Genomic DNA, 72,089 nt, shown 5'->3' on the forward strand with positions numbered 1-72,089 from the left:
TATCAAACGTACAATAACACAAAATTGGTGAGAGTTATTCAACTGTGTCATAATACTTCAAAACTTTATAAAGTTTCCTTTGACCTTGACCTCATCATTCCTCCTTTACTCTGATTTTGAACCATAGAAGCCTGATGCTTTTTTCCTTGTTTCATCAAAACTTATCCTGGGTAAGGCATTCATGTCCTGTTATAGATTTTAATTTCTTTTAATGAAGGTTGTTATCTAGAACACTGATATCTCAAATACATGGATACATGTTTGTCGAAGTGAGTTGGCACTCCCTAAAATCTTTTTTTCAGCATTCTTCATGTTTTTAACCCTTGTCATTTCCAATCTTTCTGCGAAAATTTCAAATTGTTATTAAAAAAAATGAATTGCAATGTTTATGCCTTTATAAAAAAAATTTAAACAAAATAAAAAAAAAATTTTACCTATCAACCCTATTTTTTATTAGCAAGTAATGGTACATGTATACAAGCATGTTTTTTTCCTTAGGCCGTGATGTCTTATAGATTTCATTCCAGTTAATAAATCTTGTTGATCGATTGATTGTTTGTTGTTTAATGTCCCTCTCGAGAATTTTTCATTCATATAGAGATGCTACCACTTGCTGGTGTAGGCTACAAATGTTGACCTATACTCAGCACTCAGGGCCAGTGAGGGATATTTTTCGAGCCAGCACTTACTGTGACAAGTGACCTTGGTTTATACAGTCTCATCCAAAGGACCGGTCTCCACGACCCGCAGTGGGATTCGAACCTGCGACGTAAGGATCAACTCCTTTTTCCGCGACTCTAGAGCAGACACCCTAACCACTGCGTCATGCAGGCGACAAGATATCTTATTAAAAAGTCTAATAAACTGTAGCTCTGTACATTGTATTTACCTAAAATGTGCGAATTCAATGCATCACCAAACTCGATAAATCATGATATCTGTATAACAACATATTGCTGTTTCCTAATTAATGAGAATTAGTCTGTGTATATATATAGTGCAAACATATAGTGCATATGCATGTATGCATAGTGTATATGCATATAAACATATCAAGTTTTCAAGCAATAATTACTTAAGTTGAACTTCAGTATCCATGACACTGATATATTGAATATCATGGATATGTTGAAAGGGATTTTGAAGTCCCAAACCCTTATTCTTTGGGTATTTTGCCCTGGATATCTTGAATCCTTAGATATCAAGGTTTGACTGTATTTAAAATTTTTGGAGTTTCATTGTTATTCTGCTAACCCAGTTAAGCAGGTATTACTATTTCAATCTATAATACTATATGTCTTGTTAATTCCTAACCCATACTAATTATCAGACTAGTAATCAATGACTTCCCTAAGTAAGTTGTGACTTATTGACCACTTTTGGGTACATTAAAAGTGGCAGATTCAGGACCCCCCTCCCCCCCCCCCCACTCCAAGATTTTTTTTTTTAAATTGTCATTTTTACAACATATTGCATAAATGAGATTGTCTCTTTGCTATATCCAAACACATTGTTCTGTATTATATTATATGTATTAAAAAACCCAAACATTTACTTATTGTAGTACTCTTAGATAGATTAAAGGCCGACTGAGTCATAATTTTTAATATTATACTTTCATGTAAATTAGTTGAATGTGATTCATCAAGAAACATTTGTTAAAAACACTATTACCCGCTGAATAATGAAGCCACACCCTCCAGGATAGCAACAGTCGACATTGCTTGACTACAGGTGATATTCCAAAAAAATATTGACTCTGCAGAATTTATGCGCGCAAGGTTCACTGTTATGTGATTGTTTGTTTGTTTGTATGTTGTTTAATGTCCCTCTCGAGAATTTTTCACTCATATGGAGATGCCACCACTTGCCGGTGGAGAGCTGCTAATTTTGTCCTATACTCTGCACTTACGGCCATTGAGCAGTGAGGGATCTTTTTTGTGCCAGCACCTACTGCGACATGGGACCTCAATTTATACTGTCTCATCCAAAGGACCGGTCTCCACGTCCAACAGTGGGATTCAAATCCGCGACGTAAGGATCAACTCCTTACTTCGCGAGCAGGCGCTCTAACCACTGCGCCACGCGGGCGACTCACTGTACTGTGTATTTGTATAAAACATTCAGTATGATATGAAAAATACTTCATGTAGTTGCAATTGAGGGTAACATTGAAAATTTTCACCCCAAGAAAACCATTGTCAACCTCGGCTGTGCATCGGTTGACAATGGTTTTCTAAGGCTGAAAATTTTCAATGTTGCCATGGTTACACTCAACTACATGCAGTATTTATATAATACAATCTCAAACTTTATATTACTGAGAAAGAACTTCAAGATATCCAAGGATTAAGGATATCGAGCCTCGGTTGACAATGGTTTTCTTGGGGTGAAAATTTTCAATGTTACACTCAACTTCATGCAGTATTTATTATATTATGCTGAATGTTTTTGCGAATACATATAAAAGTGAACCTTGCATGCATAAATTCTGCGCAGTCACTATTTTTGGAATATCACCCGTCATGAAGCATTGTTGACTGTTGCTATGCCGGAGGGCATGACTTCATCATTCGGTGGGTAATAGTGTTTTTTAACAAATGTTTCTCGGCGAATCAGATTCAACTATATAGCAGCAGAAATAATCTGAAAATTGAAAGCTAACCAAAATGTTAGTCTAAAAATGTTGATTTATTTTGCTCCCATCCTTTTGCATAAAGAAAGCTTGAAAATTCTTTCCATTTAACTCACATTTATCTTTTTTAATTACTAATAGTATGCGCAGTGGTTATAGCATTTGCTCTGGAGTCGCAGCTTACATTGCGGATTCGAATCTCATTGCAGGACATGGGGACAGGTCCTTTGGATGACAGTATATACCGAGCTTCTGTTTCATAGTATGCTCTGGCATGAAAAAGATCCATAATTGCTTATGGGTGCACAGGTCTAAATTTTTGGCCCTCCACCGGCAAGTGGTGGCATCTCAGTATGAGAGAAAAATTTTCAAAGGGATGGTAAACAAGCAAACAATTATTTTAATTACTTGTTCTTTAATATTAAGCAAATATGAAAGAATTTTATTTTTTCTCTTGAATATTTTGCAATTGTATCAGAGCTTGAATACTGTTCGTTATCTCCATATATTTCGTCAAACTCTTTCTTTCAAATAAACTTAACTTTCAGGAAGTTCTGGTTAAGTCAAATTACTGGTATATAAAATGTGAGATTATATGATGAAATAATTTCATTAGAGATGATGAAATAATCTCATTAGATAAGGCAACATTATTTACAATGAATTGTTTAAAACAGATAAAAAACACTAAAAAAAAAAAAAAACCCAAACAAACAGATAAAAGAACACTAAAACAAATTCACTTGTTTTAAGTAAAATATTTACATATGTTTATTTAATAAACATTTTTTAAAGAAAAGGTAAGTTCACTTTTATCATTCTTGATCAGGAAATTCGGATTATCCCTCATTCTACTTTTACAACCAGTAACTCACAATGACTTTTTTCAATATCCTAATGTTAAGTGCACAAAAGACAAACTTAGGGCCTATAATTTATTAATTTATCTGTTTGCAATCGCATTGCCTTTGACAAACTACTTTAAAATGTCGGAATTTCGAGGAAATTCAGTCAATATTAATAAATGTTATGTAACATATAAAACTGACTTTAAAGTTTAAAATAATAATTAAATTAAACACGGTACGTTATTTTAAAGTTAATTATTTCAATTAATAGAGAAAATATCCTTAGAAGAAGTGCAACTTTATTCACATCCTTAACTGAATGTCATTTCTAACAAAATAATCTGTTAAAATCATGTTATATTTTTTTTTATCAGTACTCTGGTCTTTAAGTGACTAAATAATAATAAAACATATCAAAAACAGTTAATTCGGATTTTGTACTATGTAAAAATTGTCAAAATATGTTGTTAATAACTTACTTTTACTGTTGATGTCCATTTTCACGGAAGTTACTCGTGCGCATGCGCAAAAAATCCATCAGGTGAAAGTGTGTAAACGCCATGATGCAGCATGAAAATGTGTGTGGAAAAAATCACGTTCAGACCGGAAACTCACACTATGAACAATTTTGTATTATCTGGGTAATATACGGTGCGAAATTCCGTTTTCAACACTTTAGAAAACTCACTACATGAGTGTAAGTGGTGACTCTTCAAAATGTAGTGACTTGCTGGTGTGTTACCTAGTGCGTGTAGTGAGTATCGGGGTTTTACAAACACACACACACACACCCCTCACACACCCTCACCCTCATACACACACCCCCTCTCACGTACACACACACACACACACACACGCACACACACACACAGATATATATATATATATATATATATATATATATATATATATATATATATATATATATATATATATATTAGGGATGTCAACGAGTACCCGGTTAACCGGGTACTCGATCGAACGTCCGAGTATCGATTACTAAAAATGATACTCGGTTACTCGGATGTGTATTTTTTCTTATTTCAAACTACATATTTTTATCAAAAACTTAAAAAAAAAAAAAAAAAAAAAAACTTAAATATTCATACGGGTAATTAGCGTGTCGTCGTCTACACATGTAATCATCCGTTATAGCCTATAGTTGTGTACAGTAATTAGTGACCAATCACCTGGTACGCAGCTGTTCTCACCTATTGTGGTCCTTAATTTTTTGATGGCTTCAATGATTGTTTTCTTTTCACTGAACAACGTTTAATATGGTCTATTATCTTCAAATCATTTTTAAATTAATACCGCTACCCACTTCAAAATAAGTAAAGATTAAAAGAAATGTTTAAAGTCAGTTTCCATAGTAAGTTTAGTTATACGGGGGAAACAACCAACATATGAAAAAATATTAGACTAGCGATCCAAACAATGACCGTTCCCTCTCTTTCGCTAATCATCACAAACATGCGTAACTGATTGTCCTCCTTTTGCGTTGATGAAATAGATCTTAAACAAGAACTGTAAACCATTTGTAATTTTTTATGTACATATGTATTAATTGTGTCTTATGTATTTATTTAATACCAAAAATCATTTCCGTTGGACTCCATGTTTACATACATTCATAAAACGTGATAAAAACAGCTTTGGGGTTTAACAAATTAACAATATTAAAAATATTAACAAACTTGTTTTACATTTTTACCGAGTACCCGGGTACTCGATCGGAAAAAACACCGAGTAACCGATTATCAAAATTTGACCGATTTGACATCCCTAATATATATATATATATATATATATATATATATATATATATATATATATATATATATATATATATATATATATATATATATATATATATATATATATATATATAACATTTTTGAAGAAGTTTTCCCATTATATCACAAATATAATATTTTTATCCATATGCCCTGAAAAACTGCTGAATCACGCCGTATATAGTTATATTACACCGGAAACAGTTATATTGCCCTCCAGAACTCCGTTATATTCCCTCGCGTGCAGTCATTCTGCATATTGATTAAGTCGGGTTCAAAATTCACAGAAGCAGTTGCTAAGCAAACGTAAACAGTTCCGCCAAAATAAAAATGTCTGGACAACGTCTGCGTTTTTTTATGGTCATTTAAATTCAGAGGAACTAGATAGTTTGATTGAGGAGAAAATTCCGTAAATACAACAAAAATTATAAACACAAATGTCAGCGTGCTGAAAACATTCTGCAATGAAACAAGACGGAATATTTCGGAATTATTTATAAAGGAAGAGAAATCGGCCTTCATAACTTTCAGCCGTACCCCGTTATCATTTTAACAACAAAAGTGTTAATGATCCTTAGCATTATTATCGAAACTATTAGTACCCACCAATCAGCTACATGTATTTAAAAAAATAATTTGCATGTTTTTTTTCTAGATATTTACACAGGTCCATACATGTATATAGTTGTCAATAAATATGTCCGATTTTGGTTTTTATGCCCCTGGATCGCAAGATCCCGGGGGTATATTGTTTTTGTCCTGTCTGTCTGTTTGTCTGTTTGTCTGTTTGTTTGTCTGTTTGTCTGTCTGTCTGTTGTCAACTTTAACCTTGCCCATAACTTTTGATTGGTTGGAGCTATGACTTTCATATTTCACATGTGTATTCCTTGTGACAAGACCTTTCTTTGGGTACCATCATATCTTACCTTTTGACCTTGACCTTGGAGTTTGACCCACTTTTGCAAAATTTTATGAGACTTTAACCTTGGCCATAACTTCTGAACAGTTAGAGCTTGGGGTTTCAAACTTCACATGTGTATTCTTTGTGACAAGGCCTTCTTTTGGATACCAACCACTTCGACCTTTTGACCTTGACCTTGGACTTTGACCTACTTTTGAAAAACTTTAACCTTGGCCATAACTTTTGAACAGTTGGTGCTTAGGGTTTCAAACTTCACATGTGTATTCCTTGTGACAAGACCTTCCTCTGGATATCAACCACTTTGACCCTTTTGACCTTGACCTAGGAGTTTGACCTACTTTTGAAAAACTTTAACCTTGGCCATAACTTTTGAATGGTTGGAGCTAGGGCTTTCATAATTCACATATGTAATCCTTGTGACAAGACCTTCCTTTGAATACCAACGACTTTGACCTTTTGACCTTGACCTAGGAGTTTGACCTACTTTTGAAAAACTTTAACCTTAGCCATAACTTTTGAATGGTTGATGCTAGGGCTTTCATAATTCACATATGTAATCCTTGTGACAAGACCTTTCTTTGGATACCAACCACTTTGACCCTTTGACCTTGACCTAGGAGTTTGACCTACTTTTGAAAAACTTTAACCTTGGCCATAACTTTTGAATGGTTGGTGCTTAGGGTTTCAAACTTCACATGTGTATTCCTTGTGACAAGACCTTCCTCTGGATATCAACCACTTTGACCCTTTTGACCTTGACCTAGGAGTTTGACCTACTTTTGTAAAACTTTAACCTTGGCCATAACTTTTGAATGGTTGGAGCTAGGGCTTTCATACTTCACATATGTATTCCTTGTGACGAGATCTTCCATTGGATACCAACCACTTTGACCTTGACCTTGACGTTTGACTTTTATTTAAAAAACTTTAACCTTCACCATAACTTTTGAACAGTTGTATCTAGGTCTTTCAAATTTCACAGGTGTTTTCCTCGAGACAAGATCTTTCTTTGGGTATCAACATTTTTTATCTTTTGGCCTGGATTTTGACTTGCATTTGAGAAACTTTAACCTTCGACATAAGCTACCATACGGGAGCATAGTGTTTCACAAACACATCTTGTTTAAAAATGTTATATACCATATATTATATGACTGCTCGGGCAACAATACCAGAATATTTGCCCCTCGGTAACAGGAAAGCCCTGGAGTGTTATGTCGCCCTCTGCCTTCGGCATCGGGCGAAATAACACTCCAGGGCTTTCCTGTCACCTCGGAGGCAAATATTCTGGTATGTTGCCCTCGAAGCCATGTAATATGTGTATAATTTTGTCCAATTCAATTTTCCCGAACTTTTACGTTATACTATGACGTCATGGATTTATTCCTTCCCTGCAAAGACACTCATGACATCATGACGTCATAGTTAACGTTACCAAGCAAAAAAATCAGTTCAAAGTATGTACCCCTGTAGACGGATTGTTAAATCCAGAAAGCGCTTGTGTTAAATGAAATTTGGAAACTGTGCATTTTCTTTTTCTTTTATGATTATTTTTAATGTGTGACATCATCTTTTAACTACTTTTGAATTATATATATATATATATATATATATATATATATATATATATATATATATATATATATATATATATATATATATATATATATATATATATATATATATATATTACGTTTTGTTTGTAATAGTTTGTCTGTAGTTTAGAAATCTAGTAAAGGTATGGTAATTCAAATTCAATTTGATTGTTGGGAATACTAAAAATGTTTAAAACTGACATATGAATTTGAAGAATGTCCTCCTTAGAAAGGGAACTATAGGTATTAATTGGATTACAACTTTAGGAATTTTAGTCCAAGTTCCTTGAACATTCATTGCGAAATTTAACATCCGTGTGATATTTTTAATCTATTCCGAGAAAGTGTCAAGGTTTTCTTCCTTGTCTGGTCCATCGCCTGACGCAATCTTCGACAGAATTCGTAACATTATAAAATTTGACGCCAGGTCAAAGACCGGGGTTCCCTATATTTTTGCCCTATTAACGTAATTTAAGATCCTCCTTAAGAACTATAGTTGTAGGGTGAAGAAGAACATAAACAGGGTGATTATGTTTCATATGTTCGATATCTAGGCACCGAGGATTTTTTTATTTGGTAATTAAGAAGTTTGGAAGCAATATGGTGTGGATTTCAACTTGAAATATGGTAGAATACAGGACAGGACAACTTTGTGATTAAGAATATTACTAACATTTAATGCCTTTGTAATTCAATTCCTTTGTTGACAAATTTTAGTTTAAGGAACAGTATTCTCTTCCGTAAAATGTTGCGATTAAAAAAGGCTGTGATTTACAATATACATAACCACAGATTCCAGCCTGTAATATGGTGTTGAGAAATTCAAATATGGACCCTCATTGGTCTTTTAAAATAGACAATTGACAACTTAAGGGACAGAGTAAAGTTTAGTGCGGATATGATGAAGACCGAACTGTTTATTTACATAAGGTAGTAAGAATCAAAAGAGATATCTTGCATTATAAAAGGTTTGATGTAAGACTGAGTCCATGACTACGCTAACGTCTCTATGTATTGTTAAAAATTAACTCTCATCATGTTCACATTGCTACACTGTGGACCTGTGGACTTGAAAGATATCCTATACTTTCCCCATTGCCATTGCAACCATATGGCGAGGATCTACCTATTTTTCTAATCCAGTAATCCAGTATTCTAGTTGTCTACGAAAAGGTGTACTCAGTGATGAGTTATAAGTATATGGTAAATCTTTTCTAGAATTCTAACTTTCATTGACAAAATAAAATGATCAGGTAAATTAAAGTGTTTACACAGAATTTGAAATCTATGCTAAGATATTATTCTTTTATTAAATGACCTTTGGTTTTACCAACATAATTGAGCCCACAAAGGGTATATTCTATTCCACAAACAACATTAGAATAGTTGCAGTTCAGATTTGTATAAAAGCCTTGTCCATGAAGATTACTAATAAAAGAACAACGTGTAATGAAAACATCACAAGTTTTACAGTTTTTGGCAGAACATTAAGGAATAGGTGATTTAATCTCCTTTAGTAAGTAATATAGATCAATAATCAATGTACACGCATTCATCATTTAAATACTTTCATTTTATATTCACTTGGAAAATAAGAAGCTAATCTTTGCTGAATTGTAAAACTGGATAATTATCTGTAAAATGATATCAGTGCTTTGATAGCACTAAAGAAAATATGACGTGACAGGTATATATTAATCTCTTAATCAGTGGAAAATATCTTTTTCAAAGGAAGAAAGTAACTAAATATAGTTTGTTTGGTTGATATAAACATGTATCCGTTTTACTTATTACTTCTGTGTCGCCAGAAATAAACTTGCAGGTGGATTTGCTGACTCACACTGTGTATGTGTGTGTGTGTGTGTACGAGAATAATTACTTCCTGTAAGGCTGTTGATCCGGAAATTCGATGACATGCAAAGGTAAACAAGATTTTCAGCCTTTACAAAGACATGTTTCTATTAAATTTTGATCACTGCAAACGAAAAATACGTATCTATTGATTAAACTTTATCAAATGTGAGGTACATATTTTCATTATCTAATTATGGGTGAATAAATATTCGACACACGTTAACGTACATGTAAGTTAAATTGTACATGTAGTAGCTCAGAAAGGAAGGAATTGACTCAGATGTTTAAATACTTGTTGTGGAGCTATGATCAGATTAGTTCTACAACAGATGAAGAGCAAGGAACAATGTGAAATTGGTGTGATTCAGTAATATCATCAAGAAAGAACATCAGTAGCAGCATAATTTTTTCCCTTATATTTCCTGCTTATATCACTATATCACAGTGCAATCAGGAAATCCTTATAAATGGCCAATGCAAAGGCGTTTCGACAAAAAATGTCAGGTTATGATTTAACGGTTCTTTCGATTAGATTCTGCTATCATTTTGAAACACAAAACTTGACATGGTATATATATATATATATATATATATATATATATATATATATATATATATATATATATATATATATATAATCTTGCCATAATGTTCTTTAATTAATGAATGTGTGTATACTGTCATTTTACATAATTCAGAAATGATTGGTTGCGTTGGTAGTACATTTTGTAGCAGATCTACTGTAAATGTTTTTCTTTTTGATCCTTTGTTGATAAACATAAGAATATGAAACTTTTAAGAGAGATTTCGAAACTGATTTTAGATAAATCTAAAATTAAAGCAAATTAAGACGCTTGGTTGTGTTTAGTAACAAGTTACATTCTTTTCACAAAAAAATAAAGATTATGGAATATTTTGTATGCATCATCTCATATTTGAGAGTAAATTTAATCGTCATTCATTAAATTTTAAAATTTATTGATAGTTTAAAAACTCCCAAGCCTAGTGGTTAGTTTTTAGAGAAAAATCTTTTTTTACACTTGTCATAATTAAAATTATCTAGAAATGTCGATGCAGACATTTAAATATCTTTAACAATTCACAATAAAGTACTTATGTTACCTCAAACGTTTTAATAAAGTATTCAAATGCATGCTAGTGTATGAATCAGATTTTGACAATTGACAAAATAGGTAAAAAGGAAATGCACTAAAATTTCGTATTGCGTAAAGATTAATCCAAGGCTTCTTTTCTTAAAATGTTTGCACATGTATTTAACGTTTAAATCTATATCCAGGTGTAACGTATAAACAAATCTGCTGCTTTAGCTTAAAGGGGCATGGACACAATTTTGATCAAATTTAATTTTTCCATTTCTAATGTTTAAAATCTTTTATACAGGTAATTAATTATACATACAGGGAGCTTTGATCCCTTTACACAACATTCCACTTCTTAGTCGTAGTTCCTTCTCAAAAGTGCACTGGCAGCGCAAAGCTTAAACTGCGTCTAATACCAAAATCGCAAACATACAGACAACTCTGATCAAGACCTTTCCTATCATGTCCACACCTGGAATGATAACGCCTATATTAAGTTTCATAACTTTATTAATGACACTTTGAGCACAACAAACACACTTTTGTTACAATAAACATAACTGGAGATAAATGGCCGCAATTTTTTGTGGGGGACTGGGGGTACCTACGAATGTACCAAAATTAACTATGGGCACATAGGGGGCCGAGTGTAAGCACAAGTGCCTGATCCTAACGGTCACCACGTTCTGGACCAGTGTATGTAGGACTGCTCTTCTCCCTGTCTCCAGCGCCACCTGGTTTACACATTTACTTTACCAGACTGTGGCCTCCCCCCGCTTGTGCGAGGTGGAGGTGGAACCAGCCATGAAAGGCCAAGAACCACGGATATTACCAATATCATGTTACTTTGGACAGGTTATATGCTACATACTTGTGCATTACATACCAAAACACCCCCCTGCTTAGAGGCAGGGTGGGGAGACAACCAGGTAATGGGCCACTTGATCCCAACATACACTAAAGTATCCCCCAGTCCCCACCACAGGACATAGAAACTATGCCCCCCCCCCCACAAAAATTGAGTACAAGTTTGTAATAAATCATTAAGCTAACTAGGAGGATATTCATTTGTTCTTTTGTTTAAAAACATGTGGAGAGCAGAGTGCAGGTTATTAAGGTAAACCTCAAGGCCAGTTTTTGACAAATGGGTACCATCATGCCTGAATAATTGTATTTCTGAGATTTTAATGGTTGAGTCGTGGTTTATGTAACAGCCAATTATTTCTTTAGTAATAAACTTTTTGATGGACTTGTTAACTTTGAGTCGTTTTTTGATAATTTTTGCACCTGCTGTGGGAGGGACACCATGCCAATACAGCCTAGATAACACTGATGAAAAAATTAAAGTGGTACTAGGGAGAAGTGCATTGTAGCGATACAGGCTGCACTGTATTTTGTGAGTGAGTTTAATGCCTGTTAAATCTGGTGTAGTTAAATCATTTGACCCAATGTGTATCAATAAAAAATTGGATGTAGAATACTGGAGTAAATAATCAGAAACTGCCTTGTGCAACTCGTCCCAATGCATACCCCTACGCCCTAACCAAGTGATTGTGGCAGGTAAATTAAGGTATTTCCCCCTGGTCGGTATGTTGCAGGCCTGCCCAGAAAGGAATTGATGATCCCAGTATCCAAATGGAAGGGGTACCTGAAAAATCTTTGGTAAAGTTAGTAGGCGCTACGATAAAGGGGAACAGCTTTACTGTCTTCTAATGTAACTTAAATATGAATTAGATCGCCATCTTCCCTTTGTCTTTATTTCAGTATCTGAGAGATCGTGTTTGGCTAGCTCTGTTGCCATGCCAATTCTAAAACTATGTGATCTAAATTGCCCTGTGACCCCAATAAATTGTAATGCTTTTTGTAATATGGCTTGGAACTGATATTTTGTAAGAGGCTTAGAGTTTAAATGTGTAAAGAGCTTGTCATTTCCTTGCAAACCCTCCCTAGGGAGCAGGAAATTATTTATGATTGTAATTGGGTTGATAATGGATTCCATATGAGAGGTGATATCTACAATGAGAGAATGGCCAATTTGGTCTGTTTTATACCTTTGAATAGTAATCTGGCAAAGATTTTCATGCTTAATTGCGATGTCTGAAAAATCAAGTGCAAGTGTTTCACTTACTCTTAGCAAGCCATAAAATGTTAAGAGTAAATGCAGCCGAAAAGAGGGCAGACTCGTATCCAGAATTGCAAACATTGGACAGGGAATAGATAATTTTGTGAAACAGCTCATATGAAATAGGGATTCTTGGCTCTTCATTCATACCTATTGATCTACACAGCCCTTCCAAGGTTTTAGTAACTATGAAAAATTTTGTTGTGTTTGAAAACCATGTAGTTTGTGTATGTAGGAGATCGCATTTAGGTACAGTGATACTGTTCTGTATGACAAGTTATTAAGTGAGAGGAAACCAATGAAATGCAACAGCTGTTGAACTGGTGCTGGCCAAATACTTTGGAAATTAAATTCTGAAAGGAAATTTTGAAATTTGTTAAGAGCTGTTGAGTATGCTTGGTGTGTTGATGGTGTTATTGAGCACTGTAGTAATCTATCACCTTCAAGCTTTATATTTCCCAGATGTGGCTTGGTAGTGGGGTGGGCCATAGGTCTGCCTGCGGTGCCAGTCGCCTGAATTTGCCCCACTGAAATCGAGATAAGGAGTCGGCAATGAAATTCTGTTTTGTGAGGATATATAAGGCCTTAATACAGACATTTGATTTAAGGCATATTAACACGAACTTGCGAACAAGATTCATAACCCTATCCGATTTGGAAGTTGAGTTGTTGATGATGTGGACTACTGACATATTGTCGATGTAGAAAACAAGCATAGAATTGGCAAAGTGGCTCTGTCATAATGTAATAGAGACCACAACCGGGAAAAGTTCCAAGAAAGTTATGTCCCTGGTAATACCTTGTTCGGCCCAAGAGTTTGGCCAGGGCCCATAAGCCCATTTGCCCATAAAATAAATGCCAAATCCCCCATAAGGTCCCCCGGAGCTGTCTGTAAATAGTTGAATTGTGTTGTTGTGTATCCAGGGCTGGGAAGAAATAACAGATATGCCATTGTAAGATTGCAAAAATTTTTCCCATACTTTAAGGTCAGCTTTTATGTTCTTTGTTACCCAAATTCTGTGATGCTGGTTAGTAATGCCTATTGTTGAATTTATAAGGCGGCGACAGAACTGCATTTCTCTCAAGGAGACTTTCTTTGCTTTCAAGAAATATTGTATTATACCATGAAGCTGATTTAATTTTTCCAAGGGGAGTTTCATTGTCGTATTGACAGTGTCCAACTCTATTCCTAAGAACGTTAGGACTTGTGTAGGTTCCACTAGTACTGTTTTGTCATGAGCAATTGGCACACCAATATCTGAACAGATTGATTAAAAAACATTGAGGGAATTGTGGCAAGTGAATGTGTTTGGTGAGCCACAGAAAAGAAAATCGTCAAGGTAGTGAATTATTAAATCATTTTGGGAGTATTTTTGGGTAAGCCAATGTAAGAATGATGCAAACTTATCAAATAATGCACAGCTAATTGAAGATCCAAAAGGTAACATCTTATCAAAGTAGTATTTGTCCTGAAATCTGAATCCAAGCTGGTCAAAATCGCCCAGAGATACTGGAAGCAGCCTAAATGCGGACTTAATGTCAGTCTTTGCTTAATATGCCCCTTTCCCCACTTTACCTATCATTCCTGCCGCTTGATCTATGTTGCTATAATGTACTGAACAAGTTTCAGGGTCAATAAAATCATTAATGGACATGTTTTCTGGGTAAGAGAGATGATGTATGAGTCGCATGTCACCATCTTTTTTAGGCACAAGGCCAAAAGGGGAAACCTGAAGGTTTGGAAATGGTGGGTCAAAGAAAGGGCCTGCGACTCGTTTTAATGCTACTTCTTTTTGAATTTTCATTTCAGCCATTACTATATTAGCCTTGAGGCTATGGAGGTTTAAAGACTAGCGGGGTGACCTAGGGCCCAAATATTGGAGATTAAAACCATACTTAAAACCCTGCAATGTAAATTCACAGTCTGAGTACCTAACTAAGTGTTTACGAAGGTGTTGCAACTTGATTGGTGTTGTGCCCAAGGAATATATACAGCTAGTATTTTGAACATCTGTTACTTGGGTGATTATCTCCGCACTTGCTGCATGCATTTCTGTACTTGCACCTAGGGAAGAAAGGACAACTTAGTCCCTTGTTAAAATGATTACAATAAAATGCCGAAGTACGGTTTGGATTGTTTGTGTAAGAGCTTTGACTTTGAGAGGCCGAGGTTCTATTGTACGCGTCGTGTTTGTTAGATATGTACAAAAGCCATAATTCTTGATTTATATGCCTCCATGACAACTGGGGCCGGTTGGCCATTTTTAAACGAAATTGCTCATCGTATTTAAACCAATTGTTTGACCTAGTAGCAGCAATTCTTACATCTCTGAGATACTTAAGTAGTTCTTGAGCTCCAACATTATGCTTGTAAATATGATGAAAGCCGAGGTCCATCTATCGATCGTGAGAAAGGTATTCCTTTTCTTGGTTTAACAATGCATAGACGCCCTTCTTTAAATGTAATGTCCCCTTGTGATTCATAATCTTGCAATTCACAAGCGGTTTTAGTTAACAATTAGAGATCTACAAATTTGCCCTCCCATATTTGGCTTTTGATTTTTTGAGGAACATGTGAACCCAAAGAATCATGGCAACTGATTTCTTGTCGAGGTTGGTTTGAAAAATTTAACTCATCGCTTACGGGGGTGCTTGTGTTTGGTGTTGGTGGTGATAACGTCAGCGAAGATGGGTGAACTTCAACAGATGGTGGAGGGGGAGCTTCTGGAAGGCTTCCGACTGACGACTCGGTCGGGGCCTGGCGTGGTGGTGAAAGTGGTGGCACTGGTGTTTTGTCTGCACCGCTTTGATTGCCCTCATCTTATTTGTCTGATAACTCCCTGGATTTGGGACCTCCAACACCTGTGATTCCGGCATTCATTTTTCGTTATTTAGTCATCTGCATGAAATGGCTCGAGGTCCCTGTCTTATGACGACATTTTTTTCTCTCAATATCACATAAATTTCCACTGGATAACAAAATTTCGAAGATGCACACATATTTACAGTTATTCGTAGTACAAAGGAGCCAGATAAAAAGCTTATAATAATGAATGTTACTGACTTATGATTCTACGACCTGCATACAGCTTCGATTGTCAATACTAGGAAATGTGGCAATTTTGGGGTCAAACGTATATAAACTGAAAACATACGTCGGTCAGAGGGACTCTTAACAACACAAAAAATACAAATCTATGGTGAGAGAAATCCGCTCTTGTTAAACATAAAAACACCAACAAACTGTACAATACGTAATTAACAATTTCTTCTGTTAATTTCAAAGCTTTTAAGGAAAATTTAACGATATAAAAAGAAATGGAAAATACATCATAAAAGTAAAGTTTCTCCAGATACAAATAGGACAACAGAATTTGAATGCATTTTATAAAATGCTTTATAAGTACTTCTTCCACTTTAGACCGATAAATCTCCGAGGCATCCCTAACAAAAAATACTATAGTAAACTATAGTTTACTATAGTTAATCAAAGTGTCAAAGTTTTCACTATAGTTAATCAAAGTTGCAAAGTTTTTACTATAATAGTAAATCAAAGTATCAAAGTTTTTACCATTATGATAGTAAATCAAAGTTTCAAAGTTTTCACTATAGGTTATCAAATTATTAAAGTATTTTGATAATTCATTGCTTATTTTGGCGTTTGTGGGGATGTTGGTGGGTGGGTGGGGTTGTTGTATATCTTAATTAAAATTTAGAAATTAGTTAATTTAAATGCAATATTTACATTCATAAATTAAGAAAATATATGTTTACTGAAGCTGATGGAGCAGGTATTTTGGTTGAAAATGACTCAAATTTCATTTTACAGTATATTATTTGCCTTTCTCCAGGAAAAAAAAACTTACACTACGTCATCATTAAAGAGCAAGAGCCACTTAGGACCTTTTTTGGCCCTGAGAATTTCTGAAAAATCAAAACTGCTCAGTTTTGGTTGAAAATGCAGTATTTATCACTTGAACCCTTGGTGACCGTGTATCTATTGAACATGACGTAATTTTCTCTCTAGTCAATGCATTATGACGTCATAAAATGCGTCATTTTCCCCATATCCTGTAAATTCCTTTAAAAATGGCCCAAAATTGAATTATTTTTTCGATATTTCATATAGAGCACAACCTCTGATCCAATATATGCAATTACATACAGAAAGATCTGTTTCTGAAGATTATAAAACATGTTTTAATTTTTGGATCGTGGGCTGTGCTCATATTTTAATTCTTTGCTGAAGATAGTCAAATACGCATGTTTTCTGCAAAATTCAAGAACATTGCATGTTCTCAAAGCCTGTTATCCAATACTTATATCCTCAAAAGGAAATTTTGTTATAGGAAATGAAAGAACAAAGTCTCTTTTTTATTTTGATATATGATATGGGACAGAGGGTGATAGTCAATTAATTGATCTAAGGACAGGGCCATTTTATGCATAAAGTGAACCTAGCTCTTTAATTACATTTGAATAAATGTTGCTTATCTATCTGTTTATCGGTTTATCATGAGAGGCAACCTCACATTAAAATTCAATTCTTGTTTTTTTCATTTTTTGAGGGAGAGGTCGGGTTTATAAAAAGTTCTCCGAAGCTTTCATGAATTTTGACCATAAAATATCAAAAAATGTTAAAAACATAATTCCATGGGTGTATAGCTATTCAAAGTTTTCACAATAGTAAAGCAAAATTTCAAAGTTTTCACTAGGGTAGATCAAATTTTCAAAGTTTTTACTAAAGTTTATCAAAGTTTCAAAGTTTTTACTTTGATACTACAGTTAACCATAACAAAGGGATTTTACTTTGATACTACAGTTAACCATAACAAAGGGATTGTCCATTCTCCACGGTAACATTTAGGTCATTGATGTTCAACATCAATTTTTTTCATTTTCAAAATAAAGTGAAAAAAGCAAATAGATAAAAAAAAATATAAATAAAAACAATCAAATAAATAAACAAAAACACGTACAGGAAAATAAAATAGAAAAAAGTTAAAAAACAAACAAACACAATAATAAAGCTATAAAGTCTGCTTTTGCAAGCAATAGGATATGTCGGCCCGAACAGGCTATATTAGAAATGGTCTAAAAGTGTATTTTTTTTTTCTTAAAGAAGCTTAAACACATGGTCCAATTGCTGGAATTCGACTATTGACTCTTGGATTGTGAAGGATTTGTTGTGCGGAGATAATAGTTATTGACAGGCAGGATTGGTGATTAATAAAAATTTTGATTTCCTCAAAAACCTCTTTTTTTAATTTCTGAATGAGTGAACATGAAATACATCAGAACACATATGTTTATACATGTAACTAAAAGTAACATATCAGGAGAATTGGATTCTATTGAAGGAATAATATCACTAGTTTTTAGTCACTACTGATACCGGAAATAATTTAACTAATACAAGTGGTTATATTGAGATGAAGTAATCGTAAATATGATGACTTACACACACACAACAGAAAAAGCATTAGGGCAGCGGAATATAAACTCATATATTAGGGAAACTTTATTTTATTAATAAACATCAGAATAACTTTAAGACAAAAAGTAAATTTTATATCTCTGTTCATCTGTACAGAAATTCGACGATTAATTGATTGAGTCAAAGGCAAACAAACTTTCAAGAAAATTTATTTTGGGTGTTTCATAGATTTAAAGTCGATCAAAGGTCGATTTCGGATTAAGAGAAATATTTTATGTTGTTGTTATTTTTGCGAGGCGCGCGCTTGTGTGTGTGTGTGTGTGTGTGTGTGAGGGTGTGTGTGTGTGTGTGTGTGTGTGTGTGTGAGGGTGATACGTGTACAACCGCAATTCTCACTACACGAGGTTTTACACCTGAAAGTCACTACACTATGTTCCAGCAATGCTAACAAGATAAACAGACCATAGCTGTGATTCTATGGGTCTTTGTATATGCAAATGAGGTTCAGAAAGATGAAAATTCAAATAATGAAAAAATGATTTTTCACCTAAAAGTCACTACATTTGGTCACGTGATTTTGCTCAATCACACACCGGAAGTTGACAAGTCACTACATGGCTTTACCAGGACACACACAGGAAACTCAGTACATAAACACTCTTGTAAGATATTTTACAAGAAAATCACTACATTCAGTAAATTTTGAATGTGTTTCCCGTAAAAACACCAATTTTTCCAAAAAATTGTCAAAAATACATGACAATGTCTGCATGAAATCTGTATGCTATAGAAAAAAAATTGTCAAACGATATCCGACAAAGTTAAAAGATAAAAAATTGGCTTTCAGCATCTGTATATAGATTAATATAAAGCAAATGAAATGAGAAGAATAAATTAACAGTCATGACAAAGATTTAAAAGTATTAACGGCCAGGCACGTAACATCGTTTTTGAAAGTCGGGGGGGGGGGGGGGTAGAAAATACAACTTAATACCCGAAAATCTTTGGCAAGCAAGAAAAATAGGTTAAATTCAAAAAGTCGAAAATCCTATTGGTGGGTTGAACTTTTGTGAACCCTCCAAAAAATTTCTTTACAATGAAATGACCGTAAATACATAACAAAACAGTGTGTGTATGGGGGGGGGGGGGCTTTTAATGAACACTTTCACAGTAAATTAAAAATAAAACTTTTAAGTTTGAAAAAAGGAGGGGTCAAGCTATCCCTCCCCTCTGCTTTTACGTCGCTGACGGCAATGAATTGCCGAGTGTGCGTTGATTCAAGACTTGTTTCGTCAAGAATATTCATTTTGGGTTTTTTTTCTGTTGCATTGAGTAAGACAAGTAGAAATTGAAAATCGTTCCCCAATTTTAAATGCAATCATTATGTTTTTTATGATCTTAAAGAGTTTATTTTTTTCTTAACAAGAATTTTATAGGATTACAAATTACTTAACTACTGCTCATGTAATAACATCTCGTTCTTTTTTATGTGGATGACACCACAACCAGCATTCAAAGGAAAATTTACAATAGTAATATAGTATATTCAGAAAAAAAGGGGGGGGGGGTGGCCTCCGCGTTCTACGGACCTGAAATAAGGGGAAAAATAATGATCCCTCTTATTTATTCTTGCAATTTTATGACTTCAAAAAACTGAAATTACTTTGGTGGGGAAAGTCCACTTCATTGTTTTTCTTATGCATAATATTCTATCATTTCATATTCATCATTTCATTTTCCAATTCGGCATTTAAAAATCCCATTGCTCAAATATGTTGGTCTCTAAAACCATGATTTTTTACGAAATGCAGTTCATACAGCACCCTTTAGTTCTCTTATCCCTTTGCTCAAATGTTTTACAACATTTTGAAAGATCAAACAAAAAAGACGGTTTGTTTGCATGAAACAATTTAATTGCATCAACTATACAAAAAAAGTACATAAAAAGAATGCTGACATGAAATAAGATGCACATGTATAAGCCAAGTGTTAATAGATAATTCTTGCTGTTAATTTTTAAGGTATCCAAAATTAGTTTATTTTCACAGAAGAACAATCAAGGACAATCAGTCAGTATTTGTGCAAAATATAGTGGCATTTTCTTAGTACATTAAACAACATACAAGTTTCGAAATAAAAAAAAAAACAAACTCTTTAAGCTTAAAGCTGACAACCAAGCAAGAAATATAAATATCATGCAGTTAATAACTTCCTGTGTTTAAAATGCAACAAAAGGCCCTAGGCTTTGACTATTACCTGAGTATTATGAATTTCTCTCAGGCTGTGGTCATTTCAAAACCGCCTGGATCTAGAAATCTAGACCCATGTAACAAAAATCGTAAATTTTCACAAGAATTCTATATTTATTATCATATTGATGCAGCTGAACTCCTAGAAGTTCAGAAGTAAAGAGGATAAGGTATACTGGCTAATACTGTATAAAACATTCTAATTTATGACTAACTCTGCCTTTTCATGGGCCTGAAACATGAAGAAGCCTTCAATTAGAGGGCTAAGCATTAATTAAGATTAATTTTAGAGGTCCATGTTTGCTCTGCTACGAATATGGATTATTCTAATGGTAGATGTTCACCAGTAAAGGATTTTTTAAAACTTCAATTTACAGCCCACAGCAAGGGTTTCAAAAGCAGGGGGGACTTCAAAAAATATCTGACAAGCAAAAAAAAAAAATTATTTACTGAACCGACCTTATTGCAACAAAAAAAGGGGGGGGGCAACCAGGATATAGAGGAGACTTTACTATAGCAAAATACTGTACTCAGAAAAAGGGGGGGGGGCATTCTATGGGCTTGTTGCAGTGTCAATATAAATAGGTAAACCTTGCATGAACAATGGGTCATGAGCGATAAATTTCACAAATTTTGGTTAAAAAATAATTACTTGCTTAAATTATGCAAACAGCTGTCTGCTACATGTCCATGAAAAAAAAAATATGGGATATATTTTTTCAATATTCAGCTCCATCCTGAACCTATATGCAACAAGAGGCCCAAGGGCCTTAATGGTCACCTGAGTATAATACAACAATTTAGAGAATGTATAGAGTATAAAATGAACTGAAAGGTGAACCTTTGTTGCCCAAAAGCAAGAAAAATAGGGTGATCAGGATCAACAAAATAATTAGTCTAGTATTCATTAACAGTTCATAAATTAGGTTCTTATCTCTTCCCCATTTATCACTCTTATCATACAGTATATTACAAACTATCAGTGCTTCTCTACTATTTGAATTCCTTGTTGAAATCTGTTACATTGGCCTCTCTTGGTCTTTGATGAACATTTTTAAAATAAGACAAGTTATTTTTGTCTCATTTTTATTTATCTATTTCTTTACTACTCTGGAAGAAGCACTCTTTCTCATCATAACTATACACTTAGCTTCTTTGCTTTTTAACCAGAATATTTTCAAAGAAATTTCGCTTTTTCACTATATAATCAATAGAGCCCCCCCCCCCCCATTCACCAGAACCCTTGACCCTGGGGCCATGAAATTCAAAATTTTGGAAGAGGCATCCTTGCTTATCATAACAATTTACTTAGTTTGTTTAAATAATAGCCAGGGGTAGAGAAGAAGATTTTCAAAGAAATAATTCACCTTCACTATAGGATCTACATATGTATATAGCCCCACCCTAGCACCAGAACCCCTGTCCCTGGGGCCATGAATTTCACAATTTTGGAAGAAGCATGTTTGCTTATCATAACAATGTACTTAGTTTGTTTAAATAATACCCTGGAGCACAGAAGAAGACTTTTAAAGCATTAATGCATTTTCACTAGTATATAATAAATAGAGCCCGGCCCTAATATCAGAACCCCTGATCCAGGGGCCATGAAATTCACAAATTTGGAAGAGGCATTCTTGTTTATCATAACTATGTATTTAATTTGTTTCAATAATATCCAGGAGTAGAGAAGAAGATTTTCAAAGAAATAATGCACTTTCACTGTATGATCTATATAGCCCCGCCCTAGTACCAGAACCCCTGACCCAGGGGCCATGAATTTCACAATTTTGGTAGAGTCACCCTTGCTTATCATAACTATGTATTTAAATTGTCTAAATAATACCCAGGAGTAGAGAAGAAGATTTTCAAAGAAATTTTGCTTATTCACTATATAATCAATAAACCCCCCCCCCTTTCACCAGAACCCTTGACCCTGTGGCCATGAAATTCACAATTTTAGAAGAGGCATCCTTGCTCATCATAACTATGTTTTTAATTTGTTTAAATAATACCCAGGGGCAGAGAAGAAGATTTTCAAAGAAATAATGCACTTTCACTATATGATCTATATAGCCCCGCCCTAGCACCAGAACCCCTGACCCTGGGGCCATGAATTTCACAATTTTGGTAGAGGGCTCAATTATTATTACAATCATGCTAACAGTTTGACTGCTTGATGTCCAGGAGTAAAGAAGAAGATTTTTAAAGATTGCATTAATTTTGGTGGTTTTAGCCCCGACCCTCAGGCCCCAGGGGGGCAGGGACCATGAAATTCACAAATTATGTTCCCCTTTTCACATAGATGCCATATGCTAAAATTGGCTGAAATTGATTCAGCGGTTTCAGAGAAGAAGCTGAAAATGTTCAAATGTTAACACACGACGGACGACGCACGACGGACGTCTGACGACGCACGACGACGGACGAAAACAGATAGCAATAGGTCACCTGAGTGACTCAGGTGACCTAAAAATGAATCTCAAAATTTTTTGTACTTAAAGAGCTATGGGCTTATATGATATGAATACCATCAATTGGCCTGCTGGCAAAACTTCTCACAAAAGAGAAATGAATGTTTTTTATTATCATAGTTCCCAGACGATGTTTTTGGCCTCTAAAAAACTGGTCTTTCGCTTCTCTGACTGTAGTAAAACTTAGCTGACATCATCATGATCATCTTCACATTCACTGTCCTTTTCGCTGTCACTTGCAAGTGCAGCTTGATTCTGCTGCATTTCAGATTTGAGAGGCTTACTGGGCATATCTGAAATTATTATATATGTACATGTATTGACAAAAGGGATTCATCTTTATTTTTATAGAAGAGGCCAATGGGCCACATGGCTCACCGAAGTCACAATGGCCCTGCACATTTCCCCCCTATATATTCCTACGTAAAGCTTTGATTGCCTATTTTGGCCTCATCTTACCCATTCAAACCTAATGAAGAGGTATGAAAGTTGTTTTTCCATACTTCAATCTGTTAGGCATGAGTGTTTTCTGTTAGGCATGATTGAAACACTCTATTTAAGCTCCTTATGGAGATATTAATAATTTATAATGCTGGCTAATGAACATCATGTTAATGTGATGCAAAGGAAAGTAATTTATTTAAAATGAATTTTGTCAATTTTTCAGACTGTGATCATGTCTGGAGAAAAAACAACTTATGGAATTAATCTTTAATTGTAATAAAGAAACAGTCATACTTAAAATTCAAGACAGAAATTCTGCCAGAATTTTAATTCACTTTAAACAATCTACATATTGTACAATGTAATACATAACACCTTATACAAGAGGCCCATGGTCCATGACACCTGAGCCCTTTTGCAAGAGAAAAGCAGAAATCAGTTCAGTATTGAAAAGTTTGAGTAATTATACTTATACAATTGGTGCCACCCTATGCCCTGTGGGTGATGATTTGAACAAACCTGAAACTACCTCTCCCATCCTACCCCTTGATGTTATGATTTGAATAAATTTGAATGTACACTACCTGAAAAATACTCCTGTATTAATATAACAAATCATGGCTTTGCTGTTCTTGAGAAGAAGGCCTTTAAAGACATTTTCTATATAATTCCATGTAAAAGTCTTATGCCCCATTGTGTCCCCATCCTTCTGCCAGGGGTCATTAGTTGATAAAACTTCAAGCTACATTACCTGAGTATGCTTCTGTATTAATATGACTTGTCATGGCTTTGCTGTTCTGGAGAATAATTTTTCTGGCCCACTCAGACCTGTTTAACTTTTCTAACTGATGTCAGTATTCTAGAAGTTGTCAGTATTCTGAGCAGTTTGTCAGTAAAAATGCAACTCAGCTTATTAGACATTTTTATATAAAGAACCCCTTGTTATACAAATACTAAGCACTAACTATGCATGTCACCGTATGCTGTCTACTGTTGCTTACATATTTTACATTTGCCATAATTATATTGTTTTCAGATCATTTTTGATAAGACCACTTTAATCAACAAGCTTCTTTATCAAACTGATTGGCAAATTTCGGGAACAACTCTGATTTTTTTTTCAGTCTTTAGGGAAAATCTGTATATTTTCAACGTGAATCTGTAGAGCACATTTTTACTCGAAGATTCATGGGAAATACTAAAAATCTGTACAAGTAAACAACTCTGCCCATTGTTTCTGGAGAAGATTTTTTTTAAAGATGCCATCAAATTTACACTTATTTTTGATTATATCCCCTTAAAATAGGGTGATGCCTTTCATGTGAACAAACTTGAATCCCCCAACCAAGAATACTTTGTGGCAAGTTTGGTTGAAATTGACGCAGTGGTTCTTGAGAAGGAGCTGAAAATTTGAAACAACAATGACGCTGGAGATGGACAATGGACAAACTTTGATCAGAAAAGCTTACTTGAGCTTAAGAAAGTTCTGTTTTCAGCTTTATTACCAAGATCATCAATGGTATCTTCATCACAGCTTTTTTCATCGCTTGAAGGATGGTATGATTCATCATCATTACCATCATCATACTCGTCTGCTTCATCACTTAAAAGTGGCCCTGTATCATATCCTATTTAAAATTCTAAAAAAGAAATTATCATTTTAAGACTGTTCATTTTTATGGGGTTAACTTTTAATTTGTAACATCCAAACAACATCATAAATATAGATTACCATTCTCATTGACAACATCATGACTGCTGCTTTCATTTATGAATGATTGGTGTGATTCCTCATCCTGCTCAATTGCAAAAGACTCTGTCAAAACATTCAAATTAGATATTAAATTGGAAAATAACACTTTTCTTAAAAAGTAAGATTCAAATTTATGAATACAATAGGGGTTATCTATTTTTTTTTTTTTTTTTGCCTTTACTATGCATGCCTTTGGCCATGATTTGAACAATAAGGAAGCTACAAGAAGGTTTAAAAATATTTTTTGTGGTCCAGTTGTTCTTAAGAGGATTCGTAAAGATTTTAACCAGTACATAAATGTATGTATATATTTCAAGGTAAATCTTTGATCCCCTATTGTGGCCCCATCTACCTCAAAGGCCATTTTTTGAACAATTTAAAATCTTTATTACATCAGGAAGCTTTCACATAAATTTCAGCTCCTGACCAGTAAAGTGAGAATATTATGGGCTTTGAGAAGAAAATACACATTATGGTTTAATTTGACCTCCAAATCTTTTTTCTAGTACCATAATAATGTACAATACACTTATTAACTTGACAACATACCAATCTTCTCCTGGATTTTGTATGCTGGTGAGCACAGACTGGGCTCACAGTTTCCAGCAAAGTTAACAGCTGTAACTCTAAACTCCCACTCTGAGTCCTGAGGAAGATCGGTGACAGTAAAGAGGGGTCAGTGCAGGGGTACTCATTACACTTACACCACATCGCTGCTCCCTTAAACCTCTCTTCCATAGGGTATTCTACAAAGTAATCAATACATGTATTATCAACTGCTACAGTGTTTATGTGGTTTTGAACAGAGATCAACATTTCCCTTTTTTTATTCTACTTTTAAATTAGTACCTGTAATTTTACAGCCACCATTATAGAATTGTTGACAGCCTCTGGTACACCAGGTGGCAAAACCTTTGCTAAAATAAAAGTTTAAAAATGTGAAAGAAAAAATAATTGAAATTAAAGTACAATATGGTAATTGTTTTTTAAAATGTTATAATTTTTTTCAAATATACTTACTGTATTTGGGCTTGGGAGTTATGGGACCAATCACATCACTAGACTCACTAAAACCTTCAAGATTCTTGGCCCGTATGTGGAAGTTGTATTCCTTGTCCTTTTTTAATCCCTACACTGATGAAAAAATTCTCAAATTCAAGTTTTGTAAACAAAACAAATTTCAAGAATCACTTTTGTAAAACATCTTTTCACAGTTTTCAGCCATAATATACTAATTACATGCAACAAAAGGACATGTAAATCCACTTACTAGTTCATAAGAAAGATACATGTGTCAACAAGTAATCAGTTACTCACCCTCATAAACACACTCATCTACTGGGTAGTCATTAGCCTGCCTCCAGTGGTGGGGTCTTCGTATTCTATGACATATCCTATAATCTTCTTAAAACCATCATTTCTTGGTTTGGTCCAAGAGAGAGAGTGACAAAATCTTCATCAATGTCGAAAACACTTGGATGTCCAGGAGGATCACAACAAGCTGAGGGAAACATTTAATATTTTCAAAATTTTTCAACCCAGTTCATCATGCAAGCACAAAGACATTCTTTTAATTGTATACACCAATCAATGCTCGAATCTTAACATATCCCTTCGTATTGAAACGAAGTCTTAAAGTTTGGAATTCATTTGATATCTAACAATTCATGTTCAACAGAATTATCACTTCACTTCAGCTTAGCTTCAGGGGAGAGATCAAAATTCATACACATCTACAAAAACTAATCAATCACCTGAAAATGAATTTCTTTGGCTACCACTTAAATATTTAGATGACTTGCAAAATAAAGTGGACAGACAGGACAGTATATATAGGTTGAACAAATAGGGATATACTAAAATACTTAACTAAATGTGCATTCTCAACCAAATTTGTGCACAGTGCACTATTTAAAGAATGTCCATACAAAGTAGTCAAAATACCAATCCCAAAGATTTTGAACTTAGCATTTTGCAATTTTTTCCTCATAAAAATAGATGAATTCAAAATTTTATGAAAAATATTAATGCTCTCAAACTAGGAATAATTAACATTTTTGGTGGAATGGCTCTGTTCAATGGTACCAGTTATGGAAGAAAAAAAAATGCTGCTGTTTGTTCTTTATCACAAAATACATTGTATTTAAAAAAAAGTTCCATTTCTTTTTTATTTTAAACATTCCCACAAAAAACTTTAATCCACTATTGTTGTGCCACTCTACGGGTACCTCTAAGGAACCATGATTGGGAAAAAAATTGTACAGCACTTTCTGAGGATAACAGCTAGGACATTAATATCACTAATCAATGTCCTGTTGTGACATACATTCCAATGAAAAACTTCAATCCCTCATTGTAGCCCTATCCTACCCCACTGTAAATGCACTTCATTTATTTATTTTTAATTACAAAAAGACAATTGAACAAACTACCATGTTATGACTGCATCTTATTATGACATTTTTTTTTATATGTTGATGTAAAAAAAATATTGATTCCATACTGCATGGTTGTGGATAACCACTCGCAAATGCAAGTAAAATTTGCGGTGGGCGACTAGATATTAAAAATCTGGTCGCCCACATGGCGAACGAATTTTTACCGGAACATAATCACATTTCAGTTTTATTTTATGTACTTTCAGTTTTTAAGAAAACACTCTACTAACTTAGATTATTTGTGTTGCATTATTCAAACATGTAACTGAGATCAAAAATGGCGATTTATCGAAGCGGTTAAATCTCTGTTAAATTTGATGATACGAGAGCAAATCTTTGAGATTGTTCTAATAGAAATATTGTAACAATTGGCTATGGTTGTCACACACGCCATTGGACTAGTTATTCACAGATAGAATTTGAATTACCGTGTCAAATGCACATAATAAAAGATCGGGATCAACTTGATCACAGGTTGTAATTTATTATTTAATATGCCCCCTTGTAAAACCATAGATGCTTAAGTTGTTTAAGTTAAGGTTAAATACTACTAAATTTAATGAACATATTATTGGATCAAAGTTTTTAGAAAAGAGAAAACGCGACAAAAATCCATATACTGCGAACATATAGATACTACGATAAAAAAAAATTAGAAACATTTAGGATTTTTGTGTTCTTATTTTTAATTTGCATATAAAGTGGGCCCGTGGATCACATTGTGGGCCCGTAAAATTTGAAAAGTTAGGAGCCCACATGGCCCCTAAGGTTTCAAAAGTTAACCACAACCCTGTACTGGTTCCACCTACCCCATTAAGTCAGATTTGAACATGCAAACTTGAATCTCTACCATGTCAGGACACTTCCACATAAGTTTCAATGGTTTATAAAAAGGAGGTTTTTATATGAATCAAATTTTCACTGTTTCATAGCTATTTCTCCTTGAAAAGTTGGTCACCATTCATTTGAACAAATTAAAATTGCCAAGTGGTTCTCCAGAAGAAGTAAAATGCTCCTGAGCTTTTGAGCAGATTTTTGTCTTAACCTGTATTTCCACTTTTGCATAATGTTTTAGTTCTTACAATAAATTTGGATTCTACAATACCAATTAAAATATATTCAGTTAAAACTCCATACCAAAAGCATTAAGTGAGGAACTACTGTATGTGTACTTAAAAAAGCAGGCTTCATATTTTAGGGGGCCCTTGGCGCAGACAACAATGCGCTAATTCATGAATACCACTAAGAAATCATTTATAAATACAATATACGGTACAGACATTTATAGCGCTAATTCATGATGTCACCAACACCTCAAAACCCAGTGATTTCGCTAAATTTTGAATACGCCAATTTATGTACACGTACAGTATATTTTGTGGCGGAAGGTTTTTTAGAAGAAAATGATCATTTCTTTCTCCTTCAAAGTATTTAAAGTATGTTAAGTTTGGATTCCTATTTTTCTATGCAGCCTACCCACAGAGTTATTCTGAGCCATGAATTGTTTTATGCTGGTCCTAAATTATATATCAAATAAAATATCATGAATTCTATTATTATATTTGATAAGTATAGCAAATATATTGTGAAAATCAAGAAAAAATAGCCGTATCTTAAATTAAGCTTAAAATTAGCACTATTTTGGTAGTATCTAAAAATTAACATCACAGACCCCCACTTTTAATTTTCTTTTCTGAATATCTAAAATACTTTTAACCATTCTTCTTAAATTCAGTAAAATGTCATTACTTTCGAGATATTTTATTGCTTGTTAAATTTTTTAATGCCAGAAAAATATTTTCTGAGTGCAAAAAGGTCAAATAATTGAACTTGCGAAGTAATTTGAAAATTTTTTGTTGTCACAAATTTTAATACACCTATTCAAGGTGAAATAAGACTGTGTTTGTTCCCATAATTTATTTCAAAAAAATAATGGAGGAAAAACTTTAAAAATTGATTTATGTGTAAGATGTACAGGTAAACTTCGTTATCTCGACATCGACGGGACCATCGGAAAATGTCGAGATATCCGAGGTGTCGAGATATCAGAATTGAGACTTGACATCTAAGATTTCATTGCATACCAAAACAGACAAGCTCATTATATGTACATGACTTTAATATAGACTGTAGCTCATCATATTTCAGAATTCCCTCTATTTTTATTAAAAATCTAAGAAGTTATTATAAAACGTGTTCTTTATCGAAATCTTTCCAAATTCACAAAGTTTCAGTACAAAGTTACAGCATTGAGCTGCATTTGGATGTAACTTGCCTTTTCGTCAGAACAGGATACGAAATGCGCTCTATAAACTTCGAACCGTATAAAGTCGACATCCGATATACGGTAAAAAAAAATTAAATGCCGATTATTTTTTTCTAGTGTACATTAAAATTAATTTTTTTAAAAAGATTTGAGTATCTAAACTAACGTAGTGATGTTACAGATACACGAATTACGCTGATTCGGTCAATCATGTCATTAATTGGATTATTTCCTGTTGAATACATTTTATCATTAAAACATTTTTTTAATTCCTTAGTTTGAATTATTCAGTGTGTTTGTTATTCATTGTAATTTAGTTATCTTTTTCAAATTTAATAGTTAGGTTTCGATATAAATAACAGTCTGTACATCTACGCAGAATCATGTAGATTTAGCAATGATATTACCCAAGCTCAATTAACTTATCAAAGACGCCGAAGGGGCTTGGGATTCACCTACAAACACAGTCTATAGAATTAATTAAGCAGCGTGCAGTCAAAACATGGGTGTGAAAGGTGTGAAACTTTGATGACGTCGAGATACCCGGAGTCGTCCGTGCATGACGAGCGACCCTATCAGACAAACAGTTAGGTTCAGTAGAGCAGAAAATTGCCGATGTCGACATATACCAGGTAAATTTTGCTCTTGGGACTGTGAATATACGTCGAGATAACCCGGGTTGTCGACATTACCGAGGTCGACATATCAGAGTATTTGCAAATCATTTATATAGTAAATACTGCCGGGACCGCGGAAGGATGTTGACATATCCCAGGTTGTCGACATATCCGATGTCGAGATACCGAAGTTTATCTGTATTTACAGTGCAAAAAAGTCAAACTAAATGCTCAATAGCGCTAAGAGAAGCACATTAACCCCCATTTTTTGTTTTGATTTTTAATTAAGCTAGGTGTGTAGATTCTAAAAATATACTTGATAAAAGATTCGCATTACTTTTGAATTTAAAATTTCAAAATTATGCTTTGTAAAGTAGAAATCTGGTGTCTTATTATAATCGATAACATTGAAACAGAAGCTGATTCCAAACATTGATCGAAAATGAAAATAAACCAATGCAAGGAAACTCACAACATCTGTGTGATAAATGTATACAGACAGGGAAACTCACTACATTTCGGTAAATAATGCACTCTGGCAAGGAAACTCACTACATGAGTGTAAATAATATACTCTGGCAAGGAAACTCACTACATGTGTGTTAATAATGTACTCTGGCATGGAAACTCACTACATGTGTGTAAATAATGTACTCTGGCAAGGAAACTCACTACATCTGTGTAAATAAAGTACTCTGGCAAGGAAACTCACTACATGTGTGTGATAATTTTAAACAGACAAGGAAACTCACTACATGTGTGTAAATAATATACTCTGGCAAGGAAACTCACTACATATGTGTAAATAATGTACTCTGGCAAGGAAACTCACTACATGAGTGTAAATAATTTACCCTGGCAAGGAAACTCACTACATGTGTGCAAATAATGTACTTTGGCAAGGAAACTCACTACATCTGTGTAAATAATGTACTCTGGCAAGGAAACTCACTACATGTGTGTGATAATTTTAAACAGACAAGGAAACTCACTACATGTGTGTAAATAATATACTCTGGCAAGGAAACTCACTACATATGTGTAAATAATGTTCTCTGGCAAGGAAACTCACTACATGTGTGTGTAAATAATATACTCTGGGAAGGAAAATCACTACATGTGCAATTACTGTCCTCTGACATGGAAATTCACTACATCTGCGTGATAAATTTTAAAGTTAAAGATAGAAACTCAAAACATTGACACAAATACTGAGGTATGTGACTAATGCAGAGATTATTAGATACTGTACGTGGCATGAAAATAATTGCTGGCTTCACATCAATGTTGCTATGGAATGAAGGAATCAAAATAATCATCCCAAATTAAACATACATGTATTAGACCATTAGAGAGAATCTAGGTATGTCACTCCAGTTTGTTTACTTTGTACCCCATTGGTTTTTCTGAGTTGAAATCATGTTTTTATTTCAAAATGAAATGCCATTTCACATTCTTTTGACATATAATTCAGTCTGTCTTTAATTTGATGAAGCTTTTAAATTGGATTTGCATCTCATAAGAATACTACAATTTATTCTCAAATACAAATCAATCAGTGTTTTGGAAAATCCTTAACTAGAAAAGCAAAAGGCCACTCAATCTCATTCATAACAGTATGTCACTTTTCATATCCATGCTCAATACATTTCACTCTGATTCTTATTCTTCATAATTTCAATACTTTGCTGATGCTTCATTGTGTTAGCTATGTATACCAGTTTTTCTTACTTTTATACTAATTCCAGTTCTTAACTACTGTAACATTATTTTTAAATTTGCAAATTAAATCTCTGTTACAAATATCAATTTAAATATTTTTGTTGTAGACAACCAAGAATTCAAGTAATGTGAGAAAAACAAAATGCCAGTAATATGTCTTCAATTATGTCATAAAAATGACTCTGGCCATCCGAACCGAGCAGCATCCAATCTTATAATTATGTGTTGATACTAGTGTTGTCAAATCGGACAATTTTTAGTAACCGGTTACTCGCTTACTTTTCCGATCAAGTAAACGGTTACACGGATGGATTTTTTTTTAGACCTTTAAACATCCTTGCTCATGGTATGTATTCAATAATAACTGTAATATATGTAACGTCATTACAATTTCCATGTTTAACATTTACATACTGGCCAATATCAAATGCAAATGCACTGTAGATGCATTTCATTTATTTATTTTTAATTACAAAAAGACAAAATAAAGCTTCTAAATGAATTTGTTCTTGAATATCCTGTGATAGTTGGCAATTTTTGCGGATGTCCTAAATATAATGTTACTTTAGTTTTGTTTCTGTGTATGTTAATTTCATTTTACATATTTTACACCTTTCAGATTTAAATTCTTTTAAAACATTTCGGAATCTATGCTTTTGATGGCTGTGGAGGCATCTTGTTTAAAATTAATCCTGTACCGCTGACTTGCACAGTATAAGTAAGTTAATTATAATTAACCCAGGTTTTCTACATTGTATACCGCTTGGCAATCAAAGCCATCAATTAGATAAACTGTGAAAACTAAGTGTTATCAAAACAAATCGGTCATGTTTGTGAAACGCTAGATCAAGTCTAACGTTAAATAACGGTAAATAAAATGGTAGAGGTGTACATTCATTTCTGAACAAAATAACATTTCTTTTCTACTTTTGTCTATATATCCGAGTAACTGAGTAGCAGTTTTACTATCTGATACTCGCACTGTTCGCCGATTAACCAGTAAACCAGGTACTCATTGACAACACTAGTAGATATGGTTAAAATGGCATCACACAAAATGAAGATAAATTAATTATTCAAACAACAGGGAATAATACAGTAAAACATGCTTACAATAGCAAAGAGCCGGGGACCAAAATATTTAATTCTTTTTAAACATAAACTTTCCATTTACAACACTTTTAAATCTATGGGGAAGGAAATCACTTCAATGTAAGCATATAAATTCATTTTAAGCATGTTTGCTATAACAATGTTCTGGCTGATTGATTTAAAAATTTTATAAATGGTTCTTCAATGATGTGCACAATTTAGGAGACACTGCAACAAGTGGAAGCTAGACCACTGCTCCTTGATGAAAATATATCCTTGTTCATAACCTTATTATAAATCTAGCTTAATAGTCAGACTGAGTGAAGCCTATCTTTATGAAGTATTGATACTGATGGTGGCATTACATAAAAAAAATAGTTTGTGTCCAAAAACATGTGAATAAACATGATAAATATTAAATCCCTCTTTATGACATTATCATGAAATTAGCTTAACAGCAGACTGGGTAGTACAACTTGTATAATTTTATTTATACATATTACCTGAATTAATCTCATCATCATCATCACTGTCAAATGAATTTCCCGTTGAATTCCCGACTAAAAGGGTCCGATTCCACTTCCACATCTGAGCTAGCTGTTTGGATGTCTAAAACATCAAAGCATTTAGATTCAACATCACCTTTTAAAAATTAAAACTGTCTTCAAACAAGAGGCCCAAGGGCCACGATGCTCACTTTGGTCAAATAGGTTCAATAAAAGACTTACTTATAGACACAAAATATTACAAAAAAATTTATCAATTCAGATTCTGAGATCTTATTTTCCAGGTATAAGTCTTCTGCTAAATGTGTCTTTGTGTGACATCATATTGTAACTAGGGGATTATTCTAGAATCAGTCCCAGTATTTCCAATTTGTTTAAACATCATTTATGTTAAAAATTATACAAAAAATATTTTTTGGAAAAAATATACAAACTTAGATTTAAATACAGATCAATCTGGATTTTAACTTTTTTGCACAAAACTATAAATTAAGAGCATATAAAATTATAATCATGTAATGAAAAAATATGAAATTCAAGCAATATTATTCTTTCTACATCCATCCACTTTACAAAACAAAACCACAGACGTTGAGAGTAAATTAATAATATAAACTTATTTTTATAGTCTGATATAAATTTGATCTCAAATCCTTTTTGGTCAAAGCCAGCCTGGCAGTAAAAATCTGCTTTTGACGAAGGTGACATTTGTCTTCTCTGAAAACAGATGTGATCAGGGAATACATAAGCTTTAATTCATAACATACTATATAAATGGTGCCTGTTTTGGAGGATAACAAATGAAATTGACACCCTTTTGAAAACCATTGTTAACCTTTCGTTTTGTCATTGAAATGATCCCTCCTGAAATATTTTATCGACCAAATATTAGAAGATTTTTTTAAAATTTTAATCAATTCTTTGCCTGTAATCAAATGACCACCAAAACTTGTGTTCAATCTAAGGGAAAACAAGTTTCTTGGTTGACTAGTGATACTTTTTACAAAAAATTTAACTGTTTATTGAGTTTTTTTATCAACATATAAACATAGTTAATCAAAGATTACAAAGCTTAATGAATGTGTATCTATAAGTAAGGTAAATCTTGTACCAATATTGTGTGAGATCAATTATCAATGTAAATTTGGTTAAGGTAGGACTTATAGTTGCATGGGAATAGACCTGCTCCAAAAACTTTAAACTTAAACTGTTTACTCATAAAAAAAATGTAGGTCAGTTCCAGCATCCATAGCATGTCTGGTAGTGTCCATCCCTAGTTTCGTCATCCATGCAAGTTTAGTCATAACATGTCATATAGTGATAGAGCTACTCCAAAGACATTACTCTGGTCACATATCTGAAAAATGTAGGTCAGATTCAGCATCAAAAGCAAGTCTTCTTGTGTCCATCTTTAGATACATCATTCCATGCTAGTTTGGTTCTGGTAAGGCTAATAATTACTCATCTGGAGAATAAAGGTTAGATCCAGCATCCAAAGCAAGTCTGGTAGTGTCCATCCCTAGGTGCATCCTCCATGCAACTTTGGTCCAGGTAGGGCTTAGTTACTTGGAAATACATGGACTTGCTCCAAAAACTTTAACCTGGTCACTCATCTAGAAAAATTTAGGTCAGATCCAGTATCTGAAGCAAGTCTAGTATTGTCCATCCCTAGATGCATCATCCATGTAAGTTGGGTGCAGGTACAGCTTATAGTTACTTGGGAATGGACTTGCTCCTAAAACTTTAACCGGGATGCCGACACAAACGAAAATCAATAATTATGATTTGCCATCTAAATCACATGTTCAATTTCAAGTGTGATTTACAACATTTTCATAATTTTATTCGGTAAACAAATAAAAAAATTTACAAATTCATTTTTAATGGACCCAAATTATAGCTTGTATAGCCACTGTATTAGTGTAAAATGTGCACTGCGCCATTTGGCTGGCCCCACAAAATGCAAGAAAGCCTGATTTTCTAGTTTGTAAGTTCATTGCAGTCTGCACTCTTGGTATTCGTCATCGAAATTAAATGATATCCATGATGTATCATATAACAAGAGGCCCAAGGGCCTTAACGGTCACGTGAGTATAAAACAACAATCCATAGAGGATCCACAGAGTATAAAATAAACTGATAGAAGAACCTTAATTTGTTGCCCAAAAGCAAGAAAAATAGGATGATCATGATCATCGAAATAATTAGTCTAATATTCAGTAACAACTCATAAATTAAGTTCTAATCTGTCCCCCATTTAGATTTTTTTCCTATAAGTTTTATTTTCTAATATGGCCCCACCCTACCTCCGAGGGTCATAATTTGAATAATCTTGAATCTACACTACTGTAAAACCCTTTTTATTCACAAGAGCTTTATTTTTGCGTAATTACGTGAGACAGTGTGCTCGTGAAAATTTCATTCTCGCTTATATTAGTATTCCTAAAGATTATATACAGCAAACACATTTCGTGAATATTCTGTCTCGCTAATAAGGAGTCAGTGACTATCTCGCGAAAATTAAGTGTCCCGAAAATTTAGTGATCTACAGCACCTGAAGATGTTTCTGTATAAAAATGACTAATCATGGCTTTGTTGTTCTTGAGAAGAAAATTTTTAAATGATCTTTCCTATATATTCCTAACTAAAACTTTGATCACCTGTTGTGTCCCCTCCCTACCCCAGGGGGTCATGATTTGAACAAATTTGAATTTACATTACCCAAGGATGCTTCCATATAAATAAGACAAATCATGGCTTTGCTATTCTTGAGAAGAAGATTGTTAAAGATTTTTCCTATGTATTCATATGTAAATCTTTGATCATAAATTGTGGCCCCACTCTATATTACCTGAGGATGCTTCCATGTAAATATAACCAATCATGGCTTTGCTGTTCTTGAGAAAATAATTTTTTCAAGATTTTTCCTACGTATTCCAATGTAAAAATTTCATTGTTCATTATGGCCCCACCCTCCCCGGGGATCATGATTTTAAGAAATTTGAATCTACACTACCTGAAGATGTTTCTACATCAGTTTCATCTTTCTTGGCCCAGTGGTTCTGGAGAAGATTTTTCCAATGTATTCCCATGTAAAACTTTGATCTCCCATTGTGACCCGCCCTGCCCCGGGCAGGGGTGTGCAATTACCATCGCCCAACGCCCAGGGCTACCAATTTTAGAGGTTGGGCTATCATAAATCTATACTGCATTAGCCTGTCGGGCTAGTAAATCTGAAACGAAAGTATACGTATATTTACATCGACTGAATTAATGTACGAATTAACTTTGTTGTAAAATCGTAATCTTTAATTCTTTTCAACATATATGTATTGTGTGTTGCTATCGCCAGTCGTTTAAGTGACAATTATATTCGATAAAAATAGGGAGAAGTACCTGACAATAACATAGCGCAAACCATTATTTGTTTTATTTATTTCAACTTCAATGATTTTTTTTTTTTACCTTTTTGTTATACTTATACATGTATTGTTTTCAGTAGTTAATGGGCTAGTGATGATTGTCAACCTCGAGCTAGTAACTTTGTTACTTCCACTAGCCTAGGCTAGTAACTAGTTTTTGTAATTGCACACCCCTGCCCAGGGGTCATGATTTGAACAAACTTGAATCTACACTACCTGAGGATGTTTCCACATAAGTTTTATCTTTCTTGGCCTTGTGGTTCTGGAGAAGAAAATTTTTAAAGATTTTTCCTATGTATTCCTATAATGTAAAACTTTGATCGTCCATTGTGGCCCCACCCTACCCCTGGGGGTTATGATTTTAACAAACTTGAGTCTACACTACCTGAAGATGTTTCCACGTAAGTTTCATCTTACCTGGTCCAGTGGTTCTTGAGAAGAAGATTTTTAAAAGATGCCATTAATTTTTCACTAATTCTTAGTTATCTCCCCTTGGAAGACGGTGTGGCCCTTCATTTGAACAAACTTGAATAACTTTTCCCCAGGGTAACTTGGTGGCAAGTTTGGTTGAAATTGGCCAGGTGGTTCTTGAGAAGAAGTTGAAAATGTAAAAAGTTTACGCAAGACGCACACCCTCATGACGACAGATGAAAACAGATACATGTAGCAATAGGTCACCTGAATGAAAACAGATACATGTAGCAATAGGTCACCTGAGTGACTCAGGTGACCTAATAAAATCAGAGCCACCAATCAACATATTAACATCCACTGGCAAAGCAACAAACTTTTCCTCTGATGTGGTTCCTAACTCCAAAATATCAAGTCATTTTGCATGGCTGCACCACAGATTTATGAAATTGATGCGCATGGAAAATATTACCTTAGGCCATTCCAAGTTTTTTCTATGTTTAGCGTCCACCCATCTTTCAAATACCTCCCTACCTATTCGCAAAAAAACACACAAACCAAAAAGTAAAACACAAGTCATTATAGTCATAAAAATGATGTCATTCAAAGGATATGATTCCATTAATCTATTTTTCTTGTAGAAATATTTATTCTTCAGCAAAATCAAGGTATTAAATGCTTAAAATATTCCAAATATGGCATATTGTAGACAAAAATTGACAGAATTCAGTGATTTCGACCAGAATAAACAACTTCAGGACTCCTGATTTTGTTTGTTTGTTTTTTGTTTTTTATTGATAAGGGATGTCAAAAAACCAAGGCACACACGGACGCTAAACATAGAAAAAACTTGGAATGGCCTTACATGTACAATGAAATACCATACTAACAAATTCTAATTAATTATCTAGGCTCGCTCTTTGATCTCTAAAAGTTCGCATTAAAAAATGATTTTGGTTTAAATATATTTTATTCTAAATACTTGCTGTAATAGATGACAAATCTCCATGAAGTTCTAAAAACAGAAAATTAATTTCCACATATCTGTTATCAAGGTGGCAGGGGATAATTTTTCTTTTCAATGCCAAACATGTGCCGAGGTGGTAGGCATATGCATGAGGTCAATAAAAACAGATAGTTTGGGGCAGTTTCTTGGGTGCTAATTAATTGCACTTCATATATCTATAACTCAAAAAATGTGTCAACATATAACATGTAACCTACATATTAAAGTGCACATGTACCGAAAATGCACTTGGAGGTCTCCAAAGATTTTGGCTTGTTTTTCCAAGATTTGGGCCGCTGTCGCACCTATACAGCCCATCCCATTCCCGATCGAGCAGGATAAAACACCCAGTATTCTGTAGAACAATGCATGCCCTAATGAAAATTCACCAATTGATCTGGGGCCATTCACCTTCCCTCTGAGATGCACACCACTGCTTTTCAGCTGAATTTCCTCTGCAACTGACCAAATGTCTTAGTTTCTCATTTACAACTCTATATATGCTAAGCATCATAGTGACACCTACATGATGCACATCATTTTTCTCAGCAAGCTCTGCTACACTGCACATGTACATGTATCCCATAATTATTCTATTCATTTTTCTACATAAAATATCACATCAATCATGGGATACCTCAGTTTTTAAAGAAATTTGACAGCGCGTACTATAGTATGAAACTATCCCCTGCCACCCAATGTCGTATGGCCGTAGTCAAGTCGTACCCAAGGCAATTCAAATCTTAACATGTTAACATACAAACATATATGGTTTTGAGTTGACACAGATAAATGCTGTTTTTATTCTCACGGATCAAAAAGTTCCTTGATAAAATGGTTTGCTTAACGGATAAAAGTTATGTAATTGATCCTAAAAGTTTCATTTCATTATATTTTGCTAGTTGTAAAGGGGTATATAATAAATTTATCATTATAACAGTAACTTAATCCTGAGACCCGTATCACGTCTCGTTGACAGGCGTGGATCATCAGATCAAACTCGACACTTCGTGTCTCATTTGATCTGATGATCCATGCATGTCAACTTGACATGATACGGCTCTTCGGATCAAGTTACTATTATAATTATATATATATATATATATATATATATATATATATATATATATATATATATACATATATATATATATATATATATATATATATACTGACCTCTGTTCTTCTTTCAGATAATATCATAGGCTCAATTTCATTGAGTCAATAATTTGGAATATCCCATAACTATCTCTTAATTTGAATCACTTAAACATGTTAAATCAACACATGCCCCTGATCGGCCGAGAATTGCAAAATTTGGTGGTAATTTGCTTTACATTTAGATTATTTTACAACGTATACTTTAAAATTTATTAAATATCCATTCCAATAAACAAAAAGAACAGATTACATTTATCAGAAAACAAATTTTTTACTGAGAATAAACATAGTTTGAAAAACTTGTAGTGTTGTGTGTGACGTTTTGGGCGAGTAAACATGGCACTGAAGGAGATGCCTATCCCGTTAGAATATAGATCCCTGACTTAATGCATAGAATAATGATTATACGTTAAAAAAGTGTGTTATAAAATTTGCATTGTCTGTTTATGATATGGAATACAACAGATCTAGGGCCTATAAGTCAAAAAATTTACTTGTTTATTCATTTGAAAATTTTGTTACAATTCAATTCCAGGAAATGCAGACTTGGCTCTTCTTTATAGTAAAATTCTGCACCAGATTTTCATTTTGCTCAGTAAAAGTTACCTACAATTATAATGCCCTGTTCACACAGAGAGTTTAATTCAAATTAAACATAAGTTACTGCGAATTAAATTTGAACCGCGTTCACACAGGGAATTTAATGCGAATTAGTTTAATTCAAATTAATTAACTGCACATTAAATTACTTCGCATTAGCTCCGTGTGAATGCTAAGCGAAGCTAATTCGAATTAAATTTTGACGCATGCGTAATGGCACAATGGCCACATGTCTGTGGACAGATATGGATACTTATGCTAAATAATATTTCTTAGTGGAAAACAAAGAAAAATTATGTTAATCACTGAAATGTGCATAGACACTACGACAGAATGTAATATGGGTTTGCTGCGCATAAAGTGACTTGATTTGAAAATGATGTCATAATAGCCTTACTGAATAGCCTTACTGTAGAAATAAAATTTTAATTCCCATTAGTTTACTTCACATTAGCTGTGAACACAATTTAATTCGCATTATTTTAATTCACATTATTTACTTCGCATTAATTTACTGTGAATTAAACTCTCCGTGTGAACAGGGCATAACAATTTAATGCATGTTACTGTCAATCAAAAATTGTTTTAATCAGTAAATCATTATGCAAAAACTTACATGACTTGCAGAAGTCAGCATAAACAACTTCACAAGCGAATCAAGATCCCATTCAAAAAACATTGGTAATGTAATGCAATATCATGCACTCAAGTGTATAATATATAATTTTCTTATCGGTATAATAAAACAATTGATACCCCATATGAGTTCCACATGGTGAAAAGAAGGACCCTTGACATGAACGACTTGCTAACCAGACCTGACCTCGGCCACTATGTGGCCTTGGTCAGGTTAATTAGAATAATCTAACTGTGTCTTGGGACAGGCCCTCACTACAGTTAGAATGCCTCCCCTATACCAGTAATATAGCAGAAAATTACAGAATCGCTCTGAAATGATTTTGGAGAAAATTAATGAAGTTGCATTGGAAATAACAGTCAAATTAATCATAACAAACCTTTTTGAGACTGTAAATACCTTTCATCTAAAAATTTAAATAAATCCATATAATGGAAGAATTCAACACTTTTTCACCAACATTTTTTACTCGTTTCAAATTTACACACCATGTTGACATTCAGAACTCTCAGGATTTTTCATAGTAAATGCACTAAGTTAGAGTTATCTCCCGTATTTTCTTTGCTACACAGACAATACACGAAATGCATTCTATCGTTAAGCAGGGTCCGTAGGACATTTATCATTTTAACAATAGAACATTCTATCTATGGTCAGGTCAGTTCACCTCGTAGACCAAGTCTTGGGTCCGTATTTCACCATGTTTATCTCAAAAGGGGTAATAAGTTGTTAATATTGTTAAGTTACGAGTTGTCATCAATTTATATAGGGGAGTCAGCTTGTAACAATTCTCCTGGTTACGAATTTTGTCGTTTCATTAATATGAGTTGACCTATTGGGTTTGATCTGATCTACTCAACATGCTAGAGGTTCACGGCGATATACTTTTGACTTGGCGATCCGAGGTATATAAGGGAGCGTAGGGACGTTTAACCGAGGCTCTTACTTGTAGGAGAAGATCTGACCTAGATACGATCATATGAGTTGACCAAAAACCCGTAAACAGACACTGTAACTTTTCTGTGTTTCCCAATCCCAAACAAGGATAGACTGTAATGCAGGCCCAACTGTGTTCATTGTACGTGTATAAAAAATGAATAAAACGGGCACTATAGAGAATATCTTTCCGAAAAATTGACACATACAACTGACCTAGTTCGAATTTGGTTGTATGTTCGTTCGCCCTAAAACTTGTTCGCCCTTGACGCCGTTCGCCCTCATTCCCGTTCGCCCAGAGTCCGATCGCCCTAAAACTTGTTCGCACAGGGTCCGTTCGTCTTATTTATATTGCAGAAAGTTGAATAATGAACCAATGGATTTTTTAAATAAATTGTATGTACATTGGTACATAAATTGCACACGGGAGACAACAGACGTATGCATGTGGTCACACTATAAATACCTGTCCTATCAAAGACCCGGCAGACCAACAGAAATTAACGTCTCAGTCCTTTAATTGTTTTCAAAACTTACAGTGACATAATTAATTATAATTAAATCAATTAAGCATGTAAAGGGCATAAATATCAAATTTGAAGATTACGGTAAATAAAAAAAAATTCTGTAGTAACATTTGGAAAAAAAAAACGCCAAGTCGTAAAATATTGAATAAAATTAATAATAAATGTTGATATTTATTATTTACTGTATATATAATAGGGCGAACAAGATATAGGGCGAACAAGAATAATGGCGAACGGACCTTGCGCGAACGGACTCGTGCGAACAGGTAGATAGGGCGAACGAACCCGATACCTTCGAATTTTCTCAATTAAGTGACAACTTTCCAAAGTTCACAGTACATACGATGAACTTCAAGCATCTTCTAAATTTCCATCTTCAAAAGTAACAAGAGAAGATTTTTATACTTTAAAGCTTACAAATACTTACAAAACTGTCTTTCATACGCAATGCAGTCTCAGTGATCAGTTCATGTTCATGTTGTAGGGTGTTACCTTCGCTTAACTGGTTCTTGTGAACTTCCGGTAACCAGCACATTTCTGAAAAATGAAAATCTTGTAATTTGCAGGCAATATTTATGACTTTTAGAGTGGGACAGTTGCAAAGTATGATGGCAAAGGTACTTATTTTGGCCATTTTAGGGTGGGACAAGTCATTTTAACAACAAAAGACCCTACATACATAATCTATATAACCAGGGACCTGATATAACTCAGTAACTGTAGGGCAGTGGCGGATCCAGAAGGGTGTCTAAAGATTAAGGGCCTGGGACACAAATTATAAATGCAATATTTAGCAACAGCAAAATAAAATTTCTTAATCTTTATACGAATAATTTTGGTTATAAAAGGGGAGTTGGCCCCCCCCCCCCCCGAACCCCCTCCTAGTAAAGCTCCCTGATTTTATTATGAAATGAGAAAAGACTCATGAATAGTAATTCAAAACCATGAAATAAACCCTCAAATCACAGGTTCCTCCTAGTTTTTGGGCAATTTAGATCTGGCCTTCAGTGCAAAACTGTCAAATTAATCAATTCAATCAAATTATCAGGAAATTAATTAATCAATTTAAATTTAGAAAGTATGCTACATTTAAGATTTAGACAGTATGTTAGAAGCATATAATATACTTTTAGTCAAGAGTGTACAGGTATTTACCCTGGATTGTATTCCATACACCTTGAGGTTGATTCAAGGGTGTAGGGGATTTACTCTGTGTTGTATTCCATACATGTGTGCAGAAGGCCCCAGTGCTTTTTAACTATGCCTTGTGACATCTCAATATTTAACCTTCGGCTCAAGCTGTACATAGTACATACTAAATTACACCAGCTGGCTTGCTATACAATCAAATCTTGTATTACAAGTTAGCTTGCTGCTTCAGCCTCTGAGGATGTATAGAATACAATTTACCAGAGGAAAATCTCTTTACACCCTTGATTGAATTGCAGTGGATATATCCCTGCTAGTATTACAAGAAAAACAATCCATGTCATATTTCCTTAGAAATAAAAAATGTCATGGTCAAGTAAGATTTTATACAACTTTCAAACATTTTCAGGTTGCATGATATCCAAAATCATGCACATTTAAAATTCCCAAATATTTCATTTAGAAAAGGAAATCACCAAATATTTTGCAACTGAATGGAGTCTGTACCCTTCAAGTAGTAGCCATCTATACCACAGCCTCAACATGGCTGATGAAGGAGAAATTTAAAGGTCATATTATATTGTATATATGTACAGGCGTATTTATGAACTTTAATTTACTTTGATTTAATTTTCATACAAAATGTGGACGGGAAATATATTCTTTCACTGCAGTGGAAGGTATGGGACCAATTTATTTAAGACTTTATAAATCTATGTTTATGCACTGGTCCCACTCTGGTGAATAATATTGCCTAGTCTCTTATTCATGGACTATAAATTTCTGGAAACTTGAATGTAATTGATATTGCAATTCAAATTATCCTAGTAATTAAGAATACGAAGCCAAATATACTTATTAAGCGGATGTTGCATTATTTTGTATGCTGAAAATTCTTTCCAAAAAATATTTACTTGTACATATGTATGTTTATCTAAAGTGTTCCAAGAAAAAAACATGTGTGTTGCCTGCTATATAGGCTCATAAAAGTTGTAAATAAATCTAAGGATGGTCAGGTATTTGCTGTACAGTGCATAAAAAATCCACAAATAGGAAGGCTCTGATAGAAATTGACAATATAATAGAAAATGTTGAATATGATTCCCCTACCCTCAAAACTAAAAAAAATAATATTACAATTAAATCAGAAATAATTATTATTTAATGCATGTTTCCAACAATCCTCTGAAAGTCTGACTTTCCCTATTATATTGACTTTACTACACTTGAATTTAACATTCAGCTGATTTTCAAAGGAAATACTTAGTATTCAAGATATCTTTTTCTAAATTCACACAATGATATATTGTGAGAACTATTCAAATGTGTCCATTTTTTTTTTTTACCTTGACTTAGCTTTTTCATTTTGCATTTTGTTCAGTTTTAAAGGAACTGTTCAAGAATTTTTTAATCCAAATACACATACAGTGTACTATCACATGTTGGTAAGTATTCAAATGTGTCCTGAAATTTTTATTGTGACCCCTATGATATTGACCCAACTATTTCAATCTGCATTTAGTTCAATTTCAAAGAAATTATTCAAGATATTTTTATTTATACACATATCTGAGAACTGATAAACTATGTCAGTTTTTTTTATCTTGATCTTCCCTTTGACCTTGACCTCGCTATTCCTTATTTTGTAGCTTAGTCTTATAAAAATCTTTTAATTTATTTTTATCTATGCACTTCCACTGACACATATTGGTGATAACATTTCAACTGTGTCCAAATTATGACCTGTTCCTTTTGTTAATCATTAATCTTACTATTTATTTTAGTTACAGCTCTTTTTTTTAAAGAAAGTATTCATAATATTTCTATCAAATGTACAATAACACAAAATTGGTGAGAGTTATTCAACTGTGTCATAATATTTCAAACCTTTATAAAGTTTACTTTGACCTTGACCTCATCATTCCTCCTTTACTCTGATTTTGAACCATAGAAGCCTGATACTTTTTTCCTTGTTTCATCAAAATTTATCCTGGGTAAGGCATTCATATCCTGTTATAGATTTTAATTTCTTTTAATGAAGGTTGTTATCTAGAATACTGATATCTCAAATACCAGGGATACATGTATGTCGAAGTGAGTTGGCACTCCCTAAAATCTTTTTTTCAGCATTCTTCATGTTTTTAACCCTTGTCATTTCCAATCTTTCTGCAAAAATTTCAAATTGTTATTAAAAAAAATGAATTGCAATGTTTATGCCTTTATAAAAAAAATTTAAACAAATAAAAACAAAATTTTACCTATCAACCCTATTTTTTATTAGCAAGTAATGGTACATGTATACAAGCATGTTTTTTTTCCTTAGGCCTGATGTCTTATAGATTTCATTCCAGTTAATAAATCTTGTTGATTGATTGATTGTTTGTTGTTTAATGTCCCTCTTGAGAATTTTTCATTCATATAGAGATGCTACCACTTGCTGGTGTAAGGCTACAAATGTTGACCTATACTCAGCACTCAGGGCGAGTGAGGGATATTTTTTGAGCCAGCACTTACTGTGACAAGGGACCTCGGTTTATACAGTCTCATCCGAAGGACCAGTCTCCACGATTCGAACCTGCGACGTAAGGATCAACTCCTTACTCCGCGACTCTAGAGCAGACACTCTAACCACTGCGTCATGCAGGCGACAAGAAATCTTATTAAAAAGTCTAATAAACTGTAGCTCTGTACATTGTATTTACCCTAAAATGTGCGAATTCAATGCATCACCAAACTCGATAAATCATGATATCTGTATAACAACATATTGCTGTTTCCTAATTAATGAGAATTAGTTTGTGTATATATATAGTACAAACATATAGTGCATATGCATAGTGTATATGTATATAAACATATCAAGTTTTCAAGTAATAATTACTTAAGTTGAACTTCAGTATCCATGACACTGATATATTGAATATCATGGATATATGTTGAAGGGATTTTGAAGTCCCAAACCCTTATTCTTTGGGTATTTTGAATCCTCAAATATCAAGGTTTGACTGTATTTAAAATTTTTGGAGTTTCATTGTTATTTTGCTAACCCAGTTAAGCAGGTATTACTATTTCAATCTATACTATATGTCTTGTTAATTCCTAACCCATACTAATTATCAGACTGGTAATCAATGACTTCCCTAAGTAAGTTGTGATTTATTGACCACTTTCAGGTACATTAACAGTGGCAGATTCAGGACCCCCCCCCCCTTCCAAGATATTTTTTTTAAAATTGTCATTTTTACAACATATTGCATAAATGAAATGGTCTCTTTGCTATATCCAAACACATTGTTCTGTATTGTATTATATGTATTAAAAAACCCAAACATTTACTTATTGTAGTACTCTTAGATAGATTAAAGGCCGACTAAGTCATAATTTTTAATATTATACTTTCATTTAAATTAGTTGAATCTGATTCGTCAAGAAACATTTGTTAAAAACACTATTACCCGCTGAATAATGAAGCCACACCCTCCAGGATAGCAACAGTCGACATTGCTTGACTACAGGTGATATTCCAAAAAAATATTGACTCTGCAGAATTTATGCGCGCAAGGTTCACTGTAATGTGTTTGTTTGTTTGTATGTTGTTTAACGTCCCTCTCGAGAATTTTTCACTCATATGGAGACGCCACCACTTGCCGGTGGAGAGCTGCAAATTTTGTCCTATACTCGGCACTTACGGCCATTGAGCAGTGAGGGATCTTTTTCGTGCCAGCACCTACTGCGACACAGGACCTCGGTTTATACGGTCTCATCCGAAGGACTGCTCTCCATGTCCCACAGTGGGATTCGAACCCGCGACGTAAGGATCAACTCCTTACTTCGCGACTCTAGAGCAGACATTCTAACCACTGCGCCACGCGGGCGACTCACTGTAATGTGTATTTGTATAAAACATTCAGTATGATATAATAAATACTTCATGTAGTTGCAGTTGAGGGTAACATTGAAAATTTTCACCCCAAGAAAACCATTGTCAACCTCGGCTGTGCATCAGTTGACAATGGTTTTCTAAGGCTGAAAATTTTCAATGTTACCATGGTTACACTCAACTACATGCAGTATTTATATAATACAATCTCAAACTTTATATTACTGAGAAAGAACTTCAAGATTCCTAAGGATTCAGGATATCGAGGGTTAAATTATATAAATATTGCATGAAGTTGAGTGTAACATTGAAAATTTTCACCCCAAGAAAACCATTGTCAACCGAGGTGCAGCCTTGGTTGACAATGGTTTTCTTGGGGTGAAAATTTTCAATGTTACACTCAACTACATGCAATATTTATTATATTATGCTGAATGTTTTATGCGAATACATATAAAAGTGAACCTTGCGTGCATAAATTCTGCGCAGTCACTATTTTTGGAATATCACCCGTCATCAAGCATTGTTGACTGTTCCTATGCCGGAGGGCATGACTTCATCATTCAGTGGGTAATAGTGTTTTTTAACAAATGTTTCTCGACAAATCAGATTCAACAAAGTTACATGAAAGTATAATATACTTAAATAATATATGGTTGGACCACAAAATCACACCGACATATCCATGGTATTCTAGATAGCAGTGTTTGGGATACTGAATCTCAACCATTACGGTAGTTATTAATATATTAAATCATGTAAAGGTTAACAGATTTTAACAAATAGACCTCATGTTTAAGTCAAGTTTGCTCAGTTTTTACAACAGTGTAAAACTGGAGTGTTACAACCTGTCTGGTGGCAGTTCAAATGAAAAATTAATTGATAAGAATTGGGTTAAAAATAGAAAAACACATTATTGGTCATAAAATTAAAACTATTCAATTGAATGGCAAAATGAATAAATAGATAAGGGAAAAAATTAATAAATGAAAATGAAATTGATTCAACAAATTTTACATGTAAATATGATCACATTTAAAGAATCTCAGTTACTAAAACTCAGCACTGACCCTACAGCAGCAGAAATAATCTGAAAACCGAAAGCCAAGCAAAATGTTAGTCTAAAAATGTTGATTTATTTTGCTCCCGTCCTTTTGCATAAAGAAAGCTTGAAAATTCTTTCCATTTAACTCACATTTATCTTTTTTAATTACTAATACTATGCGCAGTGGTTATAGCATTTGCTCTGGAGTCGCAGCTTACATTGCGGATTCGAATCTCATTGCGGGACATGGGGACAGGTCCTTTGGATGACAGTATATACCGAGCTTCTGTTTCATAGTATGCGATGGCATGAAAAAAATCCATAATTGCTTATGGGTGCACAGGTCTAAATTTTTGGCCCTCCACCGGTAAGTGGTGGCATCTCAGTACGAGAGAAAATTTTTCAAAGGGATGGTAAACAAGCAAACAATTATTTTAATTACTTGTTCTTTAATTTAAAGCAAATATGAAAGAATTTTATTTTTTTCTCTTGAATATTTTGCAATTGTATCAAACTCATTCTTTCAAATAAACTTAACTTTCAGGAAGTTCTGGTAAAGTCAAATTACTGGTATATAAAATGTGAAATTATATGATGAAATAATTTCATTAGAGATGATGAAATAATCTCATTAGATAAGGCAACATTATTTAAAATGAATTGTTTAAAACAGATAAAAAACACTAAAAAAAAAACCCCAAACAAACGGATAAAAGAACACTAAAACAAATTCACTTGTTTTAACTAAAATAATTTACATATGTTTATTTACTGAACATTTTTTTTTTTAAGAAAAGGTAAGTCCACTTTTATCATTCTTGATCAGGAAATTCGGATTATCCCTCATTCTACTTTTACAACCAGTAACTCACAATGACTTTTTTCAATACCCTAATGTTAAGTGCACAAAAGACAAACTTAGGGCCTATAATTTATTAATTTATCTGTTTGCAATCGCATTCCCTTTGACAAACTACTTTAAAATGTCGGAGTTTCGAGGAAATTCAGTCAATATTAATAAATGTTATGTAACATATAAAACTGATTTTAAAGTTTAAAATAATAATTTCATTAAACACGGTACGTTATTTTAAAGTTAATTATTTCAATTAATAGAGAAAATATCCTTAGAAGAAGTGCAACTTTATTCACATCCTTAACTGAATGTCATTTCTAACAGAATAATCTGTTAAAATCATGTTATAATTTTTTTATCAGTACTCTGGTCTTTAAGCGACTAAATAATAATAAAACATGTCAAAAACAGTTAATTCGGATTTTGTACTATGTAAAAATTGTCAAAATATGTTGTTAATAACTTACTTTTACTGTTGATGTCCATTTTCACGGAAGTTACTCGTGCGCATGCGCAAAAAATCCATCGGGAAAGTGTGTAAACGCCATGGTGCAGCATGAAAATGTGTGTGGAAAAAATCACGTTCAGACCGGAAACTCACACTATGAACAATTTTGTATTTTTTGGGTAATATACGGTGCGAAATTCCGTTTTCAACACTTTAGAAAACTCACTACATGAGTGTAAGTGGTGACTCTTCAAAATGTAGTGACTTGCTGGTGTGTTACCTAGTACGTGTAGTGAGTATCGGGGTCTTACAAACACACTGTGTGTGTGTGTGTGTGTGTGTTGGGAGGGGGGGGTGTTAAGTAAACATGTACAATTACTTTCTTGACTTTACATTTATTGGTTAACAGAATATTATTTGAAAACTGCGTGTGAAAATAAAGCATTACTCAACAAAAAAAATTATCGGAGAAAAACGACACTTATCAAAAACATACTTTTTATTAATCGTTTAGAAAAAGTAACGCCAGTTTGCTAAATACGAGTATACAACCGAAGTTTTTCTATAAACTTCTTGCAATGGCATCAAGAAGGTATTCCGTCCTCTTTACCTCCATCGGAGGTTTATTTAGCACATGAAACACACGCCTTGTTAACTCTAACTGCTTCCACACTAAATCAACAGTTCTGGCGATCATAAATGAAAATAAAAATTGAATAATTTGTAGTGTTTAACAAGTTAGAAATAAACAAATTGTCATTTTTCCTCATCCCAGAGGTTTATTCTGCACTCATAACAAATATGTACTACAATAACTCAGTTACAGTAACTTGACAACTTCTATATAGATAATAAACACAACGTTAATAATTTATAGTTTGATAAAAAAAAAAATCAGACATAAACGTATGTACAAGGATTTTGGACATTCGTACTAAGAACCTGCAAAAATGTGTATTAAATCTGTAGATAGACTAATCTCACAAAAATATATTAAATAACAAAAATGTCGGAGGAAAAAGTGAAAAAATGATTTTTTTTAAAAGAATCTGTCAGCATACAGTGGTCACGTGACCGCGACTTTTCTTAAATCATATGTTCTTTACCTGGCTTCAGCGACAAACTTTGAGAAAATGAAATATTGGATTTTGAAAGCCATCTTTGAGAACACTCGAGGACAAAACTAAGGTGAACCAAAATTCGACTTCGTTCCGGTGGCTGAAGCAATAGACCTACTGCAATCGAATCCAATTTTTGCGGAAACCACTTTGATACAGTAGAAGAAATAAACCTTTAAAGTTTCCAAAAGATTGCTTGCATAGTTGCTGAGAAAATAGAAATTAAAGAATTTTCACTTTTCGTCCGTTACCATGGCAATGGTAGAAATTTAGAAAAAATTGAATGTTGACTGCACACCTAAAGTTTCTAAATATAATTTCTGTAAAGTTTCATCAAGATTGTTCAAGCCATCTCTGAGAACATATGTGAACATAACACCTTTTCTCTGTTTTGTTTCTATGGTAACTGTGTGCGGCCAATTCCATATTTTTTTTTTTTAAATAGAAATCACTTTGACACAATGCAAGGAATCATCCAATAAAGTTTCAAAATGATTGCTTGAGCAGTTACTGAGAAAACCTGAGAAAACCGAAGTTATAGAATTTTCACTCTTCCTCTGTTTCAGTGGCAATGATGGGGAATTTGAAAAATTTTAAATGTTAAATGTACAACTACAATTACTGATTATCATTTCTGTTAAGTTTCATGACGACTGTTCAAAGAATCAGCGACACCACTTCTAGACAAAATTCTTCACTTTTTGTATGTTTCCATGGCAACGATAGCCATTTCAAGACTGAAAGTCTTCACTGCACAAGTACAGCCGGTGATCGATTTTTTGTGAATTTTCAGCACGATTGTTCCAGCCATCTGCGAGAACATTCCCGGTCAAAGTTTTTGTGCGTACAATAGCAATATGTCGCCCGACTTCGTTCGGGGCGACATAATTAAATTAAAAAAAACACAACAAAACGAATTCATTTATTAATTTCTTTATTATATTGAAACAATATCTTATTAAGCAGAAAAATTCTTGTTGAGATTTTTACTAAGATACACGAATTTAAATATTATTTTTATATTAGAGAGAGAGAGAGAGAGAGAGATTTTCTTAGCTTTTTTCGTTTTTGTTTTAATTGGGATATGATTATTTTTCCATTGAGTGATATATTCTGAAACAAGGGGCAGATAATAAAAATATTTTTGGTTTAATATTGTTTTGTAATGTTCATTAATATTTTGTGTCATCAATTTCACATGTATTAAAGCTGCTTTGTAAATCAACATGTACGACATGGGTTTTGTCGACTTGAAATGCTGATTCACCCGTAAAACATTGTTTATTTTTCGTGGAGCTGTTTGAAAATGCGGTAATTTTCCCACTTAGTTTGATCACTTTCATGATTCTTTGCCATAATTGATTCATAAATCCTAAGACTTTTGAACTGGTTGACAGACTTTGTGTCTGTTTTTGGAACGATGTCTTACTTGGCCCTAAAGGTGTATCACTGAAGTGAAAAACTCCAATCATCTCAACGTCACTGTCTCTATAATTAAACAAAATGAAAAGGGTGAAGATAGTGAACAAAGAGCAATTTTAAAAATCTTTAAACAAAACAAATTTGTGAACAGGGCCTTAAACACGAAACCCTGGAAATCTAAGAGGTGGGATCAGGTGCCGAAGAGGAGTAAACATACCATGTTGACAGGAAACACCGGAGTATTGATTAGGTAGACGGAGTAATTTCATAGTCAAATTTTGTTTAAAGGTCATGATTTAACAAAATTGGTATGAAAACAACGTCAACCAAAATACGCGTACGACCCATGATAGTTATATTTGCTAACAAGGTCATTATAACGACAATATAATAGAATTTACGAAATGCTGGCTTTAAACGAGGTTGTTGAAATCCAAGTAACATCAACTTATCTGTCAGTAGCCTGTCTCAGGTTAAAAACGGTTCTTCTCAGAGCATGCTCTTAATTGTGTATCGAATAAGGGAGGCATAAATACCAAATGCAGGTGATAGTTGAATATTATTATATAAGTAAGGAAAGTTGTCGATAGAAAAGGTAAAATCATCTCCTTTAACATAGTTTTGTTATTATTTGGCCATTATGGTCTAAAGTCAATAAAATATCCCAATATGAAACAGATGTGGCAGACTATTTTGTGTCCTTTATTTCGAATTATTTTTTACCCAAGGCAAATTTTTAAAAAATGCTTAAGGAGATTAAACATGAATCAGGTAATGTCCAGAAACTTCATATATACATGTGTATTATATATGAATAATATATATATATATATATATATATATATATATATATATATATATATATATATATATATATATATATATATATATATATATATATATGCACCCAGGTCTCATTATTATGTTGATTGTAAGGAATATTTAAATTTGGATTCTACCGGTCCTCCTACTTTTGCTGTTAAATGAAATGATATAAACCTCCGTACCTTTTGAATCTTTTCCAAAGAAGAACGAGGGCAAATGACAACAACGGCAATCCTACCAATAATGGTATTAAGTAGGAGAAGTTAACTAAAAAGAAAAAAAGGATATTTTTTTTAAGTTCTGGGAACGGTTTCAAAATAAAGACATATAAAGTGTTATAGTCATGTATAAAGTATTTCATTATATCTGACAAGATGCATTTGAAAAATAGTTTAAGAGATTTTGTATATAATATAGATTTTCAGAGAAATTGAAAACCTAACTTAGATGAATTTTGAATTGAACATAATATTTTTTTATTTATTTATTCTTTTTTATATACATACACTGTGAACAATCTCTCCCATAATATGCCGTATCACAGACACAAACGTAGTTATTAATTTCATAAATACACACTCCATGCTTACACGGTGAACTTGCACATTCGTCCTTTAATTGAGCTTAAATGTATAAAAATATAAAGTATATGCAAATCCATTCCTTTCCATATGTACATTATGTTCTTTGAAAAATGGAATTCATAGTAGTAGATTTTCCAATCAAAACTATTAATATAAGGTCAGAAGAATAATAACTTATTCTAAAATTGATTTGTATGGGAAGTAAATGTACCTTCTGTTTCACAGTTGACTCCGGTATAACCAGGTATACATTCACAGGTATATCCATTGACTTGGTCAGTACATGTACCATTCACGCAGGAAGAATTTGTGCATTCGTTAATGTCTGTTCAGAAGAATGATAACAATGAAATTTGTGAAGGAGGTTTTAGTGCCCTAACTACGAAAGCCCAGAAGGTCCATTCGAAATTTGAGTTTAAAATACGAAGCTATATTCGCATTTCGAGATTCAAGATCTGTATATATGTAAATTAACCAATCAGAAGGCGGTTTAAGATTCGATTAGGCCTAGTCCCTTTAGCTAAGTTTTGCCCATCAAGAAATCATTGTAGACATTTACATCGAACAGGTCATTTGAACTAATAACAGTGCAAGAGTATTATATATAAATCAGAATGAAATTAAAAATATATTGGGGTTGTTAAGCAAAATATTCTTAAATTCTTATTATAGGTAATAAGTGTGCACCATTATTAGCAGACCTATTTTTGTACTCTTATGAAGCAGAATTTATTCAAAAACGTCTACATGAAAAGAAGTCTCTTGCTGTGGTCTTCAGTTCAACATTTAGATATATCGTTTTATCAATTAACAATATTCATTTTCATTCCTACGTTGATTCGATATTCTATTTGAACTCGAAATAAAAGATACCACATAGTCTGATACATTTATTTCATATTAGGATATTTCACTAGAAAAGAAGTTAATGGTAACCTATAAAACTTTATGATATAGGTGATTACTTCAACTTTTCTATTGTCAACTCTTATTATTGTAGCAATATACCATTATCACCTGCATATAAGGTTATGTCTCCTAGTTGAGTTGATACGAAAGAGCATGCACTAGGTACGAACAATTTCTAAAACGAGGCAAACTATTGACAAATAAGTTGATGAAACAAGAATATCAACAGTTTCGTTTAAAGTCAACATTTCGCAAATTCTATGGTCGATACAATGACCTTATCAGTAAATACAATCTATTATTAAGTCGAGTGTAGACTGACATTTTCAAAAACTAATTGTTAGGACATTATTTTCATACTGATTTGTCTACGGATTTTTCCGTTTGCCTGATCATAACAAGGAGACAAGGCGGGTGTGACCCGTCGACAGGGGATGCTTACTCCTCCATGCACCTGATCCCATCTCTGATGCTCTTAGAGGTCCTTGTTTGCTTTGCTCCAAATTTGTATTGTTTCAATGTGCTTTTGGGCTTGATTATTGTTCGTTCTTATCTTCATATTTCATTCTCAAACAATATATAATAGATTTATATCAAGAATATCTATATCGCAAAATGGCGACGTATTTTCTGGTTTACAGTGTGGGGCAGGAGGTGTGATCAGCAAAAATCTTGATGTTATCTGCCATGTGTGAATTATTAGCGAGCAATATGCATTATTAGTTACATAGTTTTTTAGTGACAGGGTACGGGATGATACCTGGTTAGTAAATTTTATACCTGGCGAGGCGAAGCCGAGCCAGGTATGGAATTTACTAACCAGGTATCATCCCGTACCCTGACACTAAAAAACTATGTAACGAATTTACCCCACCGATAAAATATTTATGCATTGTCTGTGGTTTGTAAAATTGTTTTTCTCACTATATATAGAGAATAATACATGGCAAAATCTGTATCACACCCCATATCAACCCGAGACTCCAATATCAGCCCGAGGGCCGAAGGCCAGAGGGCTGATATTGGTCGAGGGTTGATATGGGGTGTGATACAGATTTTGTCTTGTATTGTTGTTTTTATTATATATTTGAAAATAGTGTCTAAAAATCATATATAAACTTGTAAATTAATTACTGAATTTTTAATAATTGAATGTGTTCTGTTTTTGTTGAATTTCCGTTTCTCAATCTTTTTTTAAAGGCAAATAAATGCATTCAGCGATAAGAAATGAAATTATTATAAATCAAACAAATAATTATTTTGAATAACATAAAATGTCTGATGACATAAAATTACAATTTTGAAGAAACTTTGGAAAGAAATAGGAAAAGATCCGAGGTACTCCGAATGAAAAATACAGAGATGTTCCGGAAAGGTGTAATAAAGGGTGTGATAAAGGGTAAAATAAAGGGTGCTGATACAGGGTGTGTAATACAGGGCGCGTGCCTGTGTTCATATCAGGTATGCAAAAATCCTGTATTATATAACAAATATATAATAAATATGTTTCATCATTCATACAATGCGTATTATGACGTCACGTTGTGTGAGGTAATGTTGTTTTGCGAGTGTTTCGTGCTATAGACTAATAACGTACTGACAGTTTTGAAGACTTTCAGTAAAGGGAGAAAAAGGTTCCATCTTCGTTACTTACATTAGTTAACTGTAACATTGTCAACAGACACTCGGCAAACTCGAGTTGTTCGAACGTTACAAAAGAATGATAACTCCGTATCGACCATGTATTGATTTTCAAGCGACTAGGTATAAGTAATACACCCCCTTCACGTGACAGACTTCAACCAATCGTAAGCCAGGATTTCATCGAAAAATCAACAGAGGTGGGGTAAGTACATGTATCTAGTGACTAGGAAATTAAAGTAATAAAGGTTACAAAAAAAGAGAAACAAAAAGAGTCATCAGACGTAATTATTGATAGGGCACAGTATAAAGTAGCTTTATTTTTTTCAGTATACTATATATCGGCAAAAATATAATGAAATAAAAATCAGTTTTGGGTTAAGGTGAGAAAAGTATGCATAAATTCTTTTTTTGCTTGTTAAACAAAACATAAAAATAAAAATAATATCATATAGCCTGATATTCGAATGGAAAATTTTATTACGTCGATAAATTATTTAAAATAAACGTAATTGCAATCTGCATTGTATTACATCATTTTTAATTAATTCAAGTATTCTTAACATTATATTTGACCAAAATAGCGTAATTGAAAACTTTATTTGCATGTATTTTCCCCTTTTCAGTAAGCAAATGCAATTTTTCTTTATCATTACTTCGTTGTCTTTGAAGATTCCCCTTGGTAAAAAAGGCACGCATCTCATCTTAAAAATGAACGGTGTTATTTTATCTTTTTTTTTAAATTTATTTTAATACATATACGTACTCCTTTAAGCTTTAGAATTTTCTCAAAGTCAAGAAAGTGTTTAGCGGGTCCATAATGTTGGTACAATGTTTTTAAGTTTTATTACCAAATACTTGTATATCTTCCTCTCTGTGGCTTTAAAACCATGTCACAGAGAGAACATTTATTTAAGGTCCCTGCACATCCTTCACCCTCAAGCACTCTATTGAGTTTAAAATAGTCTGTAAACGAAAAGAAAATTTATAGGGGACAAGTACTATTTTACGGAAAGCAAACGGGAAAATTATAATTTCGTAATTTGTCAATTGTTCTATCATAATGCGGGGTCCTCCATCATTTCAAATTTAAATGTGGAGCAAGACGTGCGCGAATTGCATATACTGGCGGTCTTTTCACGACCAAGTTAGCGAGGCAACTACTGAATAAATTGTAAAACACACAACTTTTCTGAATCACGAGTTTAATGCAAAAATGGTAGTAAATATTTGGAAAATTGAACTATAAATTTAATGATAACGAAAAACAATTAATGGATATCGAATTTAACATAGTGTAAAAAGAAAAATTAGAATATAGGTGTTCTGTACCACTCCCTCCTCCTCCCCCCCCCCAAAAAAAAAAAAAACAAAAAACAAAAAAAAAACAAAAACTACAAACGTACTTAAAAAATAATTTTGTCCATCAAGGCCTAGAAGATAATTGATTTTGCAAGCCAAACAATGGGACCTAATTAGTGCAAAATAACTGTTCAGCATAAGATAATAGTACATAATTTGGGGGTTCATTTTGAAGTTTATAAATTTATACATTTATCCTCATGATCGCCGACGATATTGCTGTGGCGCTAATATTTTACTGTGGCGAAACTATGGCGCTGACTTTTAACCTGTGGTGCAAAAGAATTTAACTGTGGCGGAGCCGCCACGTTAACGGCCCATGGAGAACCCTGACAATGCCAAGCGTTGGTGGGTGGGTCATGCATGCTTACGGTGATAAAAGGCTTTATTTGAAGTTAAGACACAATTAAAGATATAAGAAATAGAGGGGAAAAATCCACAAAAACACATAAGGGTTACTGCAAAAACAAGGCTCTTTAGTTTGTATTTGAAAGAAAAACATTTATACCTCTTAAGTAAGAGGAAGCTTTAGGATGTATGAATCCAGGATTAACACCTCCCTTTTTTATCCATCCATCTTATTTGCAAACAATTTTAGTGTAAAATATGAAGATAATGAACGGTGATCAATCTCATAAATCCAGAAAACAAAACGAATCGTGAACAGAGCAAAATCACGGACCAATGGAAACACCACAGGTGGGATCAAATGTCTAGCAGGAGTAAGTATACCCTGTTGACCGGTCATACCCGCCGTAAGCCCTATGTATTGATCATATATACGGAGTACCTCGTAGTTAAATTTAGTATAAAAGCAATAACCTAAACAATTGGTATAAAAAATGTCAGACAAAATACGATTTTGTACAAGCAAGGATATTATAACGACCGTAGAATTCGCAAAAAGCTTACTTTAAATGGGGATATTGAAATCCTTGTAACTTAAACTTATTCGTCAGAAGCTTGCCTTGGTTTAAAAATTGATCATACTTGGAACACGCTTGTTTATGGAATCAGTTTGGAGACATAAACACCATATTATTGGACTCTTGCGAGAAGCGTTGGCTTTTAAAGTCGACGGCTTGCTTTGACATTTAAACCTGCGTTATGTGCGGAAATATGGATTTGATAATAGATTTTTTAAAAAAATTCTTATTAGTTGTATGGTGTTAGGTACGTTAACAAGACTTACAGGTTTACAATCAACACAAGAGATGATGGGAGGCAGCATAACATAACTTAAAAACAATTATTATTTGTGAATGGCAGTATCTCCTTTCAATCTTATTTTCTGGAGGAATCAAATAAAGAAGAAAAAAAATAGAACAATTTGAAATTCAAACTAAAAATACTCTACTTACCATAGTAAAAACTTTGATAATATATAGTACACTATTGTTAACTATATTAAACTGTAGCTTAATAAAGTAATTTTTTTTTGTTAGAGACTCCTCCTTCAATATACTCAAAACAAAACCTACAGGACTCCTTTCTTCATAAATTTGGTACTAACTGTAAGATATTATGATGCTTTTCTCCTCAGAAAAAATAGCTCAAAATTCCTCATGGAACAGAATTCATTTTTTAGTCTATTTACTGATGCTTTGCCTCTTTTGCAGTTGAAAATTGAAGGCAAATACTATCTATTAACAGTTTAATTTGCATGTCAGACATTTAATGAGGAAAAACGACCTATATGTAAACCGCATGTTCTCTTGAAAGTATGATAATGGTTAGAAAAAAAAAAGATGTAACGCCCCATAACACAGTTTGTCATATGTAATGATATTGTTTTTTTTTCTAGTCCCTTCAATGTACTAGTCCAAATATTTTTCAGTTAAATACAAATATTCCCATGTTGTACATAATTTATTCAGCAAATGCATAATATATTCTATGCAACCCTTTTTTCTTGGTAGGACTGTTATCCTAGTTGCATGCTTTTTGATTGGGCATATTATGTACTTTTATGCAACAGGCTATTATGTGTATTCCTATTTGTGTATTGTCATTTATGTTCAATAAATGACCTATTTTATCTTTTTTGAGTTGTTCTCTTTAAAACAATGAGTGCTAGGCAGACAGACATAAAACAGATAAGATGATTTTTTTAAAACAATCAACTTAATATAATGTACAAATCTAAGTAATTCTCACCAGTTTCACAGTTCACACCCGTGTATCCGTGATAACAGGTACATTCATAATGAAGGTATTCATTTGAACAATATCCATGAATACAGGGAGAACTAGCGCATTCGTCGACCATATCTGCAAATATTATAGGGTTATTGAAATAATATCGCAAGCTCGTGCATTTTGTACAACCAATATAAGTTCAATAAATGATTATATAGTTAAAACAATTTTCCAAATTAAGGAGAATTTTCAGTATTAGTATTTAAATTAAGTCTGTATAGTATCAGCATCCGACCTCAGAGTGTTCAATATCACATCATTCCAAGGACCCCGCCAACCCAGCAACGGTTACTGTTATGATTTGCTTATTAAGGTTTTTATTGAGACTCATAGGTACTTAATTATTTATTAATAATTTCAATTTTGTGTGAAAATAGACACATATCACCTAGCTTCCACTACCCATTATAAATATTGCCGTTGAGCGGTTGACCAGACGACATTTTTTTATTTACAGCGTTAACGTGGCGTTCGATTTTGAACGCTCGTATTCGGAATGTTTCGAAGCATAATAATTAAATTATATGAATTCATACCTGTCTGACAGTTTGTTCCTGTAAATCCCTCCTGACAATGGCAAGTATAATAATCAAGATGGTCAGAACAGTTTCCATGGATACATGGCGAACTTTGACACTCATCAATTTCTTAAAAAATCGTAGATACAGGTGTAAATCGAAGAATGTTTATAATTTTTTGAATTCATTTAATTTGATAGATATCTTGCTGTCTTATATATGATGATATATATATATATATATATATATATATATATATATATATATATATATATATATATATATATATATATATATATATATCCTAAGTATTTGGAAATGTGACAAGTTAAATTTAAGCAGATTATTTGGAAAGGGAAAATGTAGGGTTTTGAATGTTTTAAAGGTCAAAACTACCTATTTATCGTTTCATCTGCAAGTCAGAAAAACAGAAATTGTACAATTATTGATGTTTTTGAGGTCAATACAAAGATTTGGCCACTTAAAAAACCCGAAGGGCGAGGTGAATATTGTACTTCGAAGGTGGATTAATCATCGTATTGACTGAAAAACAGCAATGATTTTTTTATTATACGATTCAATGTTTAAATAAATCAGATACAAACTCGATACAAACTCGTTAATTAATATATGTCATCTTACGTGTTTACATTTGCTGAAGTCCTAGCCAAACGCAATGAAAGAAGCAGGGTGGGTTAAAATATTATGCCCTGTTGTTTTAGGATAAAAAAAAAAATATGCGTCAGGCACGTGGTATAGATTTTGAAAGGGGGTATAATCAGAAAAAATGACAACTCACCTGAAAAAACTGACTAGCCCCCCAAAAGAGATTTCACCAAATTCAAAATTTTACAAGTCGGTGGGGGGGGGGGGGTATTAGGAACAATTAACTGGGGGGAGGGGGAATGAACAATTTCATACTAAATTAATCGTAAAATTTTACCTTAAAATAGTGGGGAGGAGGCAGCCCCTCCCCCGATTCTATGTGTCAGAATGTTATTTCACTAAAGGAAAGTCGGGTGCAAGTGAAATAACTTTTCCGAACTATTTGTATCAATTTTGAAGTTTTTATTCTATTTTTAGCCCAATATAGAATACATGTACAGGTGAACATAACTTAGTATTTTTTTCTACAATGTTGGATCTCAACCAATCAGAGAGATGAGAATTATTCAATCATATAATAAAAAACATTTAGATTATGGTATTCGTTTGGAAAGAATTGATTATAATTATTAACAATATTTCTTTTAAAGTATCTAATTCTTACCATTTTCACAGTTCACACCCGTGTATCCAGGATCACAGATACATTCATAATATAGATACTCATTTGAACAATTTCCGTGAATACACGGAGAACTGGCGCATTCATCAACGATATCTGTGAAAATATTACAATTTGCTTGAAGAAAGGTTAAGTTTTCCATTCTATTGTATAAACTCTTATATGGGAATTTGAGAAAATTTATTACATGAGCAGAACGACAAGTGACGATATCCGAATTCGATAAGAGAACAAACCTGCATTAGTTATTTTAGACTGATCCACTCTAAAAACAAACTGTCCTGGAATTCCAATGTTAGACATCTGAGGAAGATTTAACATCGCGGATGTCATGGACCCAGGAACGGAATAGTAATTTTCTCCATCACCAGCGTTAAACCCGACCTTCCAGGAAAAGGAACACAAAGACTCATATATACTTAATTTATATGATGAAAGGTATGACATTGTTACATGTACCATCTAAACGAGCTGAAATTTTTCAACAGACATAAAGAATAATAAATTTATTTCTGGTACCTGGGCAGACATTGTCCAGTTGATTTTGTTGTAATTAAATACGACAAATGAATAAACTCCATCGTTGATTAAAACAAGCTGAAATGTGTTCCACTGCAATGAAACAAAATAAGGGTTACAGACTCAAACATGTGTTCTAATTTCCTTATTTATATTAGCAAATATGAAATGAATATTATCAATAAACAAATGTTATCTTACCTGCTGACACGTTATTCCACTGGTGGCAGAGCAGCCATACGCAGCTACATCTTCCCATGTGGTGATCATCATCCACGTGGCAGTGAAATTTACAATGTCAGGAAAGAGAGAGTTGATCTTATTAGTCCCTCTTTGTAATATGGAGGAGTCTGTGGTATTGCGATACCATAATTTCCCTCCTTGCCTTGTATCTATATCAGTCCAAAATGGTGCTATGATTCTATGACTTCCATTTATTGGGAAGGGCTGTGATGTAAACTGTCTCAATGGCGCCTCAAACGTAACGTCCCCATTGTTATTGACCTAATAAATTAGAATAATCTAAAGTACTAATGAACAAAAATAAATAAATAAGCTTAATAAATAAACTAACATAATCTCATTTTATTTCAGGTATACGTTTTGCGGTTTTTAAATTGAAATGGTATTTTTGAAAACAAGTAGATTATGCATGTATTTTCTAGTTTTTTCTAGTTTAAAAACCATTATACTTACGTAAATGGAATTGTAAGAAGATCCAAAGAAAGGAAATGGTACTGCAATAGAAATACTTGAAGTAGAGCCATCGTCATTTGCGGGCAATTCGCTGTCTCCAGCATCGAAACCAAAATCATAGAATTGACTCAATGGGAAGCAGATACAAATATTTAGTATTACTGATACTGTTATCAAAATAAAGGTAGGGTGCTGCATTGTTGAAGATCCTAGTTTTTGGACTTATTTGATTCTAGAGGTTTGTTACTTTTATATAGAAACTGAAGTGGGGCTACAATTAGGAAGACTCAAAAGAACAACCAATGTCATCACGTCGTACTAACATGTAAGTTCTTCTAAAATTGTTTTTAAAATATTTTTACCACTAAATCAAACTCTTGTCTTGACCTCAAACAATTTTATGTGTGTTTGTCTATTAATTTTATTGCGTGAAAGTAGTCGAAAGGGGATGCCAGATCATGAGGGGGTTCATAAATTATTATACAATAAATACGGCTGTCAAATTAAAAGTACTTCTTTCTTAATCGGTAGGTACATAGTCAATATATTTGACATGCTTTACGAGTACATAAAACGCAACCCATTACACAAGATAAGGCTTTTAAAAAGTCATCAACATTTAACTCCCCATCCCTTACCCTCTGCAAAAAATATGGGAATAAAAAACAAAACAAGCAAACAAACAAAAAATTAAAAAAAAAAAAAAAAAATAGACAAAGATAACGAACAATAATCAATCTCAAAAGCCTAAAAGCCATAATACAAATCTATGAACAGGGCATAAAACACGGAACCTGTACATTCCAGAGGTAGGATCTATTGCGCATGCCTAGGATAAGTAAGCATCCCCTTGTCGACCTGTCACACCCGCCTGGAGCCCTATGTATTAATCAAGAAGACAGAATAATCCATAGTCAATTTTAAAAAATTAGCAAAATGTTCTCTTAATGTTGTGCTTTCCCCTCTTTTTCAATGTAAAAGATCGTCTCTGGTTTTCGAAAAAGAGTTGGCTCATTGGTGGGTCGCCAGAGAAACCAAAACCATTCAAAAACCGGTCATTTAAACTAAATTTTCCGCCGAAATATGGCTGAAAGATTGCCGACTCGGCGTTAAACAATACTCAATCAATCAATCAACCAATTAAGTTATGAGTAGATTATAAACTTAGCATAACATTTTATTTCGATCAATTTATTTTGACATGTATTTCTTCTTCTTTTATTCTTTTATTTCTTCTTTCTGAAGAAAGTTCGGGTATATTGTTGTTACCTTGGCCCGTCCGTCTGTCACATTTTCTTCTTCCTCAAACCCCTCTTTTATTTTAAGAAGTAACCAGTTGATCTTTTGGAATATGATAGATGTTGTCCTGAAGATGTGCAATGAGGTTTTGGAGTTTCCAATTTTACCCTGGGGTAAAATAACGTTTTTTCTACAAGAATCTGGTTCCCTGAACTCTTACATTTTACTCAGTAGCCAAATCATCTTTTGAGAGATGCTAGGTGGTGGCCTGTCCTGTATATGTGCAAAAAGTTTTCGGAATTTTTTATTTTCACCACCGGGGTCAAACGGGGGTCGAAAATGACATTTTTCTAAGTGAACCTGGTTACAAGAATTCCTCTTACATTTTATGCAGTAGCCAAATCATCTTTAGAAAGATGACTGCTGGTGCCTTGAAATGTGCAATAAGGATTTGGAATTTTCTTTTTCATCACAGGGCCAAATGGGGGTCAAAAAACGATCCTTTTTCTACAAAAAAAACCCTGGTTTCCTGAACTCCTCTTACATTTTACATCTTTTTGGAAGATGAATGGAAGTTTACTCTAGATGTGTAATAAGGTTTCGGAATTTTCATTTTAATCCTAGGGGTCAAATGGGAGTCAAAAAAAAGTTTTTTCTTTCATAAAAACCCTGGTTTTCAGAACTTAACTTACATTTTACGCAATAGCAAAATCATCTTTTGATTGGTGGTGTCCTGTAGATATACAATAAGGTTTCACCTTAGGGGTAAAGCGGGGTTCAAAAATGATGTTTTTTTTTACAAAAACAAAACAAAAACAAAAAAAAACAAACAAAAACAATAAACAAAAAAAAATAAACAAGAACAAAACAAAACGAAAACAAAACAAAAGCAAAAAACAAAACACTGGTTCCCTGAACTCTTCTTACGTTTTAAGCAGTAGCCAAATCATCTTTTGGAAGATGGATGGTAGTGTCCTCTAGATGTGCAATAAGGTTTCAGAATTTTCATTTTCACACTAGGTGTTAAACGGGGGTTGAAAAACAACATTTTTTCTACACCCTCCTCTAAATTATCTTTTGAAAGATGATTACTGATGGTTGTAGATTTGAATAAAAGTTTCTGAATTTTCATTTTTCTTTTACCCTAGGGGCTAAATGGGCGCCAACAAGGACCATTTATTCCTACAAAAACACTGATTCTCTGAAGTTTTCTTACATTTTAAGCAGTAGCCAAATAATCTTTTGGAAGATGAATGGTAGTGTATTCTAGTTGTGCAATAAGGTTTCAGAATTTTCATTTTCATCCTAAAGGTCAAAATGGGGTCGAAAAACAAAATTTTTCGACAAAAAAAAACCCAGGTTCACAGAACTCCTCTAAGATTTTACGTATTAAATAGCTAAATTATCTTTTGAAAGGTGATTGCTGGTGTCCTGTAGATAAGCATTAACATGATTAAGGTTTGAAATTTTCATTTTCACCCTCTGGGCCAATTTGGGGTTGAAAATTACACATAAAAATCTAGTGTTCAGTGCATTGTGTCATGTGCAAAATGTCCTATGGGTTGGAATCTGAAACATTTTTAAGATATTCGAACAATTATTAAATGAGATGGCTTATATGACCCCATTTTTTCTTCATGATGTTTTACAATATACTAATGGTTACGCTTATTGTGGCGTCATAATAACGTTAACAAGTCTCTGATTGACGTCATATTTTCCCGTACTTTTGACAAAATAATAATAATAATAAAAAAATAAATAAAAGGTGACTAAGTAAAAATACTCTTAATATACAGAAAAAATTCTTTTACATTCAATGAAATATATGGAGATAACGAACAGTATTCACGCTCAAAAGTCCATTAAACAATACAAAATACTAGTAGGAGCAGAGCAAACACGGACCTCCAAAACATCAGAGGTGGGATCAGGTGCCATGGAGGAGTGAGCATCCCCTGCCGACCGGTCACACCCGCCGTGTGCTCCTTGTCATGATCGGGAAATAACGGAAAAATCCGTCGTCAATTCAGTGTGTAAATAATGGCCTAACAATTAGTGTGAAACACGTCAGTCAGCATTTGACTCAGTGATAAATTGTATTTGCTGACAAGGTCATTGTATCGACCATAGATATTCCTGTTTCATCAACTTGTTTGTCAGTAATTTACCACGTTTTAGAATTGCATATACGTAGAGCATGCTCTTGCGTATCGAATCAACTGAGAGATATAAACCCCGTATGCAGGTGTAGAAGGTATATTGCTGCATAAGTAAGGGAAGTTGACGATTGAAAAGTTAAAGTCATAAACTATTTAATTCAAATTTGAAAGTTCTTAAAAATATTTCTCTTCATCTCGTCTTTCGATTGCATTAAAGTTATACAGTGTATACAATGGAAAGACTGTAAAAGTTTTGTTTAAGGAATGAATTTAATAACTTCCCAGTTTATACGGTAATATGTTAGACGGTGCGACCGTTGGTGAGGGCGGAGCCATAAGAGAACATTTTTACATTTTATTGTCTAAAGATAAATCAATCGATGTTAAAATCAAATTGTAATGACATGAGTTGTCTAGCCAGGGAACTCAAAATCAAACAGCATAAGAGGGAAAGAGAGGGCGCGCTCCAGACCAGTCAAGGACTCAAACTACCCAACCCCAAGAGTTCTATTTTTAAGACGTTGTCTTTCACCTATGTATCTGTTCAACAATAAATGAACATGCCTGAGCATCATTTCTTAATCTTTCATGACTACATGAACATTTTAAGACACCAATCCGGAAACATCCAGCCACTTAATTCTCATTTGTAACTCCCTGTTTATGGCCATGACATTCAATACAATTAAGGATAATTGTCAGGGACCACATCAGAAGTTGAACTTGGGACCCAATTTATAGACAGATGATCTACTTCCTGGGTTATAAGGGCACTGGAAAACTGATCACCTGACCAACACTAGGGCTGTGTGTCGTAAGGACTAAAATATCATGCATGATGTATCGCAAAATTTCAGAGAAATGCATGTATGAAACATCATATTTTTCTTTTTACAGTTAATGGTCCGATGTAGATTTCAGCATTTTGTATCAGCAAAAATAAAAGCAAGAAAAAACATCTTTTCTTTTTTATCTGGAAAAAACAAATTTAACTCAATAATTCTTTTTCCAAATATTCAAATTTTTGCCAGTGGTATATGCAAATACTATAATTTTAAAACCAAAACTTGAGAACAATTATAGGTACACTCCATGAAAGTATCGAATAGAATAGACCCCCTCTGTATCACAGTAAATGATGTTTTGTGACATCCCTATTCACCACATAATCAATAAAACGATCATATACTGTATGGAAGTTATAAAAAAAGATATTTTTAATACTATTCAATTTACGTCATTGACCTATATTTACTTGGATTACCATGGGTAATGTCACCATGGGTAATGTCAAATGAAGATTCTGTATGTATATGCTGTGTTTTTTTTTCAGCCGAGAACATTTATTAGTATAGAAAACGTTATTGAGAATATACATGACATGTATTTTACAGTACAGTATAGGTATATATTTACATTTGCAAATGTTTTCCTTTATATAACACTATTAAAAGCAATGTGTGTCTATATCCGTATAAACACGGGTTCCTCGCGTCATAAACGTTCGACGTAATTTCTCAGTGACGTCATAAAGGGTCGACGCGTAATCAATAGATCAAACTTGTGCCGTTGAGTTTGAAAAAATAAAACATTTCATGCGTTAAAGGTTATAATCAGGCTAATAAATAATATGAATAAGTCACAAATGTAAATATAAGTAATAAGGTATCATTTTAAAACATCTATCGGATATAAATACGGGTTGGTACGAGATCAAATTTACCATAAAGCCCTTCGGGCTTTATGGAATTTGATCTCGTGACCAACCCGTATTTATATCCCGATAGATGTTTAAAAATGATACCTTATTTCTTAAATATATACAATTATAGTATAAAGTTTAATTGCTGCAACATTGAAATCATACACGTGTTTATTTATTTACTGTTACATATACACTGAACGTCTACCTCCCTGTCCATCATAAATTAGTTTTTCTCAATGATATATGATTTGAACTTTATACATTACAAATTAATTACAGAGGTGTTTTCCGGTAAAGTCGTAAGATTTTTGGTGAAAGGGACCACAGAAAGATCCGCTCCTTCATAGTGCATAGTACGCAGTATTGACAGTGACGTCACTGAAATCTAAAGTAGACCGAGTTTTTTCTCCAAAAACATAGTTTGTTTTATCAAAAGTTGACTAAATCTGTTTTTTTAAAAAGAGAATACGCATATGAAATATCAATTATTACAGGTTGTTAAAAAGTCGGCAGTATCCGCTGATTCAATGAATGACGTTACATGTTGGAATTGCAGGTTTATAGTTGAAAACGAAAGTAACAAGGGTGTGTACTATAAGGGTGTTTTTAATCATTGAAAAAAGAACTTCATTGATGCAGGATTGAAATTAAAATTACGATTTACAAGCATCTCGTTTATACAGGATTTTGTCACGAGATTCAAGATAGAAAAGACTGTGGACGCCATATTGACGACAAGGGTCTTAATTCCATAGGTATTGTAATAAAAATATAGTTTACAATAGAATTCAATATATTTTACATGTATACGTGTTACCTAAAGGAAGAGCTTCGCTCTCTATTAACTGGTATTGGGGCAGTTTTCGCTTTATTAACGTGAAGCGGTTTATAAAAAAGCGTAAACTGTTCCAACCCAGTTTATACCGTATTAATTAGGTAGCTGTTAATTCATTCTTTATAATTTAATTTTCATTCATTTAGTGTAAGAAAAAAAGATGATTGTCCTTTAAAAAAATGACTAAATGTAACGTCACGATACTTTTTTGACGCAAGTCTCAGCTGTCTCATTTTATTTATAGGATATAATATATTTACTTATATTTAGAATAAAATGTCTTGTAGTGTTTATCATATTGGGTGTAGTTGTTAATTATAATGATGGATTGTTAAAAATCATTAAAGAATGGTCGAAACGAGTTGTGTCTTCTCTAAGCTGCATTTATACAGGTTGGGTAACGGCCATTCCCCATATCCTGAGAGCAAGAAAGTGACCCATATCCTGAGGACAAGTAAGTGACCAGAGAGAGGGAGAAACTAGAGCAGAGCTCGTTGCAAAGCAACGAGTAGGTCTTCCGTTGGAGCTGTGGACAGGAAGTAGGGACCTTGAGTCAAGGCTATGCCACATTCTAACGTTACAAGCAGTCTTGTAAGGGATATCAACCTGCAATGTTTGCCAGTAGATACATGTAGATAGTAAAGGAATGTACAGTGGTGACCTTGAACTTGTCCAAATGACCTTGCATCAAGCCATGACACACTCTGGTTATAAACAAACCCTATCTGGTGTTACCGACTTGACAAATTCACAAATGTTCTTTCACACCATACATCAGCTAAAAGATCTAATCCTTGGTGACTTTGAACTTCAATCAAAGCCACGACACACTCTGCATGATATCAGCAATATCATTTTTTGTGTTTCCGACTAGAAAGTTCACAAATGTTTTTTAGACCATATATTGAATCAAAATATCGTCTAAAGTTGTATTTTTCATGTATAAGGTTCAACTCACTGGTTTAAAGGTTCAATGTAAATGTTTTATGTTCAGTAAGGACACTGAAAAATGGCGGCATCTTTAGGTTTCTGTACTAGCCTTAAATCTTTAAATCCTATTGAACAAAGAAGTACAAGGTGCATTACGATACGCAGTCACATCAAGTTCCTTAAGGCAGGCCATACCGTCGGCGTTACAACAAGATAAAGAAATATTTTATTCAGTATATAATTTTCTATGCCTATTTCACACGGAAATATAGGAAAAAATAATGTTCAAATTAGTTATATTTTTCGATGAACAGAAAAATGTTTTAGAATTTTAATTCCTATCTCAATACACATCTTGAAAAATGTGTGTGTGGTGGGGGGGGGGGGGTTAAGGGTAGGTTTTTCTCTAACATTTCAGTATATTTTTGCTGGAATTTGCCTATGTATGACTGTACAACAATTTAACAGAAAGCTGAGAGAGGCAAGCAGCATCCAAATCAAAACTCACATATTAAAACTACAGCAAAAGACTATTCTCAGAAAAAGTCTAGGGAACCCCTCCACCCCTCTCCTGGTACTACAGATCTACAGAAAAAAAAATGCTGACCCCTATCCAGAGTCATGGGGTACATGTTTGAGGAAAGAGTGACAAGAAAGAGGACTAATATCGGTTTATTTTTAAAAGTCTATAAGTCGAGTTTAAATATCTATTCCTCAATATTTTTTTTCTTTGAGTTCATCCCTGTGATTGTGTGATTAATGTTACGTTCTGTACTGGAATTGAAAAATGTCGCATCTTTGGGTTTATGTGCTAGCCTTGAAGCCCGCAGTGAAGATTGTGTGCTAGTTTAAATATGATACGTTCAAATAATAATTTGAAGTAATATCTAATTCAATAATTAATTTTGTGTTATGTTTTTTTAATGTTGATCTCATCAGGAAATACGAAATCTGATTTTTTCGAAATAGTATTTTTACCAACAAACTGATTATCTTCACAGTTTAAAGTCCTATCTCAATACTTTCGATTTTCGACATGAAAGAGTTATAGTTCTTAGTGCGCTCTTTTGTGAAAAAGTTGGAAAATGTATAAATCTTGCAGGATTTCTGGGACACTCAGCATGTAAACAATATGTTGAATGTTGATGAAAACAGCCAAGCATACATGCAAATGAGACACTGCATTGCTCCTGAATTTACATGCATCAGAAATAGAAAGGACAACGATATCAATTTATCTCTATTACAGGAAGTTATTAAGAAGTGTTGACGGTCCATCTTTAAATACGGGTGTTGCTAAAACATGGAACGGAAAACGAAACGGAACGGAAAATATGATACCAATTTAAAGCCCTTGAAAATATATAAATTATACTTAAAAAACCGATATACATTATATATGTTGTTCATATTTAACCTTGATTATCAAGAACAAGTTGATTTATTCATGTAATATATTCTCATATGAAGTTTCCTGTACAAAAGCAAAGCATAGGGTACGGTAAAATATAATGCAGTACACATGGTATATATAAAACGTTGTGGTAAAATATGAGTGAATTAACTTTATAAAAAAACCACTCTGATCAACATGAATAGCCAGTATTCGATATTTATATGAGCGAACACAGCATAATTTTCGATGCACAGGCACCTAAAGCGTGGATAACCATGATATCGTGCACTTTTCTAACCCCCCCCCCCCCCCGGAAAACAACACAGACTGATTGCTCAGAATAACATTAAAATTGTTATGATGGAGAAATCACACATATTCCAGAAAATGCACTTTCGTAATTTATATATTACATGTATTTGGTAGAGAGCTAGGGGGAATGATGCATAGATGTAGCCTACGTTGTCCTCGCTTTAAGTGCCTGACGGTGGATAGCGCAGCTAGATCCAGGATATTCTTCAAGGGGGGGGGGGGGTTACACCCCAGTCATAAAAAGTTTGTTTATTGTTTAACGTCCCTCTCGAGAATTTTTCACTCATATGGAGACGCCAACACTTGCTGGTGGAGAACTACAAATTTTGACCTATACTCGGCACTCAGGGCCATTGAGCAGTGAGGGATCATTTTCGAGCCAGCACCTATTGCGACACGGGACCTCGGTTTATACGGTCTCACCGAAGGACCGGTCCCCACGTCCCACAGTGGGATTCGAACCCGCGACGTTAGGATCAACTCC

The 72,089-nt window shown here is 33.6% G+C and overlaps 1 protein-coding gene and 3 long non-coding RNA genes across 4 annotated transcripts in view; all 4 read right to left on the bottom strand.

Moving 5' to 3' along the window:
* Window positions 1-4,021, bottom strand: part of LOC133182395 (uncharacterized) — a 25,117-nt gene extending 21,096 nt beyond the window's left edge. The window contains exon 1 of the long non-coding RNA XR_009720543.1: window positions 3,963-4,021. This is a non-coding gene — a long non-coding RNA (uncharacterized LOC133182395). The remainder of the gene's footprint in view (window positions 1-3,962) is intronic.
* Window positions 4,022-22,571: 18,550 nt separating this feature from the next.
* Window positions 22,572-25,954, bottom strand: LOC133182398 (uncharacterized). The gene is made up of 4 exons (XR_009720547.1): window positions 25,776-25,954; window positions 25,206-25,289; window positions 24,979-25,113; window positions 22,572-23,322 (listed from the first exon to the last, which is right to left on the bottom strand). It is a non-coding gene; the product is annotated as an uncharacterized LOC133182398 (long non-coding RNA).
* A 123-nt stretch (window positions 25,955-26,077) lies between these two features.
* On the bottom strand, window positions 26,078-50,023 carry LOC133182396 (uncharacterized). Its single transcript, XR_009720546.1, has 7 exons — window positions 49,965-50,023; window positions 42,995-43,104; window positions 36,884-37,100; window positions 33,865-33,970; window positions 26,544-26,727; window positions 26,247-26,360; window positions 26,078-26,143 (listed from the first exon to the last, which is right to left on the bottom strand). It is a non-coding gene; the product is annotated as an uncharacterized LOC133182396 (long non-coding RNA).
* A 9,902-nt stretch (window positions 50,024-59,925) lies between these two features.
* Window positions 59,926-63,224, bottom strand: LOC133182734 (sushi, nidogen and EGF-like domain-containing protein 1). The gene is made up of 7 exons (XM_061317581.1): window positions 63,027-63,224; window positions 62,532-62,834; window positions 62,331-62,423; window positions 62,048-62,195; window positions 61,794-61,907; window positions 60,542-60,652; window positions 59,926-60,077 (listed from the first exon to the last, which is right to left on the bottom strand). The coding sequence occupies exons 1-7, from the start codon at window positions 63,222-63,224 to the stop codon at window positions 59,926-59,928; spliced, it is 1,119 nt and encodes a 372-aa protein (XP_061173565.1).
* Between the last annotated feature and the right edge of the window lie 8,865 nt (window positions 63,225-72,089).

This window comes from Saccostrea echinata, unplaced genomic scaffold, assembly GCF_033153115.1.
Source record: "Saccostrea echinata isolate AGI-Se365-2 ecotype Australia unplaced genomic scaffold, CSIRO_AGI_Sech_v1 ptg000009l, whole genome shotgun sequence".
Taxonomy (NCBI): domain Eukaryota; kingdom Metazoa; phylum Mollusca; class Bivalvia; order Ostreida; family Ostreidae; genus Saccostrea; species Saccostrea echinata.

What these genes read in the sequence shown, in the direction of transcription:
- LOC133182734 (XM_061317581.1), bottom strand. Translation starts at nt 63,224, where the DNA reads ATGCAGCACCCTACCTTTATTTTGATAACAGTATCAGTAATACTAAAT. An exon ending in CTTCTTACAATTCCATTTAC is followed by an intron (nt 62,835 to 63,026) that starts GTAAGTATAATG and finishes CTAATTTATTAG; the next exon opens with GTCAATAACAATGGGGACGT. An exon ending in GGGTGTGAACTGTGAAAATG is followed by an intron (nt 60,653 to 61,793) that starts GTAAGAATTAGA and finishes CGATTTTTTAAG; the next exon opens with AAATTGATGAGTGTCAAAGT.